Source organism: Carassius gibelio, chromosome B21 (assembly GCF_023724105.1).
Source record: "Carassius gibelio isolate Cgi1373 ecotype wild population from Czech Republic chromosome B21, carGib1.2-hapl.c, whole genome shotgun sequence".
In the NCBI taxonomy this organism is placed as follows: Eukaryota; Metazoa; Chordata; class Actinopteri; order Cypriniformes; family Cyprinidae; genus Carassius; species Carassius gibelio.
In genome coordinates, this window is record NC_068416.1 from 20,164,012 (window position 1) to 20,236,100 (window position 72,089).

At 36.4% G+C, this 72,089-nt stretch overlaps 2 protein-coding genes, 1 non-coding gene and 1 pseudogene across 6 annotated transcripts; 3 read left to right on the top strand and 1 right to left on the bottom strand.

The window, feature by feature from the left end:
* Positions 1–20,839: 20,839 nt before the first annotated feature.
* LOC127986517 (lysosomal membrane ascorbate-dependent ferrireductase CYB561A3) lies at positions 20,840–23,766 on the top strand. Its single transcript, XM_052588796.1, has 6 exons — positions 20,840–20,998; positions 21,188–21,365; positions 21,984–22,186; positions 22,339–22,493; positions 22,656–22,821; positions 23,582–23,766. The coding sequence occupies exons 1-6, from the start codon at positions 20,963–20,965 to the stop codon at positions 23,603–23,605; spliced, it is 762 nt and encodes a 253-aa protein (XP_052444756.1). The 5' UTR covers positions 20,840–20,962; the 3' UTR covers positions 23,606–23,766.
* A 145-nt stretch (positions 23,767–23,911) lies between these two features.
* On the bottom strand, positions 23,912–23,983 carry trnaa-ugc (transfer RNA alanine (anticodon UGC)). The gene has a single exon. It is a non-coding gene; the product is annotated as a tRNA-Ala (tRNA).
* A 252-nt stretch (positions 23,984–24,235) lies between these two features.
* Positions 24,236–28,367, top strand: LOC127985605 (uncharacterized; annotated as a pseudogene).
* A 1,073-nt stretch (positions 28,368–29,440) lies between these two features.
* On the top strand, positions 29,441–34,673 carry mzt2b (mitotic spindle organizing protein 2B). 4 transcript variants are annotated; one of them, XM_052588822.1, is made up of 5 exons: positions 29,441–29,556; positions 29,920–30,120; positions 32,107–32,258; positions 32,433–32,567; positions 33,926–34,673. In XM_052588822.1, exons 2-5 carry the CDS (start codon positions 29,936–29,938, stop codon positions 34,075–34,077), a joined length of 624 nt encoding a protein of 207 aa, XP_052444782.1. In that variant the 5' UTR covers positions 29,441–29,556; positions 29,920–29,935; the 3' UTR covers positions 34,078–34,673. The 4 variants fall into 4 exon arrangements, with proteins under 4 accessions (XP_052444782.1, XP_052444784.1, XP_052444781.1 ...); XM_052588821.1 differs by lacking the exon at positions 29,441–29,556 and adding an exon at positions 29,689–29,847; XM_052588824.1 differs by lacking the exon at positions 32,433–32,567 and having other exon boundaries at positions 29,499–29,556.
* The last annotated feature ends 37,416 nt before the right edge of the window (positions 34,674–72,089 follow it).

The window sequence follows — 72,089 nt, forward strand, 5'->3', positions numbered from 1 at the left end:
GTAACTCAATTTCTGTTGTACATTCAGTTTCAAGGGTTTCTGTTGTCATTAATGTCTCTTCTCTGTTCATTGTGAAATCTTCTGAATATTTTGTCAAAGTGGTTGCTATAACTGGTTCAGTTGTACTTTTTGTTAGATGTTCTAAAAGTAAACCATTATTTTCTGACTGTCTTTCTTCATGTGTGGTAGCTGTCGTCATAACAGGTGTTTTATCTTCTGGTGTTTGTAACTTGATTTCTGTTGTACATTCAGTTTCAAGAGGCTCTGTTGTCAATAATATCTCTTCTCTGGTTGAAATAAAATCATCTGCATATTTTATGGACGTAGTTGGTGTCACTGGTTCAGTTGTAGCTTTTGACTCAATATTTTCTGAAATGAAATCAGGTTCTGACTGTCTTTCTTCATGTGTGGTATCTGTTCTCTCCACAGGTGTTTTATCTTCTGGTGTTTGCAATTCAATTTCTGTTGTACATTCAGTTTCAAGAGCCTCTGTTGTCAGTGATGTCTCTTGTCTGGTTGAAATGAAATCTGCATATTTTATAGAAGTGCTTGGTCCAAGTGGTTCTTTTGTTCCTTTGGATTCATTATTTTCTGAAGTGAAATCAACAGGTTCTGACTGTCTTTCTTCGTGTGTGGTTGTTGTTGTCATCACAGGTGTTTTATCTTCTGGTGTTTGTAACTCGATTTCTGTTGTACATTCAGTTTCAAGGGTTTCTGTTGTCAGCGATGTCTCTTGTCTGGTTGAAATTAAATCTTCTATATATTTTTTTGAAGTGGTTGATATCACTGGTTCAGTTGTTCCTTTTGACTCAATATTTTCTTCATGTGTGGTTTTTGTTGTCATCACAGGTGTTTTATCTTCTGGTGTTTGTAACTCGATTTCTGTTGTACATTCAGTTTCAAGGGTTTCTGTTGTCATTAATGCCTCTTCTCTGTTCATTGTGAAATCTTCTGAATATTGTGTCAAAGTGGTTGCTATAACTGGTTCAGTTGTACTTTTTGTTAGATGTTGTAAAAGTAAACCATTATATTCTGACTGTCTTTCTTCATGTGTGGTTGCTGTTGTCATCACATGTGTTTTATCTTCTGTTGTTTGTAACTTGATTTCTGTTGTACATTCAGTTTCAAGGGTTTCTGTTGTCATTAATGTCTCTTGTCTGGTTGAAATTAAATCTTCTGCATATTTTATTGAAGTGGTTGCTGTAAGTGGTTCAGTTGTACCTTTTGACTCAATATTTTCTGAAATTAAATCAACAGGTTCTGACTGTCTTTCTTCATGTGTGGTTGTTGTTGTCATCACAGGTGTTTTATCTTCTGTTGTTTGTAACTTGATTTCTGTTGTACATTCAGTTTCAAGAGGCTCTGTTGTCAATAATGTCTCTTCTCTGGTTGAAATAAAATCTTCTGCATATTTTATTGAAGTGGTTGGTGTCACTGGTTCAGTTGTTCCTTTTGACTCAATATTTTCTTCATGTGTGGTTTTTGTTGTCATCACAGGTGTTTTATCTTCTAGTGTTTGTAACTCAATTTCTGTTGTACATTCAGTTTCAAGGGTTTCTGTTGTCATTAATGCCTCTTCTCTGTTCATTGTGAAATCTTCTGAATATTTTGTCAAAGTGGTTGCTATAATTGGTTCAGTTGTACTTTTTGTTAGATGTTCTAAAAGTAAACCATTATTTTCTGACTGTCTTTCTTCATGTGTGGTAGCTGTCGTCATAACAGGTGTTTTATCTTCTGGTGTTTGTAACTTGATTTCTGTTGTACATTCAGTTTCAAGAGGCTCTGTTGTCAACAATATCTCTTCTCTGGTTGAAATAAAATCATCTGCATATTTTATGGACGTGGTTGGTGTGACTGGTTCAGTTGTAGCTTTTGACTCAATATTTTCTGAAATGAAATCAGGTTCTGACTGCCTTTCTTCATGTGTGGTATCTGTTCTCTCCACAGGTGTTTTATCTTCTGGTGTTTGCAATTCAATTTCTGTTGTACATTCAGTTTCAAGAGCCTCTGTTGTCAGTGATGTCTCTTGTCTGGTTGAAATGAAATCTGCATATTTTATAGAAGTGCTTGGTCCAAGTGGTTCTTTTGTTCCTTTGGATTCATTATTTTCTGAAATTAAATCAACAGGTTCTGACTGTCTTTCTTCGTGTGTGGTTGTTGTTGTCATCACAGGTGTTTTATCTTCTGGTGTTTGAAACTCGATTTCTGTTGTACATTCAGTTTCAAGGGTTTCTGTTGTCAGCGATGTCCCTTGTCTGGTTGAAATTAAATCTTCTGCATATTTTATAGAAGTGCCTGGTCCAAGTGGTTCTTGTGTTCCTTTGGATTCATTATTTTCTGAAATGAAATCAACAGGTTCTGACTGTCTTTCTTCATGTGTGGTTGTTGTTGTTGTCATCACAGGTGTTTTATCGTCTGGTGTTTGTAACTCGATTTCTGTTGTACATTCAGTTTCAAGGGTTTCTGTTGTCATTAATGTCTCTTCTCTGTTCATTGTGAAATCTTCTGAATATTGTGTCAAAGTGGTTGCTATAACTGGTTCAGTTGTACTTTTTGTTAGATGTTGTAAAAGTAAACCATTATATTCTGACTGTCTTTCTTCATGTGTGGTAGCTGTCGTCATCAAATGTGTTTTATCTTTTGGTGTTTGTAACTTGATTTCTGTTGTACATTCAGTTTCAAGAGGCTCTGTTGTCAATAATATCTCTTCTCTGGTTGAAATAAAATCTTCTGCATATTTTATGGACATGGTTGGTGTCACTGGTTCAGTTGTAGCTTTTGACTCAATATTTTCTGAAATGAAATCAGGTTCTGACTGTCTTTCTTCATGTGTGGTATCCGTTCTCTCCACAGGTGTTTTATCTTCTGGTGTTTGCAACTCGATTTCTGTTGTACATTCAGTTTCAAGGGTTTCTGTTGTCATTAATGTCTCTTGTCTGGTTGAAATTAAATCTTCTGCATATTTTATTGAAGTGGTTGCTGTAAGTGGTTCAGTTGTACCTTTTGACTCAATATTTTCTGAAATGAAATCAACAGGTTCTGACTGTCTTTCTTCGTGTGTGGTTGTTGTTGTCATCACAGGTGTTTTATCTTCTGGTGTTTGTAACTTGATTTCTGTTGTACATTCAGTTTCAAGGGTTTCTGTTGTCAGTGATGTCTCTTGTCTGGTTGAAATTAAATCTTCTGCATATTTTACAGAAGTGCTTGGTCCAAGTGGTTCTTTTGTTCCTTTGGATTCATTATTTTCTGAAATGAAATCAACAGGTTCTGACTGTCTTTCTTCATGTGTGGTTGTTGTTGTCATCACTGGTGTTTTATCTTCTGGTGTTTGTAACTTGATTTCTGTTGTACATTCAGTTTCAAGGGTTTCTGTTGTCATTAATGTCTCTTGTCTGGTTGAAATTAAGTCATCTGCATATTTTATTGAAGTGGTTGCTGTAAGTGGTTCAGTTGTACCTTTTGACTCAATATTTTCTGAAATTATATCAGGTTCTGACTGTCTTTCTTCATGTGTGGTTGTTGTTGTCATCACAGGTGTTTTATCTTCTAGTGTTTGTAACTCAATTTCTGTTGTACATTCAGTTTCAAGGGTTTCTGTTGTCATTAATGTCTCTTCTCTGTTCATTGTGAAATCTTCTGAATATTTTGTCAAAGTGGTTGCTATAACTGGTTCAGTTGTACTTTTTGTTAGATGTTCTAAAAGTAAACCATTATTTTCTGACTGTCTTTCTTCATGTGTGGTTGTTTTTGTTGTCATCAAATGTGTTTTATCTTCTGGTGTTTGTAACTTGATTTCTGTTGTACATTTAGTTTCAAGGGTTTCTGTTGTCATTAATGTCTCTTGTCTGGTTGAAATTAAATCTTCTGCATATTTTACAGAAGTGGTTGCTGTAAGTGGTTTAGTTGTATCTTTTGACTCAATATTTTCTGAAATGAAATCAGGTTCTGACTGTCTTTCTTCATGTGTGGTTGTTGTCGTCATCACATGTGTTTTATCTTCTGGTGTTTGTAACTTGATTTCTGTTGTACATTCAGTTTCAAGGGTTTCTGTTGTCAGTGATGTCGCTTGTCTGGTTGAAATTAAATCTTCTGCATATTTTACAGAAGTGCTTGGTCCAAGTGGTTCTTTTGTTCCTTTGGATTCATTATTTTCTGAAATTAAATCAACAGGTTCTGACTGTCTTTCTTCATGTGTGGTTGTTGTTGTCATCACTGGTGTTTTATCTTCTGGTGTTTGTAACTCGATTTCTGTTGTACATTCAGTTTCAAGGGTTTCTGTTGTCATTAATGTCTCTTCTCTGTTCATTGTGAAATCTTCTGAATATTTTGTCAAAGTGGTTGCTATAACTGGTTCAGTTGTACTTTTTGTTAGATGTTCTAAAAGTAAACCATTATATTCTGACTGTCTTTCTTCATGTGTGGTAGCTGTCGTCATGAAATATGTTTTATCTTCTGGTGTTTGTAACTTGATATCTGTTGTACATTCAGTTTCAAGGGTTTCTGTTGTCAGTGATGTCTCTTGTCTGGTTGAAATGAAATCTGCATATTTTACAGAAGTGCTTGGTCCAAGTGGTTCTTTTGTTCCTTTGGATTCATTATTTTCTGAAATTAAATCAACAGGTTCTGACTGTCTTTCTTCGTGTGTGGTTGTTGTTGTCATCACTGGTGTTTTATCTTCTGGTGTTTGTAACTCGATTTCTGTTGTACATTCAGTTTCAATGGTTTCTGTTGTCATAAATGTCTCTTGTCTGGTTGAAATTAAATCTTCTGCATATTTTTTTGAAGTGGTTGCTGTAAGTGGTTTAGTTGTACCTTTTGACTCAATATTTTCTGAAATGAAATCAGGTTCTGACTGTCTTTCTTCGTGTGTGGTTGTTGTTGTCGTCATCACAGGTGTTTTATCTTCTGGTGTTTGTAACTTGATTTCTGTTGTACATTCAGTTTCTAGGGTTTCTGTTGTCAGTGATGTCTCTTGTCTGGTTGAAATTAAATCTTCTGCATATTTTACAGAAGTGCTTGGTCCAAGTGGTTCTTTTGTTCCTTTGGATTCATTATTTTCTGAAGTGAAATCAACAGGTTCTGACTGTCTTTCTTCGTGTGTGGTTGTTGTTGTCATCACAGGTGTTTTATCGTCTGGTGTTTGTAACTTGATTTCTGTTGTACATTCAGTTTCAATGGTTTCTGTTGTCATAAATGTCTCTTGTCTGGTTGAAATTAAATCTTCTGCATATTTTATTGAAGTGGTTGGTGTCACTGGTTCAGTTGTTCCTTTTGACTCAATATTTTCTTCGTGTGTGGTTGTTGTTGTCATCACAGGTGTTTTATCTTCTAGTGTTTGTAACTCAATTTCTGTTGTACATTCAGTTTCAAGGGTTTCTGTTGTCATTAATGTCTCTTGTCTGGTTGAAATTAAATCTTCTGCATATTTTATTGAAGTGGTTGCTGTAAGTGGTTTAGTTGTACCTTTTGACTCAATATTTTCTGAAATGAAATCAGGTTCTGACTGTCTTTCTTCGTGTGTGGTTGTTGTTGTCGTCATCACATGTGTTTTATCTTCTGGTGTTTGTAACTTGATTTCTGTTGTCCATGATGTCTCTTGCCTGGTTGAAATGAAATCGTCTGCATATTTTACAGAAGTGTTTGGTCCAAGTGGTTCTTTTGTTCCTTTGGATTCATTATTTTCTGAAATTAAATCAACAGGTTCTGACTGTCTTTCTTCGTGTGTGGTTGTTGTTGTCATCACAGGTGTTTTATCTTCTGGTGTTTGAAACTCGATTTCTGTTGTACATTCAGTTTCAAGGGTTTCTGTTGTCAGCGATGTCCCTTGTCTGGTTGAAATTAAATCTTCTGCATATTTTATAGAAGTGCCTGGTCCAAGTGGTTCTTGTGTTCCTTTGGATTCATTATTTTCTGAAATGAAATCAACAGGTTCTGACTGTCTTTCTTCATGTGTGGTTGTTGTTGTTGTCATCACAGGTGTTTTATCGTCTGGTGTTTGTAACTCGATTTCTGTTGTACATTCAGTTTCAAGGGTTTCTGTTGTCATTAATGTCTCTTCTCTGTTCATTGTGAAATCTTCTGAATATTGTGTCAAAGTGGTTGCTATAACTGGTTCAGTTGTACTTTTTGTTAGATGTTGTAAAAGTAAACCATTATATTCTGACTGTCTTTCTTCATGTGTGGTAGCTGTCGTCATCAAATGTGTTTTATCTTTTGGTGTTTGTAACTTGATTTCTGTTGTACATTCAGTTTCAAGAGGCTCTGTTGTCAATAATATCTCTTCTCTGGTTGAAATAAAATCTTCTGCATATTTTATGGACATGGTTGGTGTCACTGGTTCAGTTGTAGCTTTTGACTCAATATTTTCTGAAATGAAATCAGGTTCTGACTGTCTTTCTTCATGTGTGGTATCCGTTCTCTCCACAGGTGTTTTATCTTCTGGTGTTTGCAACTCGATTTCTGTTGTACATTCAGTTTCAAGGGTTTCTGTTGTCATTAATGTCTCTTGTCTGGTTGAAATTAAATCTTCTGCATATTTTATTGAAGTGGTTGCTGTAAGTGGTTCAGTTGTACCTTTTGACTCAATATTTTCTGAAATGAAATCAACAGGTTCTGACTGTCTTTCTTCGTGTGTGGTTGTTGTTGTCATCACAGGTGTTTTATCTTCTGGTGTTTGTAACTTGATTTCTGTTGTACATTCAGTTTCAAGGGTTTCTGTTGTCAGTGATGTCTCTTGTCTGGTTGAAATTAAATCTTCTGCATATTTTACAGAAGTGCTTGGTCCAAGTGGTTCTTTTGTTCCTTTGGATTCATTATTTTCTGAAATGAAATCAACAGGTTCTGACTGTCTTTCTTCATGTGTGGTTGTTGTTGTCATCACTGGTGTTTTATCTTCTGGTGTTTGTAACTTGATTTCTGTTGTACATTCAGTTTCAAGGGTTTCTGTTGTCATTAATGTCTCTTGTCTGGTTGAAATTAAGTCATCTGCATATTTTATTGAAGTGGTTGCTGTAAGTGGTTCAGTTGTACCTTTTGACTCAATATTTTCTGAAATTATATCAGGTTCTGACTGTCTTTCTTCATGTGTGGTTGTTGTTGTCATCACAGGTGTTTTATCTTCTAGTGTTTGTAACTCAATTTCTGTTGTACATTCAGTTTCAAGGGTTTCTGTTGTCATTAATGTCTCTTCTCTGTTCATTGTGAAATCTTCTGAATATTTTGTCAAAGTGGTTGCTATAACTGGTTCAGTTGTACTTTTTGTTAGATGTTCTAAAAGTAAACCATTATTTTCTGACTGTCTTTCTTCATGTGTGGTTGTTTTTGTTGTCATCAAATGTGTTTTATCTTCTGGTGTTTGTAACTTGATTTCTGTTGTACATTTAGTTTCAAGGGTTTCTGTTGTCATTAATGTCTCTTGTCTGGTTGAAATTAAATCTTCTGCATATTTTACAGAAGTGGTTGCTGTAAGTGGTTTAGTTGTATCTTTTGACTCAATATTTTCTGAAATGAAATCAGGTTCTGACTGTCTTTCTTCATGTGTGGTTGTTGTCGTCATCACATGTGTTTTATCTTCTGGTGTTTGTAACTTGATTTCTGTTGTACATTCAGTTTCAAGGGTTTCTGTTGTCAGTGATGTCGCTTGTCTGGTTGAAATTAAATCTTCTGCATATTTTACAGAAGTGCTTGGTCCAAGTGGTTCTTTTGTTCCTTTGGATTCATTATTTTCTGAAATTAAATCAACAGGTTCTGACTGTCTTTCTTCATGTGTGGTTGTTGTTGTCATCACTGGTGTTTTATCTTCTGGTGTTTGTAACTCGATTTCTGTTGTACATTCAGTTTCAAGGGTTTCTGTTGTCATTAATGTCTCTTCTCTGTTCATTGTGAAATCTTCTGAATATTTTGTCAAAGTGGTTGCTATAACTGGTTCAGTTGTACTTTTTGTTAGATGTTCTAAAAGTAAACCATTATATTCTGACTGTCTTTCTTCATGTGTGGTAGCTGTCGTCATGAAATATGTTTTATCTTCTGGTGTTTGTAACTTGATATCTGTTGTACATTCAGTTTCAAGGGTTTCTGTTGTCAGTGATGTCTCTTGTCTGGTTGAAATGAAATCTGCATATTTTACAGAAGTGCTTGGTCCAAGTGGTTCTTTTGTTCCTTTGGATTCATTATTTTCTGAAATTAAATCAACAGGTTCTGACTGTCTTTCTTCGTGTGTGGTTGTTGTTGTCATCACTGGTGTTTTATCTTCTGGTGTTTGTAACTCGATTTCTGTTGTACATTCAGTTTCAATGGTTTCTGTTGTCATAAATGTCTCTTGTCTGGTTGAAATTAAATCTTCTGCATATTTTTTTGAAGTGGTTGCTGTAAGTGGTTTAGTTGTACCTTTTGACTCAATATTTTCTGAAATGAAATCAGGTTCTGACTGTCTTTCTTCGTGTGTGGTTGTTGTTGTCGTCATCACAGGTGTTTTATCTTCTGGTGTTTGTAACTTGATTTCTGTTGTACATTCAGTTTCTAGGGTTTCTGTTGTCAGTGATGTCTCTTGTCTGGTTGAAATTAAATCTTCTGCATATTTTACAGAAGTGCTTGGTCCAAGTGGTTCTTTTGTTCCTTTGGATTCATTATTTTCTGAAGTGAAATCAACAGGTTCTGACTGTCTTTCTTCGTGTGTGGTTGTTGTTGTCATCACAGGTGTTTTATCGTCTGGTGTTTGTAACTTGATTTCTGTTGTACATTCAGTTTCAATGGTTTCTGTTGTCATAAATGTCTCTTGTCTGGTTGAAATTAAATCTTCTGCATATTTTATTGAAGTGGTTGGTGTCACTGGTTCAGTTGTTCCTTTTGACTCAATATTTTCTTCGTGTGTGGTTGTTGTTGTCATCACAGGTGTTTTATCTTCTAGTGTTTGTAACTCAATTTCTGTTGTACATTCAGTTTCAAGGGTTTCTGTTGTCATTAATGTCTCTTGTCTGGTTGAAATTAAATCTTCTGCATATTTTATTGAAGTGGTTGCTGTAAGTGGTTTAGTTGTACCTTTTGACTCAATATTTTCTGAAATGAAATCAGGTTCTGACTGTCTTTCTTCGTGTGTGGTTGTTGTTGTCGTCATCACATGTGTTTTATCTTCTGGTGTTTGTAACTTGATTTCTGTTGTCCATGATGTCTCTTGCCTGGTTGAAATGAAATCGTCTGCATATTTTACAGAAGTGTTTGGTCCAAGTGGTTCTTTTGTTCCTTTGGATTCATTATTTTCTGAAATTAAATCAACAGGTTCTGACTGTCTTTCTTCATGTGTGGTTGTTGTTGTCATCACTGGTGTTTTATCTTCTGGTGTTTGTAACTCGATTTCTGTTGTACATTCAGTTTCAAGGGTTTCTGTTGTCATTAATGTCTCTTCTCTGTTCATTGTGAAATCTTCTGAATATTTTGTCAAAGTGGTTGCTATAACTGGTTCAGTTGTACTTTTTGTTAGATGTTCTAAAAGTAAACCATTATATTCTGACTGTCTTTCTTTGTGTGTGGTAGCTGTCGTCATAACAGGTGTTTTATCTTCTGGTGTTTGTAACTTTATTTCTGTTGTACATTCAGTTTCAAGGGTTTCTGTTGTCATAAATGTCTCTTGTCTGGTTGAAATTAAATCTTCTGCATATTTTATTGAAGTGGTTGGTGTCACTGGTTCAGTTGTTCCTTTTGACTCAATATTTTCTTCATTTGTGGTTTTTGTTGTCATCACAGGTGTTTTATCTTCTAGTGTTTGTAACTTGATTTCTGTTGTACATTCAGTTTCAAGAGCTTCTGTTGTCAGTGATGTCTCTTGTCTGGTTGAAATGAAATCTTCTGCATATTTTACAGAAGTGGTTGCTGTAAGTGGTTCAGTTGTACCTTCTGGCTCAGTGTTTTCTGAAATGAAATCAACAGGTTCTGACTGTCTTTCTTCGTGTGTGGTAGCTGTTGTCATCACAGGTGTTTTATCTTCTGGTGTTTGTAACTTGATTTCTGTTGTACATTCAGTTTCAAGGGTTTCTGTTGTCAGTGATGTCTCTTGTCTGGTTGAAATGAAATCTTCTGCATATTTTACAGAAGTGCTTGGTCCAAGTGGTTCTTTTGTTCCTTTGGATTCATTATTTTCTGAAATTAAATCAACAGGTTCTGACTGTCTTTCTTCGTGTGTGGTTGTTGTTGTCATCACTGGTGTTTTATCTTCTGGTGTTTGTAACTCGATTTCTGTTGTACATTCAGTTTCAAGGGTTTCTGTTGTCATTAATGTCTCTTGTCTGGTTGAAATTAAATCTTCTGCATATTTTTTTGAAGTGGTTGCTGTAAGTGGTTTAGTTGTACCTTTTGACTCAATATTTTCTGAAATGAAATCAGGTTCTGACTGTCTTTCTTCGTGTGTGGTTGTTGTTGTCGTCATCACAGGTGTTTTATCTTCTGGTGTTTGTAACTTGATTTCTGTTGTACATTCAGTTTCTAGGGTTTCTGTTGTCAGTGATGTCTCTTGTCTGGTTGAAATTAAATCTTCTGCATATTTTACAGAAGTGCTTGGTCCAAGTGGTTCTTTTGTTCCTTTGGATTCATTATTTTCTGAAGTGAAATCAACAGGTTCTGACTGTCTTTCTTCGTGTGTGGTTGTTGTTGTCATCACAGGTGTTTTATCGTCTGGTGTTTGTAACTTGATTTCTGTTGTACATTCAGTTTCAATGGTTTCTGTTGTCATAAATGTCTCTTGTCTGGTTGAAATTAAATCTTCTGCATATTTTATTGAAGTGGTTGGTGTCACTGGTTCAGTTGTTCCTTTTGACTCAATATTTTCTTCGTGTGTGGTTGTTGTTGTCATCACAGGTGTTTTATCTTCTAGTGTTTGTAACTCAATTTCTGTTGTACATTCAGTTTCAAGGGTTTCTGTTGTCATTAATGTCTCTTGTCTGGTTGAAATTAAATCTTCTGCATATTTTATTGAAGTGGTTGCTGTAAGTGGTTTAGTTGTACCTTTTGACTCAATATTTTCTGAAATGAAATCAGGTTCTGACTGTCTTTCTTCGTGTGTGGTTGTTGTTGTCGTCATCACATGTGTTTTATCTTCTGGTGTTTGTAACTTGATTTCTGTTGTCCATGATGTCTCTTGCCTGGTTGAAATGAAATCGTCTGCATATTTTACAGAAGTGTTTGGTCCAAGTGGTTCTTTTGTTCCTTTGGATTCATTATTTTCTGAAATTAAATCAACAGGTTCTGACTGTCTTTCTTCATGTGTGGTTGTTGTTGTCATCACTGGTGTTTTATCTTCTGGTGTTTGTAACTCGATTTCTGTTGTACATTCAGTTTCAAGGGTTTCTGTTGTCATTAATGTCTCTTCTCTGTTCATTGTGAAATCTTCTGAATATTTTGTCAAAGTGGTTGCTATAACTGGTTCAGTTGTACTTTTTGTTAGATGTTCTAAAAGTAAACCATTATATTCTGACTGTCTTTCTTTGTGTGTGGTAGCTGTCGTCATAACAGGTGTTTTATCTTCTGGTGTTTGTAACTTTATTTCTGTTGTACATTCAGTTTCAAGGGTTTCTGTTGTCATAAATGTCTCTTGTCTGGTTGAAATTAAATCTTCTGCATATTTTATTGAAGTGGTTGGTGTCACTGGTTCAGTTGTTCCTTTTGACTCAATATTTTCTTCATTTGTGGTTTTTGTTGTCATCACAGGTGTTTTATCTTCTAGTGTTTGTAACTTGATTTCTGTTGTACATTCAGTTTCAAGAGCTTCTGTTGTCAGTGATGTCTCTTGTCTGGTTGAAATGAAATCTTCTGCATATTTTACAGAAGTGGTTGCTGTAAGTGGTTCAGTTGTACCTTCTGGCTCAGTGTTTTCTGAAATGAAATCAACAGGTTCTGACTGTCTTTCTTCGTGTGTGGTAGCTGTTGTCATCACAGGTGTTTTATCTTCTGGTGTTTGTAACTTGATTTCTGTTGTACATTCAGTTTCAAGGGTTTCTGTTGTCAGTGATGTCTCTTGTCTGGTTGAAATGAAATCTTCTGCATATTTTACAGAAGTGCTTGGTCCAAGTGGTTCTTTTGTTCCTTTGGATTCATTATTTTCTGAAATGAAATCAACAGGTTCTGACTGTCTTTCTTCATGTGTGGTTTTTGTTGTCATCACAGGTGTTTTATCTTCTGGTGTTTGTAACTTGATTTCTGTTGTACATTCAGTTTCAATGGTTTCTGTTGTCATTAATGTCTCTTGTCTGGTTGAAATTAAATCTTCTGCATATTTTATTGAAGTGGTTGGTGTCACTGGTTCAGTTGTTCCTTTTGACTCAATATTTTCTTCATGTTTGGTTGTTGTTGTCATCACAGGTGTTTTATCTTCTGGTGTTTGTAACTTGATTTCTGTTGTACATTCAGTTTCAATGGTTTCTGTTGTCATAAATGTCTCTTGTCTGGTTGAAATTAAATCTTCTGCATATTTTATTGAAGTGGTTGATGTCACAGGTTCAGTTGTACCTTTTGACTCAATATTTTCTGAAATTAAATCTACAGGTTCTGACTGTCTTTCTTCGTGTGTGGTATCCGTTCTCTCCACAGATGTTTTATCTTCTGGTGTTTGTAACTTGATTTCTGTTGTACATTCAGTTTCAAGAGGCTCTGTTGTCATTAATGTCTCTTTTCTGGTTGAAATTAAATCTTCTGCATATTTTATTGAAGTGGTTGCTGTAAGTGGTTCAGTTGTACCTTCTGACTCAATGTTTTCTGAAATGAAATCAGCAGGTTCTGACTGTCTTTCTTCGTGTGTGGTAGCTGTTGTCATAACAGATGTTTTATCTTCTAGTGTTTGTAACTCAATTTCTGTCGTACATTCAGTTTCAAGAGCCTCTGTTGTAATCAATGTCTCTTGTCTGGTCACTGTAAAATCTTCTGCAGATTTTGTGGATGTGGTTGTTGTCAATTTTGTTTTAATATTGTTTAAAATGAAATCAGCAGGTTCTGACTTTCTTTTTTCAGTTGTCGTAGATGCTCTCTCCCGTGATGTTCTTTTTTCTACAGTTGATAAGTTGATTTCTGTACATTCTGTTTCAGGAAGATCAGTTGTCATTCTTCTGTCTTGTTCAGTGTCCAGTAAATCTGCATGTTTTTTTAATGTGTTTGGTGTCATTGGTTCATTTGTTCCTCCTGTTTCAAGATGTTGTGTATTTAAATCAACAGGCTCTGACTGACTTTCTTTGTATGTTGTATCCGTTCTCTCCACTGGTTTTTTATCTTTAAGTTTTTCTAACTCAATTTCTGTTGTCATTCCAGTCTCTCTTTCTGTAAGCATGGCAGTATGTTCATTGCCTTTGGATGTGGATAGTGTCACTGGTTTATTTGTTCGGGATTCTTTTGTCATTAAAATGTCAGTTTTGTTTGTAAGCAAGATCAACTTCTCCATTGCTGTCCAGTCTTCTCTTTGCACAGAGTATTCTTTGTCATCCTGTTTTACAACAGATACACTGTTTTGTTTTTCCATTATTGATTTTGCAATTGTTAATCTAATTCCACTGGAGCTTGTCTGGTGTCTTTGACTAAATATTGTGGTTTCTTGAACTGCTCCCACTGTTGGCCTGATTTCTTTGCCCCCTGAAGATATTTTCTTCTCACTTCCTTCATTTTCTGCTGATGGTCTCTCCAGTTCTGTTGTACAGTCTGTTTCAGTCGGCACTGTTGTTATTCCCATCTGTTGTTTTGTAAGTGTGATAGTATTAGCATATTTTCTGGAGGTGGCCAGATTTTCTAATTCACTTGAATCCTTTTCAACATATTCTGTACTCAACAGAATATCTTCAGTGCTTTCTGTCTCGAAGCTCTCTGATATACTTGATTCTTTTATTGTATCTTCTGAATTATGCGGTTTAAAAACCGTTCGACTGAATGACATGATTGAAGTCCTCTTGTCATCACCTTTCGATTCGTCGTCTGTTAAGACAGTCGTTGGCCTTGGTTTCCACATGCTTCTTCTTTGCCTAAACATTTTCAGTGGAACTTGGTTTCTGTGTTTTGAGGCGTTTGTTTGTATCTTATCTGTCGATAATGTCTCAGTCTCTGCTGTAATTATGCTGTCCTTTGATTTCATTTGGAAAAGTCCCATTCCTAATAACATCAGTATTTTTTCCATGTGGACGACAGCATCATTACTAGAATTGGATGCAAATTTCATAGCACTTTCCGCTAACTCATTTATTTCAATTTCGACTCCTTGGTGTGGTTGTGAATATCTTGTAGCCTGGTATATGGGACAGATGGTTGAACCCTTTTGATTAAAAAATATTCTCAACCGTGTGGCAGATGGGAAGGTAGTCCTTAGCATCTTAGCTAGATCTGACACCTGTTTGCATAAACCTCTTTCAGGGGCGCCTTCAAAAACGCTCCCTGGAAATCCTTCTGCGGTTTGACCAGAATGATGGTCAGTGGTGCAGAAAGAAGATTTTTCTTTTGGTTGCTTGTCCAGTCTTGTGACCGTTTTTCTTTTAACATGGAATACACCAATTATAAGACATGTTTTTGAAGTGATGCCTTGTTTAGATGAATGCATCTTCCCTCTTTGCAAGCTCCTAATAAGCTGTCAAGAAAATACAGTGAGAGTCTGGGTCTTTTTTCTCAATGGTAGAAGTGCAGCACTGAATAAAACTTACGTAAACACAAAACAAGTGCTAATTGCAATCACTTGTTAATAGATGTTGTGTAATTACTGGCATTTTACTGTTACCAAAATTGAGAATATTTAATCTTCTCATTGCACAAAATAAATATTAAACTAAATTGTTATTTTAAATCTTGTAAACCATCATAGCTTACCTTCGGTGGTAAAACTGCAGTCTGTATTTTCTCTTTATGATGTCCTCTGTAAACCCAATTGCACGGCATATGTTTGATCCGGTGCACTTCTGCGATGTAGACACACTTTACTATAAAGCATCTGCACATGTAGCCATGTTTTCTAAGAACAGACTGAAGGAAAGCCCAGTCCTGGCACAGTATTTCTTGACATGGAGAAGTATCTGGAGTCCTAAATGTTTTCTGCAGTTGCAAATGCATAGGAACTACAGTAAGGAGAGACAAAGACAACCACCATAACCTCATCACGCCATAGGCTCCAGCAACATTTCGTTTGCTGCTTCAGGACATTAGACAGGAAGGTTACACCGTGTCCTTATCTTTGTTTTATCTGAGTCTGGGTTTTACTATGTACATATGATAAGACACAAGGTGTTCACTGCACTGCAACTTGTGGCTGTAATGTTACACATATCAACACACCCATCAGAATTACAGTTCCAGCTTATTTTCATGTGGGAATTTATTGTAGGTCATGCAAACTAAGCATAGAACTAGAATTCAGTGAGACACACACCCATAATTAATTCCAATGAACTAAAAGGCGCATCATTTTCAATGTAACTGCTGTGACTCATGATTGCATGAGGTTTGCATGGGGTTGGCCAAAAACACTTTAGAAAGAATTCCGACATCTTGCTTCACCGTCAGCCATTTCCACTTACATTTCTCCTGATTGTTTTGGACAAGAGCTCCTTAAAAACTAAGCCCCTTCACATTTATGTGGTGATACGTGATCCAGTGAATGTAGCCTGTGTTGTGCCAGTTTCTCTTTTCATGAATGTATTTCACAATGAGATGAAACACACCACTTAAAATATATGTTGTTGATGGGGAGGGTCTTATGGTCACTTGAGGAGGGAGTGAATGCGACTTTCCTCTGAAAATATCCTAAACAACCTGTCAGGAACAAAAAGAACAATGGCACAAAAAAAAAGTGTGAATTAAAAAAATTCTTGAGTGTGTTAATTGTGAAATTAATAATTAATTCATTATGAAATATTCAGTAAATAAGGATATCAAAGGTTTCTTTTTGATCACTTGATCTTGCTTTGAATTTTACTTTACATATGCAAATTGGATTTCTTTATGTTAACGTCAAGCCTTAATCTGTCAAATGACAGATAATTTAATAGTTTATAGAGAACCATGTTACGAAAAAAAAGAAAAAAAAACGATATGCTTAAAAGTATCGGTTACCCAAATCTCACTCATGTGAAACACAAATGGAGTTGTAAAGTCATTAAGGTGAATAATTTATTTAAATTGTATGTTCACAGATATTCATAACTCCAGATAGGTGTAGTCAGAAAAGACGTTATGCTATTTCTTATTATTCAAGAGACATTATCAAAGGTTGAAATGAAAGATCTTACCTATGGGGATATATACCAAGTTGTGATATTCTTCAAGAGATCATGTTCTGACAAATCAGAGACTTCAGTATTTGCCCCAAAAAACTGGCACATGTTTTAAAGTTGGAAAAATAGCAATGGAAATACATTTTTCTCTTCATTACATCTACAGAAGGAGTCCACAGAAGCTTTTCTAAGAAGCAGTCGAAGATGGGTCCATCCCTTGAAAAAGTGTCCTTCACAATTTTTCCACTTTTCATTGCGGTGATCCGGTTGAAATATCCCACCCCACACATACAAGCACATTGAGGCAAAGCTGAGATGCCACTGTAGCTTCATCGTGGCTCTTGCTCAGTGTGGAAGCTGTTGAGCTCATGCGACAAGCTTTTATCTTTGTTTGATTTCTTCATGCACACATGACTCACTGAGTTCTGCCATAGGAAGCTAGTCATCTTATAAACTCATTAATGACCAAAGCTTAACAATTCGAAGTGGTTTTTTTGTTGTTGTTTGTTTTAGTAAAGAAAAGAAAAAAGAGTTGTCTGAAAGTGTCTACAATGGCCATGTGAGCATCAGAACTTGACAATGGAGCAATGGAAGAAGGTGGCTTGATCCAGTGAATCATATTTCCTTTTAGATCAGGTTGATGGCCAGGTGCATGTGTGGTGTTTTGGGAAGAGATGGTAGCAGGATACACTATGGGTAAAAGGCAGGCCATTAGAGGCAGTATTATGTTCTGGGTAATGCTCTGCTGGGAAACATTGGGTCCATTACAAAAAGTTCAGGGTCTTGCCTTGGCCTCCAAAATCCATAGAATGCTACTTGCAGGACTTAAAGTATCTGCTGCAGTTGAACTTAGAAATTAAAATTCACTTGATTTATGGACATAGAAAGGGTCATTGTGCTATAAAAACATTATGTATTTTTATAATTCAAAACTGTCGCATTAATTAATTCACATTTATTTCGACATAGAAAAAGGTCATTGTGCTATAAAACATTAATTAGTTTTATAATTCAAAACTTTCGCATTAGTCTAAAAAACAGTTTCTATTGAAGCCAGTCTGGGGTACTGTATGTGCCACTTTATGACATAGTAGTGTGGTTAAACACTGCCTCCGTAGAAGAAGATCAACACTTGTCACTTTATCACTGTCACCTGCCTCTATATCACTGCAAATTTAACTTGTGCGCAAAAATGAAATACCACATAAAACATTTGCACATAGTCCCATGGTGCAAAGTTAGATTAATTTTTGATGCGTGGAGGAATTTATTAGGTCCTTAGATAGGTCCTTCAAAGTATCTTGGAGAGGTGAGGTGAGGTGTCGCAACATCTTGCTACTGGGATGCCTCAGGGCTCAGTCCTTGGACCACTTCTCTTCTCTGTCTACATGGCATCATTAGGTTCTGTCATTCAGAAACATGGCTTTTCATACCACTGCTATGGTTATGACACTAATCTCTACCTCTCATTTCATCCTGATGATCCGACGGTAGCTTCTTGCATCTCAGCTTGTCTAACAGACATGTCTTTCTGAACTCAACCTTGCCAAGACAGAACTGCTTGTGTTTCCAGCAAATTCATCACAATTTCACCATCCAGTTAGGCACATCATCCATAACTCCTTCAAAAACAGCCAGAAACCTTGGAGTTATGATTGAAACCTTTACAATTAATCCAGCAGGATTAATTGTTAATGAGCTAAAAAGAAGGCATGTCACACTGTATGGATTGATGTTTGCCTACAAAACCACCACTGGCTCTGAACCACTTTACCTAAATTCTTTACTTCAGACTTATGTCCCCTCTAGAAGATTGCAAGTGAATGTCGCTTTACCATGTCATCCCAAAGAAGCACAAAATCACTTTTACGTGAAGTCCTTAGCCATCTTCAAGTAACAACTAAAAACACATCTCTTCCATCTTTATTTGACCCTCTAACTCTAGCACTCTCTATTCTAATTATATTCTAAAAAAAAAAACACTTGTACCTTTTAGACTTGCACTCTATTAATTTGTTGCTTGTTTTCTTTAAAACACACACACACACACAATGTTTTTGTATAATTATATTTGCTTTGTATTATATAAGCAAAAAAGACTAATTATTTTTCTATTCTATCTGTTTTCTTTTTATTTATTATATTATTTAAAAAAAAACTTGTTATGTGTACTGTGTTAAGCTAATTGAGACTTGTAATAACACTTGTATATCATTGCTCTTTTGTTGATTTTGATTGCTTCCATTGTCTTCATTTGTAAGTCGCTTTGGATAAAAGCCTCTGCTAAACGACTAAATATAAATGTAATGTAAAGAATGAACTGTAGGTCACTAAGGATAAAGGTAAAAAAAGTCCTGTGATGCACTTATAGTGGGAGCCTAGAGTCTATAGCGGCACTGTTATATCTTTATTCGTTAAAAAATAAAAGGTCCTTCCAAGAATGTGACAGTATAAAGTGTGCATTGACATTTGCATTTGATTATGAATGAGTGTGGACGTTTGGCATTCAAAGTCTTCCAGGGCTCTGACGCACTTGATATCTGACCCAAAACCAGCAGAGAAAGCGCACCTGAAACTCTGCACCCGTGGAGGTAGGAATTATGTTATTCTGCTAGATTTGGCACACACATGAGGGGTATTGACAACAGCACAAAAGATAGAACACTCTTTCATTTTTAGAGGTACCCTTTGCTTTGCAATCAAAGTTAAATATCACTTATAAGAAGATCAGAGAGGAAGGTAGGTAGTGTGAGGACAATGACAAAGAGAAACTAATGGAAATAATCAAAGCATGCACTTGGGTTATAGCCAGGAGGATGACAAAGAATGGAAGCCAATCTATCTCACAGATGGAGGTCAGACCTTCATCAGCAGTGGTCACAGATGGGGTCCATCCTATGACATACTTGTTTTCGCTCCTTACAGTGATAGTTGCGTAATATGAAGTCCAAAGCCACTGCTGAGTCAGCACTGGTTTTAAGGTCTTATATAATGGCTATTATATCATGTTTTTAGAACTTAAAAAAATATAGAGCTATTGTTCTATATCTGTTGTTTTTTATGATTTTTTGGGCCTTTACAACTTCAAGGTTTTAAACAATTTCTCATGATAAAATGCTTTATCAGGTTGACATTCAAAGTTGTCTCAACAGACTTTTCTATTTAAAAATTCAAGTATTTTTTTTATTTCAATTAATTTTGCTCTGCATCCTTGCCTTTAAGTTTAAATTGCAATCCTGCATACCACCTCAGTTCAAAACTAGGAATTAAACTGAAATTTAAAAGACATTCTCAGTTCAGTTCCAAAACACTTGGTACTTACGCTGTAAAACTGATGCTGTTATAGTTGATGTTTGCATTACATATTTTGTATTCTACTATCATTAGGAAGAATGGGCAATGAAAATGCTAAAACAAGTGTAATAAACAGGAGCAGCAGGAATGTACGAGCATTTATAAGCCAAGAGATGCTGGACGTTGAAGCCTTCATTACAAAATACAATGGCCAAAGTGTTATGGACACCCTGCTGCCACATTCTGCATTAAAGAAGTTCTACTTTCGACCTGACGTCCCAAGCTACCGTATTCTAATTTCTGAAACTGGTGAGCTTCCTTGGGAAAAGAACCAGTATATTTCACTGTTCATTGAAGATGAGGATGACAAGGAAATCTGTATTAAGCACGTCTGTCTCTGCAAGCCTTTACCTTATGTAGCTTCTATTTTTATATATGATATATGATGAATTAGACACGCTGTTGGTTTACCTTAGCAGTTGCTTTTCAGAAAGAGTCAATAAATATAGCTGAACAATGCAGATCTTTGTTCATCTTGTGTTTTTAAAAGCAGCAAGAACATTATATGACCATGAAAATTCACCGCATGACTTCTGGCAGACTAACAATTGCTCTAATTCAAAAAGTGAGAAAATGCCACACTATCATTCCCTCATGTGGGTTGATTTCATGCAAATGTAAGTAAGTGACTTGCAGATTAAGGCCACCCACTACTTTTACAGACACTGTAGTTTTATTATGATTTATAAATTACAGTCATCTCCATTTTACATTATTGGATAATGCCAGCCATTTAGTTCATGTGTGGAGAAACATGCCATTTAGACAAAGTTTGAGTAGTAAGATAGTCAACTCTTACTGGCATTTTAAAAGACGTATCATGTTGTATTTGCATTTGATCTGCTCTCACGACAGCTTATGGGAAAGATCATCAAGCGTAGCATCATAAAAATGCTGAAGACATGCTTCGTCACAGAGTGACACTAACGCCTTTGTGGTGCTCCATCTGTATGACACAGCAAAAAAGACAAATGTGCAATGCGTTCTGTGTTTAGGGCTTCAGTATAGTATTTGCTGTTTATTATTTTTAGTGGTTTAGTACCTAAACCAATGGCTTAAAGAACAGCATGGTGATTTATTTGGCACTCAAATCAGATATTATAATATATTAAGTTTTGAAAAATGTAAGTTCACCTTTGTAAACATCTAAATCATTGTGGGTACAAGATAGCCTTTGTTATAAGCCAGAAATAAGATTAGCCTGTACAAAAAATTATTAATATCACTATTCCTTGAGACACCATTATAGTTATGTAGACACTTAAGACGGGCACATCAAAACATCTTTTAATTTCAAGGAGAATGAGTTAATAGCATGACCATGACTTGCATGACATCTCTCAAAATCTGGGGCTGGACGCATAAAAGAAAGACACAGAGAGAAATGGGAGATGTGCACATTGGATGTCTTGAACATAAAAAGAAAGGTAGGAATTTTGTAATTAAAGCTTTTATAAACTTTCTGTCATTGCACAGCTTTATTAGACATCACTGGCATTGGCGTCTAAAGAATTGAAAGCTATATTGAAGATGTAAACCTTATATGTAAAGACCTATTTAAATATTAAAGATATGTTTTGCTCTGAAATATATTAATCCGGTCATCTCTGTTTTAGATGAGTTTCCCCGTGTCCATATATGTGCTGAGTGTGTGGCTGGGGTTTTTGTGTGTGATGTTCGTGTGTCTGTGGAGTGGGACCTGGAGAGGAGGATTTGCCTGGGATGGATCTTTCCTGCAGTTTAACTGGCACCCGGTCCTCATGGTGACGAGTCTCGTGGTGCTGTATGGAAATGGTGAGAGGAAACGCTTCTCTTTCTGTCTTGCATGTATAAACACCTCTCCCTCTTGTTTTTAACTGGCATACTTCTTCTCTTTTCTTCTCATTTTTACGGTCTTGCTCCATCACAAATAGTCCTATAAGAAACAATCACAAATTATTTCTGTTTAATATCACATATGTTTTTCCAAGACGGCCCTGAGACTACATTTATTTACTGTACATAACGTCCCAAAGTGTGACATTCTTTCTTTTGTTTAACCTAATGTGATTTAATGTATTTGAAATGAATGTATCTGATCAAAATACACTAATTTCAGATGTACTGTCAAATATGTTATATTATATTATATTATATTATATTATATTATATTATATTATATTATATTATGTATCTTTTTGATGAATGGAAAGATTAAAATAACATTATTTGAAATAGAATTTTATTCTTGGAATAAATAGATACATTTTTAATAAACGTCCCTGACCTTAAATTTCCTTTACTTCAAAAGAAAAACAGGAATTCCAGACATATTATTCTGATACGTGGTACAGTTCGTGTTTATGCCATGTCCAAAAACACTTTGTTTGATCTGTTTGTCCTGCTCTCTCTGTGTCTGTTTCTCTCTCTCAGCCATAGTCCTGTACCGTGTTCCTCTCACCTGGAGCAGGTGGTGGTGTAAGCGGGCCCATGCAGGGCTGTTATTTGTGGCCATGGTGCTGTCTGTGCTAGGAGTGTGTGCTGCCTTTGATTTTCACACTGCCAACAACATCCCTCATCTGTATTCATTACACAGCTGGACTGGGATCTCCACAGTGGCCCTATTCACTTTGCAGGTACACTATACATGGTCAAGCCTGACTGAAATGTCACAGTATTTTCAATGCTTCATGCTTAGTAAAGCTCCATGAGTATGTTCTACTCCATCAAATTTTAAAGAAGTGATGCTTGACATGGTCTCCTGTGCCTTTGTCCTCTGATTGAATAGTGGTTTGTGGGTCTTTGTGCTTTCTTGTTGCCCTGGACCCCTTTGGCTTTTAGAGCCCATCTGAAACCTCTTCACATCTGGATGGGCATTGCTATCTTCATCCTGAGTCTCATCACCAGCCTGTCTGGGATCAATGAGAAACTACTGCTGACACTGTGAGTGACAATAACAAGCATGTAGCTGCAAAAAATGACTGTGATTTATCTTATTCAGATACATAATAATGTTTTCTCTTTGAATTACCTGAGTAGGCTGCTCTTATTATGGGGGATCCATCCTCTAATAATTTGTGTTTCCAACCAATTGTGTCTCAGCAGAAATGGGAGAAATGGAAGCAATACCAAACCATATACGACACTGCCTGCTGAGGCTCTGTTTGCAAACTCATTTGGCATTGCAGTTGTTATTTTTGGATTGTTAGTGCTGAAGCTTCTGTTCGGTCAGAAATGGAAGAATCCAGAGTCTGAGAATGAAACTGACAGAGTAAGTATATGATGACATCCACTTTAAGATGCCTAAAATGAATTCTAAGTATAAACACTGATTAAAAGTTTTTGTTTTGTTTTACGTAATACTTTTATATAGCAAGTATGTATTAAATTGATCAAAATTGACAGTAAAAACATGTATAATTTAAATATATAATGCAGATTCCAGAAGATTTCTATATATAGATATAAATATATCAAAATTGACAGTAAAAACATGTATAATTTAAATATATAATGCAGATTCCAGAAGATTCACATATATATATATATATATATATATATATATATATATATATATATATATATATATATATATATATATACTGTGTGTGTGTGTGTGTGTGTGTGTCTGTGTGTGTGTAAGGATTAATAAAATATCTAAGATTAAAAGGAAATCAGAACCATATCAGCATATTGGAATAATTTCTGAAGGATCATGTGAAGGATCACTTTAGCTTTGCAATCACAGGAATAAAGGTCATTGTAAAATATATTACAATGGAAACAATTATTTCAAATTGTAACACTATTTTACAATAATGTTGTTTTGATGTATTTTTAATCAAATAAATGTAGCCTTTGTGTGCATAATAATATAGTTTTTAAAAACATTAACATGCTAGTGTATAATTGTTGTTTACGTTTTTACTTTACATTTTGCAAAAATTTGCTTTTATAACATTAAAGAAGAAAATTAGGTGCTGAATAGAGAGGCAATGGCTGAATTTGTTTTATTTGTATGTGATTTGTAGCCATTGCTGACAGATGCCAGATGAAGAATGGAGTAAACAAGAAGAAACATGTTGTGTATATCACAATTATACAAATCACTTTTTGACTCTGTGACAGCTGGTTTTATGCTTGCTTCATTTACACATCCAAAACAAATCGAGTGGCCAGTTGATTGACATGCCATATAACCTTATTAATGTGAGAGACGGACCTCTTGTGGTTATTAAGAAAATTGCAAGAAAAAAAATTAATAAATTGATCTTACATTAAGTAATGCCTTCGAATTCCATTTTTTGGTGTATTTATCTGTTTTAGATTTTATATTGTTATGGTGTTGAATAGAAGAAAAGTGGAGATGCCGGGGATTGAACCCGGGGCCTCATACATGCAAAGCATGCGCTCTACCACTGAGCTACATCCCCTTGTACGCACAGTGTCTTTAGATGTCTATGAGAGTTGTGTAGAATCACATTCTTAAGGTACATTTAAAAATATATTATTATTACTTCAGCCAAACAATTTTTTTATAGCAGTTTTTTTAGTAGCACTATTGCTAATTTACAATAAAAAAAAAAACGTATCTTAACCATAAGGGTGCTTTAAAGATTTAATAGTGGATAGTCAATATATATATCGCCATCGTTGTGGTGGCACCGACATCCCCTATTCATCGCTTACGGCGTTGATTGGTTTAAAATTCCAACAAAACTAATGGAGACCAATTAAATTAATTTAGGTTGAACTCTAAGGCAGCTCTTCTTTGCATTTATTGGTGACTAGAAACTCGCAGGTGAATGTGTGTACACACAGATGACGAACCACACACAAGCGCTCTGCCAAACGCCCAATATCTCCAAACGAGAGCGGACAGCGGAATTTAAATCGGATTTCTATATCATATCAACGTGAAATACCGTGAGTTGTGTGTTAGCTTGCTAAAAGTTGTTAGCTTGATTAAGTGTGCAAATGTAATGTAATTCAGTACAGTAGTCAAGATTTACATAATCAACGTAATATTATTAAACTTATTTTATAACGACCCATTCCGTGCTAGTTGCAGGCTATGTGAAATACATGTAAAAACAATTGTTAGCTTTGCTTTAGGCCCATTTAAGCAAATGTAATTAATCTTCAACGTGTAACTTACATGAATAATTTTGCAAACGAGAACTTGAGATAATAATCATGGTAAACATTTCTCATCATGTTAAACGTAACACCATGGGCTAAGTTTCATTGCATGGTTTGGCAATGCTTATGTTTACCTCTGACCACTAGGGGCTTTTAAAAATTGCAGAAACGTATCCTAAAACAAATGTAAACTTGTAAAGCATCTGCAATTCAAATTATAATGTGTAAAAAAAATATTTTTCATGTTTATTCGAACTAAATAAACTACATAATCAGATATTTTTTAAAGTTTGTGTTTGAAATAGAGGGGATAAAACATGTTGGTAACATCTCTTGCTGCCTTTCTCGTTCGATTTGTTCTGATCTTTTCACACTCGACATCAGACCGAAATGCTTTCTAGGATATAAAATAGAGGAGTTCAGACATTACCAGAATGTTTCTGGGTAACATTAAAGTCATAGCTTTTCTAATAAGGGAAGTAACAGATTTTGATAACCTTTAATACTGCCTAGTCAGACTGGGTGACCCTGATGTGTATATACAGCTGTTAACATCAGCCCAAAATGCAACTGGAAAAGAAATTAGGGGGTGTTAGAAATCAGCAGAGTGAATCTGGGCAACGGGTTTTGGTAATGTGTAACCCTGCATTGTCAAATTTAGTGACCCTGCTGTATACCTGCATCTGTTTACATCCGAGCAAATGTCCTTCTAGGATTTAAAATAGAGGGGGTTAGATATCACCTGAGTGAATTTGTGTAACATATTTCAGTGAACTTTAATATTGCATGCCTTGTTAGATTTGGTGACCCTGCTGTATATCTGCAGCAGAAAGGTAAAAAGCAGTAACTCTTAGGACACTTGTCTGAAAGGATTATTTAAGTAATTGAATCTGTTTTACATCACCACTCGCTCAATCTGTTTTTCTGCGGCCTCAACAGATTGACTCTGACAGTAATGTGCAAAAGCGCCAGATGTGCTCTCACAAGAAAATTTAATAAACAGCAACCTCTAGTCACAGTTTTGTCCCAGGTAAAAAAAATTGTCTTTATGAATTCAGAAACACAAAAATTATTTATGGATTTCAAGTCAGCACCAGTCCTAAACAGCTGTTAACAAGAAGTAATACACATTGAAATAGGGCCACTTTTTCATTGTCTCATTCATTAGCTGTCTGCGTTTATTTTGCTAGCCCCATTCCTTGGTTCATGTCAGAGGAACAGAACGCACATACACACCTGTGCTGTGTCAGGATGAGAAGTGTTTAGGGCAGGAAAAAGGAGTGCACATGTACTGCCCGCTCTGTTCTGTGGCTGAGGCTTACCAAGAGCCCATCATCCTGCTCATCAAACATGTGGACAAAGGCATTCACTTTGCAGGTGAGGTTCAATGAGACTATAGAATCACATGTGATTCATGTCCTTTGGAGACATTTGGTCAATCTCATTTTTTATGGACAGGCTTGAAGGTGCTGTGTTGCTGCATCCACTGTGAGATTGTGGGCACCATTGAAGGAGAAAAACGGTTTAAAAGTGCACACTGGCACTGTTACCGCTGTAGAAATGGTTTCAACAGGAGGGACGGGGCCATCAAACACTATAAAACACACTTCCGAAATCCCCACACCACATTCTAGATCCAAGTCACACAGGTAAAGGTGGATAACCCTGGGTTAAATCTGTTTTTCACTTTGGATATGTCATTTTTTGATCATGTTTGCCCGTGTGCTGTTCTAGAATCTGAACTGCCGACAGTATTATGGTGAGAGCTCAGAGGCTTATGTTAAAGCCTATGAAGGGCTGGCGGTTAGTCTTGGACCAGGTGGAGATGGCACTAGCTTTGGATCCATCTTAACTCACCCCATCCTGACACTGAAACTCTATTTACTGTGGAGCCAAAGGTAGACAAAGTCACAATGCTTTCTTTTGGGCATGACCTGTTTTGGTGTTTGCCTTGAAGTATTTTGTTGTTGACCTCACCTTTCCGTGTTTGATGGAAGATGGTGAGAGAAATGGAATCCCATTGGGAGCTGAGTTAGAGGTGGGGTCTTCCCAGAATTCACCTGACGGGACTCAGACTCTTGTTCTTATGGACCCTGATGGACAGGGAAACAGTGTGATCTATGACACAGCTACAGGTATCCTCACTGAACAGGTAAACATTATTAACATGAAGCATTGAACATATCACTTTTTCAGGTCAAATGAAACCTCAAAATTACAAACAATTTAGAAGGTGCGACTTCTTATTATATTCTTATAAACTTTTACACGCAGTGCTGCTTATCAATGTCAGTTCCAATTCAGTGGACCAATTAGAAGACCCCGGAGGCGGGGCAAGCTTTTATTTACAGTAGCAGGTTGGCATGGCAACTTCTTTATTTGATGGCAACATTGCTGATTCGGCACTGCGCTTTATTTTGTAAAAGCACTTCTGAGCGCTGTGTTCCACGATTTTAGATGCAAAGAGATGTGAATAATTGACTCTTGTCTGTTGAATTATTAGAAAAAAAATGCACACCCAAAGTGTAACAGCCACCTCGGGCGTACAATACTTTATAATATTTCAACAGTCCATCGTCATTTATTCCTTACTTATTTCTAAATTAAGTAATTTTTACTTTTATTGATGTAAAATTCTATATTTTCCTTCTTTTTTTATCTAGCACATTTGCAGTATGTTTTCCTTTACCACAAAATAATTTTAAATTGCCCTGTTGTATAAACACATGGGACACACTTTGACAGTAAATACACTTATTTGGTTTGCCAAGCAAGCAAAACAACAAATAAATATTTAAACTAGCATTCTGGAATGACAGTTCAAAAATAAATGTTGTCTGTTTATCAAAAAAAGTTGTATTTTGGTTTCCTCTAAAATATTACCTGTTTTGAACATTGATAATAATAAGACAATGTTTCTTAAGCAGCTAATGAGCATAATATAATGATTTTGAAGGATCATGTGACACTATAGCCTTTTTAATGTCTTGATGAGATACTTCCTTCAAAATCTTACAACTTTTTAAAGGAAGTTTATGTTCATCTATCTAGAAAGTAGTTTCACCTCCAAATGACAATGTGGACAACTTTAATATATAAGTATATGTATATGTATATGGATTAGTGCTGTCAAATGATTAATTGTGATATTGTTTACATAATATAATTATATTGTGTTTATTTATTGTGTATATATAAATAAAAACAAAACATGTTTATGTATTAAATAAATTTGATGTATATGAATATGATAATATAAATGTATATACATGTAAATATTTTCAAATATATTTATATTTTCAACACAATACACACTCATATATAAACAAAAACTTTTATTTTGGATGTGTGTGTGTGTGTGTGTGAAGTGTTCTGAATGTACAGGCTTTGGTTAATTAAGATGTATCATTCCAGGGTGAAACTGTCTTATTTTCTTTGTTTTTGTATTCTTAGTTGGAAAACCTTCCTTAGTTGGAAGCTCAGCAAAAAGAGTTCCTGCAGGCCCAGCTGTCCTCACTCAGGAGGGAGAGACGGTCAGGGGCAGATAACATCACTATCAATGGCCACAAGGGGGCTCTGGAGCTCAATGTAGATTCAGAGGAGTCACAAACTGAAGCCATCAGTGGCACTTTAACAGTACTGGAGGATATGGATGTGCAACTACAAACTGAGTAACATAAATCCACAGAGCTTGAGTTAGTAGCAGCCGAGGCAATTCCCTGTTTGGAGAGCCCCGGCTTGGACTTAGATTTGCCAGATACTGGCTTGACTTCATCTAAGGTTTTAGAGGATAAACGGGAAGTGTCATTGTCCCTTGTGTCATCTAAGAAGCTCAGCTCAGCGGAAGACTCAGAAGAGATGACTGAAAGCAAAGTACAGAGATTTAGCTGAAAATGACTTGACATTAAAAACACACTGGTCTCCATTCTTCATTCTTAACAAATTGCTGTTACAATTCCCAAACATAATACATAAATCTGTAATTTGGCAAAATATACATTAAAAAATTCCATGTTCAAATATTTGTAACCTTTTCCATTCTTATTTATGTTTAATTTCTGATTTTGTCAATGCTTTCTGATGTACTTGTATGCTCTTTTCACTCAAAGAATATAAGGGATAATGTACATCCAGCCCATTGTTATCTCAGATTAAAGCATATGATTTATTCCTGATGTTCTCTGAGCATAAACAGAACCATGTAACTGATCATAAATTCATAAATAAAGAAAAAAATGGTGATGAACGTTTTGAAGGTTTATGGGCATAATAATTCTACTGTTTGGGCTTTTTTGTGTAATATCTGTTCTATCTGTTTATTTTACAAATTAATCAAATGAAATAAACATAATAGTTTCTGGGATTAGAATGTGATTTATAAGGTATTCAGTTTACTGAATTTTTACATTTTTTTTTATTCAGCGCGTTTTCTGACCACTGGGTAACAAATGAAGGGTATTTTCAGTTAGATAGCTTTAAAACATTCTCCGTTTCAGTATTTGTTCAGTTGTCAACTGTTTCTCAGACCACTGCTGAAGCACCACAAACACAGCAGCTGGTCGGTTTTTCTCGCTGTTTACTTGTTTTTTGTTTTGTTTTTTTTTGTTTTTTTATAAATCACAGCTTTTATATTATGGTCATGGTCAATTTGTTAATCGTTGAGCATACTAGACGTTGCAAGTACTTAATTATGCACAGGTTGGTTTTGAATGTGCAAAGAGAGTCTGTTTTCTAGCGCCCTCTAGGGGAAGTGACCCGCCGATGCCTTCTCCAGACCGGATGGGGGCAGTAAGTAACGCTACTTTTGTGTTTATTAAGCTGTGGAGGAAGCACGCGGACGCGGGCAATTCACTAGTGTGCTTTTGTGAGTATTATGTTAAACTTTAACCGTTTTATTTAAAGCTTAAACAGCATGTCTGTGTAAAACATAAACAGGGACGGAACAGGAAATTCAGTGATTTATGTGGTAGCTATGAGCTTATAGATGCACACTCAATTGTATGCGTCAAGCTTGGTTGTTTCTGTGCAACATTTATAATAATATATTACCATAAAATAGGCCATTCACCAGCGTAGGACACCCCACCACGTATCACTTGACTTGAAATATATTTAATGAGAGGACACTAGTGTTTCCGTGGACTGTACAGGATCTGTAAACTCTGACAGAAGTGCACCGTTGTTTGTTTTGTGATTGCTGTCTGTTTGATTTTATATATTTTTATAGTGTTTAGGTGACGCATATGTCACAGTCAGCGCAGCCCGGCGCGATGCCCTCGGCCCCGGATTCCCCGTCTCTGAGCGTCACCGTGAGCGGGAATGTGCAGAAATACAACATCAAGAAGAAAAAGGTCCTAAACGCGGAGGAGACTGAGCTGTTCGAGCTCACTCAGGCTGCTGGGGTAGTCATTGATCAAGAGGTTTTCAAGTGAGTCCCACAAAATCTAATTGAAAACGTATAATGTCAGTATACGGACACCATAGGTGAATAGGGTAAAGAAATTAACTAAATCTAATTATTCTTTCATTTCACTGTACATTATTTTGTATTAAACGTTTTCTGTTGGTGAAATATGCAATTAAGTCATTATATGATTAAATATCCAAAGACTTTCAAACCTTTTAGATATTGTTAGGAATTAAACTGAAAGGGTTGATGTATGCAAGTTCTGCTGTAGTGGAGATTTCTGGCACATGCATGAGAAAAAACTTCTTGTGAGAAAACATCTTGTAGCCTAACTGAAATCTAAAAATGCTAATTGATAAAGTGTAAAAAGATTACCACCTAGATAACTATTTTGGATTTTCCAAATAGTTTTTGGAATAGTTTTGGTTTTCTTTCTAGCCTGAAAGAAGTACCTAAAATAAAAAAATAAAAAATGTATAATTATTTGTCTTGAAGGAAACCTTGAGTCAGAGTCAGGGATAGTTAATCCAAAATTAAAAATTCTATCATTAATTCCTCACCTTCTAGTTGTTCCAAACTCAAAATAGCTTTGTTTATCTTTGGAAAAAAAATTAAGATTTTTCTTGATGAAATTCGAGACCCTGCATAGATGGCAAATTGGAAATTGTTAAAATAGTCCATGTGACACCAGTGAAGCCACAAGAATATTTTTTGTGCTTAAAGAAAACAAATACAACTTTATTCAACAGTTTCTTCTTTTCCATGTCAGTCTCCACTGTGTGTTCAGAACAGTACCACAATGCATGTGTGTGCATTCCTCTGCTTGCATCTAGGTTTTAAGTTAGATCGCCGTCTCCTGTGTCAGCATCATCACACCGATCGCATCTGTCATGATACTCTCATGAATGCGCTAAAGAGAAGAAATTATTGAATAAAGTCATTATTTTAGTTTTCTTCATGCAGGAAAACTATTCTCATAGCTTCATTAAATTACAGTTGAAAAACTGATGTCAAATGGACTATTTTAATGATTTCCTTAATACCTTTCTGGGATTTGAACTTGGTAGTTGTTGTGTTGCTGTCTGTGCAGGGTCAGAAAGCTCTCGAATTTCATCAAAAATATCGTAATTTGTGTTCCGAAGATGAATGAAGGTATTACATGTTTACAACATAAGTGTGACTAATAAATGACATAATTTTCATTTTTGGGTGAAGTTTCCCTTTAAATGCATCAACTCAACTATCAATTTGATCAAATCAGTCATAGCTATTTTCCAGTCACCAACTTGCTGAACTGAGAACATTTGTATTTTAAATCATGTCTGGCCAAAGTCCCTTTCAAGGAAAGTTTGTTCATTTGGTGGCCACATTTGCAACGCCTCCAGGCAGCTATTTTGGTCACCCAAGACCAAGTCCTATCTAAATGAATGGGGTAATCCTGAACTCTTAAAATTAAATTACATATTTCAAATAAGCAACAAAATCAGAAATGAAATGCCCCGTGAATGTTGTTCCTTATGCTCAAATAGCGTTAAAAGCATATTTTTCAGGGTAGACCAGCCAATGCGCATGTGCAGTCAATATCTACGGGAACTAGAGCTTCCAACGGCAGCTGCAGTGACTTTACCAATCTGCCATATTGCGCATTGCAGTTTTTCTAATTCATAAGTAAAGAGTGAACCATCTTTGTATATGATTTGTCTTTGGTCTGGCTCATTATAAGCCAGGTTAACCGGTTTCTGACTTATTAGGTTAATGAACCATATGACTTTGTATGCTTTGTTTTATTAATATATATATATATATATATATATATATATATATTTTTTTTTTTTTTTTTTTTTTTTTTACTGAACACTGCTGACTTCAATCCTATTACTGTTGCCACTATCATAAAAGCAATAAGAACACAGTAAAATCACTGTAGCACAACCTCACTTACTGAGTTAGCAGTTTTTATTTGGTACTGTTGCATGATTCTACATGGTCCATCTCACTCTGCCCTAGGATCATAGTGGACCTGTTAAAGATGAACGTTGCACCTCTGGCAGTCTTTCAGACCCTAAAGACCATGTGTGCGGGACAGAAGGTCTCTGAAACATCCACCAGTGACACATCCACAGCATCCCACACTGCCACTGCACCTTCTGAGTCTAGAGGTGAGTACTGCACATGTAAAAGTCATGGAGACCAAAGCATAATATGCCACAGAATTGCATGATTTGAGTTGGAAAATGGGTGATGTCAGAAAACAAAGCAACATTCATGCTGTACTGATGGTACTTTTGAACTCCGACTGTCATTTTTGGTAATCTGTGTGTGACTTCCTATAGAAGAGGAGGGTGTGGTCTCAGGAAAGAGTGCTAAAACTGCAGCCCCTCCCTCTGCATCTGTGCCCCGCCCACCTAGGGGAGGGGCTAAGATAGTGGTCTACAGTGCGGGTGACACGAGTGCTCCCGTCTCTCAAGGTTTTTCTTCTCTCTCTCTCTTCTAGCTTGGTTTTCTCATCCTTTTCTTAATCCTGATGCTTGCGAGTTCAAGGTCTTCTCTTCACTCCCATGAACTATTGCAGCACATTTCTCATGCTGACATAACTAATTCAGCTTCATACTGCCGAATATCTGTTCTCATTCTCATGCCTCACTGATTGTGCCTGAGATTTGTGGGCTCGATGCTCCGAATATGGGGGTGAAATGCCCCAGATCTGCATCCTTCATGTGTCTCATGGACTCTGTGACTATCATCCAGCTGTAGAGTCCTCTGCTTCTCATGGTAAATGACTGTCTGTTAATGGCTTGTGTCGAATGTGACACTGTAATGCACTAGTAAACCACTATCCTGCCACCAACATTGAAAAGCATGCATGCGACTGTCAACTTCATTTAAACGAATGGTGTTTGCCACTTCATCACTGAATACAACTGACTTGTTATAAATCATCTTGGTGTCACCCCTTATGAACAAAATTTCCCTCATGTGACCTTCTCCATCATTTTGAGTTGTTTTGACCGTGGATTTGATTAAACCTTTATGAAACTGTTGTGAATCCTTGAACATATACTCTGATGTTTACTTATTTTTTTCATGCTATAGAGCGCAACAGTCAGAATTTTATTCATCTTCGTAGGGGAATAGATTTTTATTGATAACTAACAAACTACGTTACCCATGATTCCCATGATCAGAGCCAAAGTTCTTTAGTTAGTTCTTTCATGAATCACTGTGAATGACCGAATAGAATAAGTCTTATATGTATGTATGCATATTTTAATAAATCTATGCATACTTTAATAAAATCAATAGTGTTATATTTATCTATCCTTTTTTTTCAGTTATGTCATATTGCTTGATGGGATTGTAGTTCTTTCCCTCATTAAAGCTTTATAGGTGCACAGTCTTGTCTTTTTGTCTCATTTTCAACTAAATTTTTGCTTCAAATCAAGTTTTAAATGATTCACCTCATAGCGGGTTGGTTTGGTTCATGGCTCTCAACTCTTTAATGAAGACTTATTAAAATTCCTGTGTGAAAAACAAATACTTTGGGAACCAAGGCTGCAGAAGAAGTTGTCTTGCACTTATTAACTAGTAGTTAAAGCAAAATACACGATCAGTTCATGAGTGTTTGCTGCTGTTTGAACTGAAGCATCATCATGATTTGACCCCACATTAAAACACATCAGACAGACATTTTTGAATTTCAAAAAATAAAAAAAATTAATCACAATTTGTTGCAACTTTTAACTCAAAATGATAGAGCCCGTCACATATGTATGGGTTATATGTGTTATGTTGATGTGCTTTTTTTCTGTGTGTATTTGTGATTTAGTACGCAGTAAAACAAGTTCAGGTCAAGGGGAGAAATCTGCAAGAGATGGTTCTAGCCAGCGCGTGCCACGGCAGGTCAGCGCCACCAGGGGGCAGAAGAGCGCCAAGAGCTCAGGCAGCAGCAGCTCGTCTTCTCAGCTCACTTCCAACTGAAGTTCTACACCAATTAAACAACACATACCAAACTTGCTCGAACTAAACTCTTGTAGAATCGGAAGAAACTCTTTCACTGTTAACAAAACTAGTTTAGGGATCTCCCTAGATATCGTCAGTGTTTCACTTGAAGACCTCTTTGCATCAAGTTTGCATCTTGCCCAGAGAGACTATAGCTGAAGTATGCCATATTTACCACGGGTTTAGTTTACACATTCACACCCAAACCATTTGAGAAAAACACAGATAATCTTTTGCTTTCTTTAAACCATCCGCTTTTACAATTCGACAACTTCAGGCTGCTGTGAACCACATCTGTTTTAAACTGTTTATGTGTAAGACATTCAAAATAGTCTTGATAAACGTTGACGTCTAGATGGATATCATTGTCTATTATAATTTGTGAAATGTTCTTTTATATATATCTATGTATGTATGTATGTATGTATTTCTTTTTGTTTCCTTTTGTCCTTTTTTCAAGTGTATCTCCAATTTTAAGTAAAATGTAATGAAAATTCTCAGTTAATGTTACTGGTTTGATTTCTAGATTAGAGCTAAAATATAAGCATTAAATTATGCGGTTACTTTGACTATGATTGTGAATGCTCTTTTCATTCATTTTGACCAGAATGAACTCTTGATCAGCATACTTCATATTTAATGTTGAATAAGATGGATTTTGCTGCATTGCCTTCCTCTATAGAAGCTGTACAGTGTAAGACATGGTCAGGGTCAATGGAAACACTTGTTTGTACACTGCACTTTACTGTATTCTCACACTTGGTGACAGTGTAGGCCAAGGTAAAACCTCTTGCTGTTGAGATGTGCTCAGTGGTTAAAGATTTCTCTTCAGTAATGAGCTGCAGCTAAATGAAAACCTTGTTTCAGGAAAAAATAACGAAGTGAACAACTAGAGAATGTGTTTTAAAGAACTGTAAACACCCAAGAGTTCAAATCATGGCAGTCCTAATTAAGCCTCTAAGATCAAATGTTTTTTAATAAAATGTGAAAGCAGTCATAAAGGATCATATACAGAAAAACTAATTGAAGAAAGAAAATGGGAAGTCTTTCATGTTTTCTTGTAGGCGTTTAGATGGTATTTGTTTGTTTAGGGTTTACAGGTAAACAGGTTCAGACTTATCTTAAACCATATACGCCTCATTATAATGTGTTCTCTTTTTTTTAAAGAAATTAAACTTATTCAGCAAGGACTGTTAAAATAATCAAAAGTGACCACGTTGCAAAAAAAAATGCTTTTCATTTGAAATTCTATTAAATAATTTAGGGGTAAAAATGTCTTGAGTTTTCAGCACAGATATTAATAAGAAAATTCTTAAAGCATATTAAACAGATTTTTTTCTTTCTTTCTTTTTCGTGTGAAAGATTGGAGTGCATTTTACAAGAAAATACTGCTCAGTCTTGACAGTTCACAATTTCATGTTTAATTCAGTATGTTGGGTGCCACTGCTAAATTAAAAAAAAAATTACAAAGGAAATTCCACACCAATTATGTTTTTTTTTTTTATTATTCTTCCCCTCAGTGTAGGATGATTTTTGAAGGATTGTATGATACTGTAGACTGGAGTAATGGCTGCCGAAAATGTAGCTTTACCATCTCAGATACATATTACATTTCAAAATGTATTAAAATAGAAACATTATTATTATTATTATTACATTGTCATATTTCACAGTATTGCTGTTTTACTTTATTTTTATAAAATGAGTTCAAAACACATTTCTTCAAACATATCTGACAAAATATTACTTACCCCAAACTTCTGAATATATTATATTATAAAATAAAGGTAGAATAAGCTGAAATACTTGGGGTAAAATGCGTAATGTAGAAATGTATGTCTATCCATTTTTTTTTTTTTTTTTTTTTTTTGCAACAATGTTTAGTCACTTTTGATTATTTTAACACTCCTTGCTGAATAAGTGACAGAATTCCAATTTTCTGTGAAAATTTCAAACCCTTCAAATCTCAACACAAAGCAGTGTACTATTTAATAAAAGTTTCAATCGGTGAAACAAACTGCCATGTGCATACAGTATATGGCCCAAATTCACTTGCATGAACAAAAGTGGCTTATGCTCTACTTTTCATAGCTAGATAACAGATGGGCAGTCTTTTCTCTTTCAAGCTCAGTGGATTAAAGATATTTCCTTAAGATAATTCCTTCAGATTCCTACACAAATGTGGCCATAAAAACACATCTAACTGCACATGTAAGTCAACAGTTTTTTATTTTATTTTTTTTAGTACTTTTCTTTGCCATTTTAATGAAAGACAGTTGGGTTTGTTGACTAAGCCTAGGTTACCATCATTTTTGAGCAAAGTGTGTGTGTTTTTTTTATGTGTATATTTGTAAGGCTTCTCAAACAAACAGCAGCCTGCCGCTGGTCGATCAGATCTTGTTGTGTATTGATCTCTCTCTGTATATGTATGCAGCAAGCAGACCATGACAGGATGTTTGGAAAGGTTGCGAGAGGTTTTATGGTATACCAATCCAATGATGATGGTATATTGCTGGATTTTTGAAGAGTAGGCTATGGACCATGAGTAAAGAGCAGAGCAGTGCTCATGAGGGGAATAGAAAAGAAAAGCTTTTGTCTGCCAGACTGAGAGGGATGAGGACAAAGACATACACTTGTGGAGAAAACGAGAAAGAAAAAGAGCTTGAGGGGCTTGAGCTTAAGAAAATAGGTGTGTGTGCGCGGGAGGAAGGAAGCGAGAGAGGTTCGAACTTCGAGAGAGAGTGAAAGAGGTGAGCTGGAGGTTTTAATGTGGCCGTTTGTCGTGTTTATGTGGTTGTGGCGCCGCTCTCTCCTGCTCTCTGTATTGATGGCAGTGCAGCCAGGCTGTAATTGATGGCGGCATATTGCTGTACTCCGGCAAGTGTAATGGGCCGAGACACAGAAGCAGAGAGCACAGCAGGAACCCTCTTTAACCCTTTACGTTCTCACACACTCAAACCCTGAAATATATGTGTATGTTTGTGTCTCTGTAGGGAAGACGACGGGTGCCACATTTCTACTACAGGTAGCCTAACTCATCTCCCTATTTTTGCTTTAAAGCATTAATTATCAATTCAAAACACCTTGTGCATTGTGCAAGTTTTGAAGTTGTATACAAAAGACACAGTTATTTTCCTCCGTAGAGCTCTGTTGCTGCCATAAACCAAAATGCTTATATTGTTACATTGTTTAGTTTGTTTGTCTGCGTTCTTCATATGTAGCCTACGTTTTTTTAAGTGATCCGACACTTGAAAGCTATGGAAATCAAACCTATCTTGGCGTAACTGGTGACAACAGGCAGTCATGTGATCTCTATGAAGGGACAACATTTTATTAGGCTGCTGAATCTGATCAATGAATCGTTTGAAATGTGTTCATATTTTGTCAAGTTCTTGAGAGGGGTATAACTTTTGGGAAGAAAATTACCGAGTGCGTCTCTAAAGAAATATTTTGGGTTAAATATGAATGAACTGACCTCTGTATTTGCTTAAATTAAATGTAGCCTATTAAAAGTAAAAAAATAAATAAAATAAAAATACCTCAGTTTTTATAAAATATTTTGTTTGCTTACGCAATTTGTCTCGGTGAATCTAGCTGTGCTCCAAAAAAAGATATAAATAATAAATTAATATTTTGGGTACTGCATGTTTTCTTCTTTTTTGATTGCACAGGGAAGGCATTTTAACTGTTCACGAGTTAGTCAGTTTGTATTTTTCTTGTGGCCTTTTTTTTTTATCTCTCTAACCTGGGATATTTGGGTGGTTACCTGCCTTACTTAAGTCAGCAATAGGGGGCAGTGTGTCTCTACTGGCACTTCAGCGCTTGGATGCTGAGATTGTTGGTACCTCATCTCCCCCTCCACATATGCCCTGCCTGTGGCATCATGCTTCTATGTGTGAACATCTTTGGCAGCATGGAGAGGGAAGGGCCCGTCAGCCAGCACGCTCCCACTGCTGTGAACATATTTGTTTGCTTGACTGTTTGTTTCTATTTCTGAGAGTTTGACTTAACCTTAGTCATTAGCGGGGCAGATTTATGGCAATTTTCATTGTTTATTCTCATGTTTATTCATGGGCCTGTATGCTTCCATAGTGGTGATAGTGATAATTTATTCAGAGATGAGATCTCTTAAAATTTATCATCTCATAAGAAGTCTTATAAGTTAACATTAATAATACTAACGCCATTGAAAATTTTTTTTAAACTTCTGTTCAAAACATATATTTATACATACATCAACATATAGATACTCACATCTGTCGATATCCAAGTGTGATTAAGCAGCAAAGAACCATAGGCCTGTATGTCTGTAGACTCACACAGTAAATGAAAAACTAGCCGTCCTTTTCAATATCCAGCTGACATCCTCATCAAACAAATGTATTTACTGTACAAGACTCCATTCTCTCAGTCTGAAAACTATGAAACAATATTGTGCTCGCTGTTTCCCAGAGCACACAAACTAATCAAAAGTACTCCATGTGTTCGCCAGATAATGACTAGTGAATAGATCTCCTCATGTTATTTACACAGTACATGAAAACATGCTTTTCCCAACTCTATTTGCTGCAGATCATAGTTGTGTTTGATAATGATTCGAGAGTCAGTGTGTGCAAAAAAATGATAGATTGAGCCCATCATTGCATTTGTTGACGAAATCACATAACTCACGAACAATGCATAAAATGATATATGATATCCCTACCAAACATCACGACTGTGTTCAAGAATTTAATAGAAGCTAACTAAGTAACTTACATTTTAGACACAATATTGCCAATTACATGTCATATTTTTTTTTTTTTTTTTGCCACGTCGACACATTTTTTTTTCCAAACAAAGCCTAAGTAGAACTATTGCATCAGCAGTTTTTATCAAAATGATTTGGTCGAGTGAATGATTTAATAATTCACAGTTATTAAGCTGTATCCAGATATCCCTACTTCACTGTACAGTAATATAACTTTTTTTAATGGTAAAGAAGTAATTACTTCTAAAAAGGTACCTACTCATACAGTATGCAATTTTCGGATTGGAAATTGTGTCTAAATTTGGAATTGCTTACTATACTTACTATTTCCGCATTTAAAGATATTGTAGAAATAGTACAAGTTTTATGCCAGTATTCTATATATTGATTTGATTAAGTGAATAATTCAATGATCTACTGATAAGTGTAATTCCTAAATAAATCAGTGTATTTGAACAAATCAGCTCAGAGAATGATTCAGAAAAGCTCACTAAAAAACCCCTAAACACAGAACAAAACATCGAGAGCAAACGGTTAGAAGCCAGCCTCCGATTTGCAATCTTAATGCAGATCTGTTTTGCCTCTCGATGTGTTTTCCCTCTCAGTCCGTCTCACCCTCATCCACCTTCTAGCATTTCCCCAGGTGTTGGGGCCGAGAGAGGAAGTGCTATTTTTACTAGTCTGATCTCACACCTCTCTCTCTTGCTCCCATGCCTCCCCCTCTCCCTCGGTGTGAGGAACATGAGGCACGGATGGATCTGATGAGAGAGGACTGAATTTTGCACGCGCACACACATATGCTTTCAGCCCTCTCTCATCTTTTGATTCAAAACCTATGAAGGTATTCAGGTGTCTCATGAATCCTGTGAGAAAAGTCTGTTATCAACTGTTCACTTTTTCATTCTTTTCACTTTCCTTTTGTTTAATCCTCATTTTCTCCCTGTTTTCTTTTTGTTGTGCTAGCCTGCATGGTGTAGACTTCAGCATACTAGTATTTGCTTTCTCTCTCTCTTTCTTTCCTGTTGTATGTGCCCTTCCACTCCCCCTCTCCATTACTGTGCGTCTGTAGATGCAGTTTCTGCACACGCTCTCTGACGTGCTTATCGGAATGTGAGTGCTGATTGTTGGCCTGTCTCTCAGTTTGACTGACAGCTCCGGCTTTGCAGCGGAACGCCTGATTTTGTCAATGTTTGTCTGTGAGGCCTTATCTCCAGAACCTTATATTAACTGCCTCGACAGTTAGTGTAGCCAGTCTGCCTCCATCTCGCTTTCCCTCCTCTTATTTCATCCTCCTTTCTCCATCAACGTCTTCCCTTCTTCTATTTTTCGGGATTGACACTGCATCAACAGTTGTTTATTTAATAGACTACAGAAATGTCTCATTGTGCTGTTTAACATCATGGGTGTCATGGTATTGGTTTGATCCAGTCTCATTTTTAAGAGGTGGTGATGGCTGAATAGTGGAATATGGAGGTGATGAGAAGTGGGCAAATCAGTGTTTCCATCGTCTGCCAGTTGAGGAGATCCGGAGGTTAGCAGATCACTTCACACTTAGTGAAATCCAATATGCTTTCAGTTCTAGACCTCTGAGTCAATGCATAGGCAGATACGATCTTACAGTCGTCGAGATTAAACAATTGCATTCAATTAACACAACTCTTACACACATATGTGGGTGGTTGGTGATCTATTTTTTAATTAACCATAGACTTTAGGTTTAAATGTATATAAATGTATTCCATTTTAAGTCCATTCTTAGTTGTGAGGTCAATTTATTTACAAAGATTCAGGGTATTATTATTCTATGGTTTTGAGAGAAGTCTTTTACCAAATATGTATTTTATTTGATCAAAAATACAGTAAAACAGTAATATTATGAAATATGATGACAGTTTACTGTTTTCTATTTTAATACATCATAAAATGACATTTATTCTGGTTTTGGCAAAGCTGGATTTTTTAGCCGATCTTCAGCATCACATGGTCATGTGACCAAGTAGCTATATTTATAGACTGTACATATTTCTATTCAAAGATAACAAAATATGTGTTAAAAAAAAATCCAGACTAAGTGTGCCCTGTCCAAACTTTTATGTCAGCGTAGTAAAGAAACTGTGCCTCTTAAGCCTCTTCTTGTTTGTTTTTTCCCCCCAGGTTTTTAACCATCTTTACTATAGTTTAAATAGTCCTGTTGTGAGTGACAAATGGATTTAAAAAGTGAATATGTAGTCTTTCAATTCATAGAATCTCATAAGCTGCTTGCATAAAAGTTATAAAATAATGATTAAAATACTGTTTCAAATAGTTTAAGATGTTGTATTCAAGTAATTCATGTAAACAACCCACATATACAGAGTCAGAATGACAGTCAACAGTAATTAAAAGGACACATTGATGTCTAGGCACTTTGGAGAAACATCCTTTAGAGAAGTGTCACAAAACAGCAGTTTCATTAAGACCGCAAAACTGTGAGTGAGTGAAGTGCTTTTAAACAGATTTCAGTTCTATTTCCATACTCATATGCTCTTGTTTTTAAAAAGACTCTGTTGACAAATATCTAATATATGTACTTATGTTTGCTCCATTAATGCTTTTGCTTTAAGAGTATTACTTGAAAAATGTATTTATTGTTATGTTGGTCTGTCTGGAATACATGATACTGATTTATCAATAGCAGTATTTTCTGATTATATATAAACTGTATAACTGACCGCTAGCACAGGTGACTGATTTTGATATATAGTTGCGCTATAGTTTGCGGTCTCTTTTATCTTAATGATAAAATGATTGAAATTAAATTGCTATTTCATGTCCATTTATTTCTTTAGCCAAGTAATAGCCAGGATAATGAGCAGTCAGCTGGTCATTATTGCTAAATACCCCTTCAGGGTGATACAAGACCCCTCTATTTTGCAAGTTCTGCAAGTGGACGGCAATAATACAACTCCTCTGACATTGTATTTGTCCTCAGCAGCCCTTAATGTTCATCAAGGCTTCTTCTGTTAAGCTATTTTGTCTTAGTTTAACGACTGTCTAAAGGAAGAGGGGGTTTGATTTGACCTGTGTTTCTCCGAATAAAGAGAACTAACAGTCTGTATTCAAGTCCAGTTCGTTGCATTCAAATCCTTTCAAAGCCATCCGTCAAGGACATGAAAGACTAGGCAACTTTGTGCTATGTTTCTCAGCGATTATCTTTGCTGAAAAGATTTTCTTTTTAAATAAATGCGTGCATTCTGCTTGATGTGGTGACTGATGTAGCAAAGATGGCATTGTCTTAATTCAATTTCACACGTGTTCCCATTTCATATATTTTATAAAGAATGTGGGTAAAAGAGGATTTCCTAGGATTCAAACCCATGACCTTGGCATTTCCAGACCTTTCTGTGTGCCTGTACTCTGTGTTTTATTTTTGAAAATGAACATGTTCTGTTACTCTGTATTCAATATACAATTAAAATAACAGAATGGAATAAATAAATAGTGCCGTGTGAGGGTTCACGAGCTGTTAATTATAGGTAACTTATAAACAAGGTGGAAAAGTGGGAATTTAATCACTCTGTAATTAAAAAAAAAATTAAAAGGTGTTTGGAGACTCTGCGTTAAAATACTTTCATTCATTAACCAGGTGAGAGTGCAAGTCTATCTTTGTCCTGATTATATTTTTATATTTTTAGGCCATGTTTCTGATTTGAAATCTGTATGTGCTTTAATTTACCCAATTAAGCTTGACTTCTCATTAAGTCTGAGCTTACTGAATGCTGATTATGCGTGTAGTGCAGTCTATGCAAACCGAGGTGCAAGTCTAATGCATTTTATGGGATAAATTAAAAGAGAAGTACACGGTTTTGAAAATATATTTTACCGTGTGTCTGTTTCAGATAATTTACAGAATTCAGGACTTGCTATAACATTATTTCAAAAGGTACTGTTAAACAAGAAGTCATATTTGCTACGTCAATCCAGGGATGCACGCCAATATTCAGATTGGTGGTCAACATATATCCATTTCTTAAAATACTAGCATCCACAATCTCAAATATGTGTCTGCAGCTTTATATAGGACTAGAAGTTTATTGCTATTAAACCTAAAGTGCTGCATTATTTCAAACCTATCTGCATATATAATCAAATATAATTTGAACAGAAACCAGAGTAAATTTCTGGTTGTGTTGGTTTTGGTGTTCCTTAAAACAATTGGCAAATGGAATTTTGCTTTCAAAATTTGTGGCAATCCTCTCAAAATGTTTTTGGGGTTGAATAAATAGAGGTCAAATGTCTAAAATTGGCTAAATACTAGAAAATGTTTGTTCTTTGTTACAAGATGATATTTTCCACATTACAAATTTGAAATCTAGAGCTCAGTGAGGTTGTTACATGTAAGTGTGAATGTAATTCTAATAAGCACTGTTTGATCCATGTGGTGTTTTGATTACGTTTATTATATCACTCCATCAAAAACTATGTCAGGAAAAATGTATTACATAATTTTAAAAAAGGGAATGTCACAACATAATGCTAAACAGAAAGTTCAGGACAAAAAAGTATCTTCTCAGGGGAAAAAAAACTGCTTAGTGAAAACATGCTTGTATATTAAATAGTTTACATATATTCTGTAGGTTACAACCCATTAAATGCCATGGAAATGAATTGGTGCATGCAACAAACATAAAATAAAATGAATCACTGTTGAAATCCACTAATTTATCAAATCAAATATGAGAAGTTTCTGTCAGTTATAATTATGGAAACACTAACGACACAGAATAACACATATCATATCACAATCCTCATTGTTTTCCCCATGCTGTTCTGTAGTGTATGCATGTGTCTGTGTAATCAGTCAATCCCTGTGGATGTACAAAGAAATAAAGAACCTTACAGTGTGTGTGATGTCGAGAGGCACTGTGTCAGTAGAGATATGCTAACATGCCTTCTTCATTGTGCTGGTGTTGCTGTTCTTTGAGTCTGAATGAATAGAGCTTGTGTCTTTGCAGCGAGAACCATGCCAGTCAGCCTTGTCTCCCTGACCTCTACCGTCCCTCACGAAACCTCTCACACTTCTCCGCTTTCTCGCACACAAAACCAGCCAATAACAAGGAAGCACTGATCCTGTGACCTCTCCTTCTTACCAGTCACTACATTTTCTCAAATCTTTCTTCCAAACTGAATATGCAGTGGAGTCAGACTATATCATATGATGCGATTAAAATCTTTTCCAACAATTCCAGCAAGGACAATCTGGCGTTTTGACTCACAGCCTGTAAGTACGTTTTCATATGAAAAGGATTTACCACTGATGATTCAAATGTGAGTTTTAAACAGTGTAGAGTAGAGCTTGTTGTTGGTCGTTTCTCTGATCACAAATGCAGACATTTTATTTTTATGCAGCGCGAAAGGCAAAGCAACGTGTAAAAAGACAGTATACGTCATTATAATCAGTAATTATGTCCCCACTGGATTCAGCATATGCCTTGTTTGTAATGGATTTTATTGGTTTCGTCACATCGCAGTGGGACACACAGCATCACGGTAATTTAAGGAACTTAACATCTTGAGATATTCAGCCAATCACAGTGCACTGGATAGCTGGCCAATCAGCGTATACCTCACTTTTCAGAAAGGCGGGGCAAAGAGGAGAAACAATAATTTACAGCATGTGGAAAATAATGTGTTTTTTAACCTTACACCACATAAACACATTGCATTACACCAAATACACAAAATAATGTTCTTTTCAGCAATGTCGTATGACCCCTTTAACCACCTCAGCAAAGCTCAGGCGCTACCAAAGTTAGAAGTGTTGGTTTACCAAGCAATGTTTTGCTTGAGGTGCTTCCATCCATGACCCCCATACTGACCTGAAATCAACACATAAACTAAATTCTGAAGGCCACTCCTGAATCACAGCATGCACTTGCTGTGGCCTTGAGACTCCTGTAGATCACAGGGTGATGGCCTCCTCTTGGCAGTTAGTGAATGCATTTCTAAAGGCTGCCCTCATTACTGTCACCCCAAGTTTATTGTATCGGTGACCCATTGTTTCTTTTTGTGGATCATAGAAGATGACATGTTGTCTAATTTGCTTATAGTTTACAGAAGGCTCTATGAACAAAAATTCTACCATTTTTTAGCACGTTATTTCCCATGCTCTTGCATCTGTTTGCTTTCTTTTCAGTGCAACTAATTTGTAATGTTTATATATTTTATACAAATAATAGAATTTTAAATTTCTTTCTTTCAAATAGTTTACTATGCTTACATAAAAATCATCAGTCATTTGTCATCATGTAATCTTCTTAATTAATAAGATGATTCTATTAAAGCCCATTTCCAGCATGGGAAACAAAAATACTAATAATTGTGACTTTTTATCTCACAATTTAGATTTTTCTCAGAATTGCCAGAAAATATAATCTAAAGGTTTTTGATAATTGTGACTTTTTTTGTACTATCTTAACTTTTCTTCTCAGAATTTTGATATGTCCTAATTCAGCCTTTTTATTTAACATCTCACAGTTTACATCTTGCAATTCTAAGAAGTTACAGTTACCTTTATTTACTGCTGTGGTGGAAACAAGCTTCCACACTCACCTGGCAAAACTGATTCGAATGGTTTGTTCATGAATCAAACTGATCCGCTTCCTGTTTTTTCTCCTCAGCTCTGTATTCCCCTCTCCTCTCCTTTCACCCGTATCCCTCTGCTGCATCTTTTTCCCTCACTTGTCTTCCCTCCCTCTTTTTCGCTCATGGCTTGGTAGTGATTGACACTTACAAATTACCCCGCGGTTGAGGCATTGTGTGTGACCCTTCTCTCTCTCATCTCCAGCGAGCCTGCCGTTTTGTCATCTAATTACTGTGAATCCCCGGCCTGTTCCCTGCTGCTGAATTTTTAATGAGCCTGCCTGCCTGCCTGCCTGCCCACTCCCCAAACTCCAACACCCCTAACCCCCTCCTCTCCTCTCCTCTCCTCTCCTCTCCTCTCCTCTCCTCTCCTCTCCTCTCCTCTCCTCTCCTCTCCTCTCCTCTCCTCTCCTCTCCTCTCCTCTCCTTTCTCTTCATCCTTCTCTCTCTCCACCTGACAGCCTGCTGCTCTCTCTCTCTCTCTCTCTCTCTCTCTCTTAAGTGTCCTCATTCAGTCTCCTCTATCAGTCTTTCTCCATGTTATCAAGATGTGTCCTCTCAGCCCTGGTCATCCTCTCAGCACTGACTGAGCTGCCCACCTGACAAATCTGCCAACTTCCAGTTTCCTCTCTCTTTTTACCTGAGCTTACTTGTTCTGTCCATCCATACATCTGGAAATCTAACTCCATCATTCTGTCTTTCTAGCATTCAGTCTATCCATCCATCCATCCGGCCAGCCATCTGTACTTCAATCTGTCATCTATTTATCCATCCATCCATCTATACATCTCTCAGTCTATATATCTATTGTTCTATCTATCCATCATCAATCTATTGTTCCATATGTCTATTGTTCTATCTTCCATCTTTCTATCTATCTATCCATCTATTGTTTCATTTATCATTCTTTCTATTGATCTGCCTATCCATTTATCAATCTATAATTACATCATTCTCTGTTTATTGTTCTATTCTTAGCATTCTAATGTCTATTGTTCAGTCATTTTTCATTATCCGTCCATCTACCAATAAATCATATATTTTTCTATCTATCCGTCCCTCCATTGTTGTTATTCTGTTATTCTGTTATTCTGTCATTCTATCTATCTATCTATCTATCTATCTATCTATCTATCTATCTATCTATCTATCTATCTATCTATCTATCTATCTATCTATCTATCTATCTATCTATCTATCTATCTATCTATCTATCTGTCTGTCTGTCTGTCTGTCTGTCTATCTACCTGTCTATCTATCTGTCTGTCTGTATGTCTATATAACCATCTACCATATATTGTTCTTTCTATCTTACGGTTTGTCCTCTCACAAAAAGCACAAGATTGCATCAGATCAGAGAGTCTACAGCATCAGACAGGCCTAATAAATTCAAAACAGTAAGCTGTATCTTACTGGAGCAGCAGGCAGCTCGTCTGTGATCTACAGCCCCAGAGTGGCTGTGGTTCTGCAGCAGAGATGTGAAGAAGATAAAGTATGGTGCTCTGATTCGGCCCAGGACTTCCCAAGATCCCTTTTTTTTTCACTCTAGAGACACACATGCTCAGCATACAGCACAGAAACCATGACCCTGTATGAGAAGCCAGCAGGAAGGAAAAAAACAAGAAAAAAATCAGAGCTCCCACAATCCCCGGCAGTGTGTCTCTGGGTGCCTGGGCTGTAGTCGGCAGGAAGTCCCCAGTCGCTGGCACTAGAGTAGCTAGAAATCATCAGACCTTATCAGCCTGATGTTAGAGAGAGAGAAGGCGAGAGAGAGAAAGAGACAGAGGAGGAGGGAAAAGGATGGGAGAGGAAAAGTGATCAAGAGACTGAACATAAAGAAAGATTAATGTGAGGAGGTTGGAAGGTAGTAAAGGGGAAGGGTTAGCAAAAAGCAAAGAAAAAACAGGAAGAAAACAAAATTGTGACTCATATTAATGGTCCCATGGTACAGTAGTTAAGTTGAATATTAGCGATACTTTGTCTAGAATTTACTGGAAAAAATGCATTGAGGAAACTGTTTTCAAATCTGGAAACACTAATAACTGAGGTTAATTTTTGCAAAGTTGCAAAAGTACACCAAATGAATACTATCTCTGTTTCTGGAATCAAACACTTCCTATAGTATAGTAACTATAGTAAGTAGCCTATATGAAAACAGTCACATTCAGTGACCATGAGGCTACTGGAGAGGATTTGATAGCAGTAAAGCAACACGTGACAGTAACAACATGGAGGATTTAGTATGTCCAAATTTCATTCATATACCGTATTCATATGTGACCCTGGACCACAAAAAGTTGCTGAGGTATATTTGTAGCAATAGCCAAAAATGTATTAGGATATTATGTTAAGACCATGTTCCTTTGTAAATATCCTACTGTAAATATATTAAAACTTAATTTTGGATTAATAATATGCATTGCTTGAAAACTTAATTTGGACAACTTTAAAGACGATTTTCTCAATATATTGTCTTTTTTTTTTTTTACACCCTCAGATTCCAGATTTTCAAATAGTTGTATTTCAAATAGCCTATCTATTCTAGCTATAGCCATGAATATAACCTGTAGCAACACACATAAACATGTCAAACCTTAACTAACAGACAGCGGCATTTGCATTGCTTTTTTGATGTGCAGTATTTAGGACCAGCTTCAGGGAAGACACCATTGGATCTAACCTTGAGATGACACGCAGCATATATTTAAACAACACATAAAAGCCTGCAACAGACAACTAGTTAAACTACCTAGTTCTGTGCGATTCCATTCACAAAGCACAGGTTTACTGAAAAACTGGTGTGAGCCTTGAAGATTTAAGGGTGTCAGTTATTAGGAAATTCTTTCAAATTCGGTTGTCATTATAGTTACTAAACCCGTGTGTGAATGGTAACGGTTTTTAACAAGTGACAACATGGCCTATATATTCTCCTTAATCCCTAAATTTGAGCAACAGGAGAACGACAAAGGAAAAGGGAGGAGAAATAAACAAACAAATAGAGTAAAGAAAGAGAAGAATAAAGTATAGCAGTGGTCTGGGTCACCAGTTATGATGTCCAATATTTCTGATTAAATTGTTATATATAGAGCCCTTCCTACATAATGTTCAGTGGGTATTTGAGAGATAGGCGAGAGAATGTGCCAGTGGCTTGGAGTCTGTTTACCCCGTTTATCAGGTCTGTGGTGGGCAATAACATCATAATGCTTCGTTTGACCGTTCTATGGCCTCCTGAAAAATAAATAACTCGGCACCGTCAGGGGTGTTAGATTGAGTTCATGTTTAACGGGGCACCCTGCCCCACGGCCCTCTGGGAAAAGGGATGGGGCGTGGCCACCGGGCACAGAAGGAGCTCATTACTGTGTCATGGGTGAGGAGAAATATTGGCCTCGTAAATGACTGAATGAGAGGGAGAGAGTAGGATGGAGAGGTATCGGACATGGAGCGATAGAGAGAGAAAAGGAAAAGAGGGAGGAGGGAAGGAGAGGGGAAACAAATGACTTAGCCTGGAGAGATAGCAGTCAATCAATCATCTTTAAACAAAAGCAGTGCTGCCCCAGAGAGCATTTAAGAAGTGCTTATTTAATTAAAAGTCCTTCTCTCCATATTTATGGCCATCCACCTTCAAATATTAACCTTTCGGGCCGGGACAGACCCTGATGAGTGAAAGGGGGGTTGCAGAGGGGTCCTTTAACTGCCTATTCACAATAGACATGGATGTTTTGTCAGCTCTGTTATAGAGTAGAGTGTAAATGGTTGTTGAGATGGCTGTCCAGGGACTGTTGGGACTCGATCATATGTCGCTTTGGTTTGTTTTTAGTTTATGTGTTTATGAATTCTCTTTAGCGGTTTAAAATAGTTATATTTTGACAGGGCATGCTCCCAACAAATTAGAAAATGAAAAAGGAAAACTAAATTATTGACACCTTTTTGGAAAATAAATGTTAGTCTGCACACAAATGTATAAATGTATGTCTTCACATAGCCTTGGCAATAGCAGGTTTATACAGTAACTAAAGCTAATGCTAAAACCACTAAAAGCATTTTTAATTACTTTAAATATTAACTGAAGTACAATGAAATATCAACAACAATAATAATAATAATGTATAGGCCTAAAAAAACACTCAAAAAATTACTAAAACTTTAGCTAAAATTAAACAGAAATTATTAAAAATATATATAATTCTAAATAGTATCAAACATATAGTCAATGATACTAAAATAACACTGATCACTAATAGACAATGCACATGTTTTCTCTTCAGATAATTTTCTATGAATTCTGAGTGAATTTTTTTTTATATTTTGCTATCATTCTCATTTAAAATTAAATTTGATTATATCACATGTACTATATAGTGGCACAATAGTAGCAGGGATTCAGTTATTGTACAGTTTAGCAATGTTTATAGCTGTTATGTGGCTTTTTGGAATAGTTAACACTGGTCAATTGACAACACACATTTTTGTTTTCAGATTTTTTGTGTGAACTGGGAAACTCATGTAAATTCACGAGATAAAAAGAGTTAAAGGGAACACCCCCCTCGGACTGCGATTTTCTTTGACTGGGTAGGGGGGCACTGTAAGACACTGTAATATGTTTTATATTGGATGTTCAATTTTCAAATGAAAATAGCAGCATTTTATGAAGTATGCGTTCATACGTGTTAAGTGCTAACATTACATTTTTTCTCTGGAGGCGAAAACTTTACAGTAGATGGGAAACTAATTGCTCCCCCATGACATTTTATAAACTGTAGCTATTTATGACAAAGAACTGCAATTTATGACAAAGAATATTATAGCAATCTATCGATAAACAAACACCTTTTCCTCTGTTTCTTGCTCTGCGGACTGAAGAATGCACTAAAAGACGGAGAGGAGCAAGGGGACTAGGACGATCACGTATTTGTGTACATTTTATGAAGCTAATCGCAATTTTTTTTAGGGGGGCTGGGTAGAAATTTTGCCCATCTAAAAATGGCCTAGCGACTCCGATGGAAATAAGAATGTTGAGTCTTTGAATATTGTTGTGGACAATGGAGGTCGAAGACCTTTGAGTGAAATAGGAAGAGAACCAAAATACGAAGAAAACCCCCTTCAGGGTAAAAAAATAAAATAAAAATTGCCTCTGTTTAAAGCTGAGGTTCATTTTGCAATAAAAACTGCCTGAATATACATAAACCCAAACACAAATGACCACAGAATGCCATGACTAACCAATTATTAAGTATTTAATAGAATTGTATCGTAAGATGGGGTATTGCATTTTCAGCCTGGAATCAGTAAACTACTCTAGTTGGTTGCAGAGCGGACGCTAAACCAATCTTCGATTCCCAATAATCCCAGGACAAGCCAAACTGCGCTCTACAGTCATTACCAGCGAATCAGCCAAAGTGAACTTGGCCCAATAAAAAAAGAACAGCTTCACCTGGCATCAAAGTGCAGCGCCGGGCATCAAACCTATTTTAAAACTGGAGGTTTCAGTGACTTTGCTCTGTCACACACCATATGTTTGCACCTTCTGTACCCTCTCAATACACCCTGCGTACCATCTGCACATGTCCCCCTTGTGTCAGCCTACGTGTGTATGTGTGTGCGTCTGCTTGCAACTTAATAAATATTAGCGCAACTCTATACAAACTGTTTTCATATACATGTACACAGGTGTGTAGACAGCTAGACTAATAGGTGGTATTTAATGATGAGCATCCTCATGGTAATGCAAATAACTAATGAAAACACATACTGGTCGTTAACAAATTAGCTATTCAATCTGTCACATTTTGCCTTGAACTATTAACCCCATAAAATTACTTTGAAACAGTGGTTCCTATAAAGGATATTCACATTGAAGTGTATGAATTTATTTCCATTAGATGTCAAATATAAAAGTAAGTGTCATCCGATGCTAGACCTTTCCTCAGAACTTTTATTTGGCATTTTTTTAATTACATCTAAGTAACTGGTGTCAAGGTGATTTTTAATGGATGTATAAAGTCAGTTCCCCCTAAACATTACACACGTGTCAAAGCAGAGTTTCTGTTGTTATATATTTTAATATTTATTTATTTATTCCTAAACTGAACTTTCGGCAACCATTACTCCAGTCTTCAGAGTCACATTATCCTTCAGAAACCTTTTACTTTATAAAAAATCTATGAAAATACAGCCCAATGTACCGGTAATATGACGGAATTTCCATATTGTGTTTTTTTTTTTTTTTTTTTTTTTTTTTTTTTTTTTTTACCTGCGTTTTACCTGTATTTTGAATTATGTATTGAATTTATAGTTTTAAGGTTTGAGGGTTATATCCATAAATTTTGAAGAAAATACTGGTAATTTCCTGCCAGAACATTATAGAATTATTATTATTATTATTATTATTATTATTATTATTATTATTTATTTATTTATTTTTCATCTTCTTTTGTTCTAAAATTTTCATTTGGTGCTTAAGAAACATTTATTTTTATTATCATTGTTGAAAATAATAAAAGTTTAAAAGAAAAACAGTTATTTGAAATAAGATCAATGTATTTGATCATTTTAATGCATTATTTCTTTAAAACATGATCATTTTAATGCATCATTTCTTTAAAACTATCTATCTATCTCTCTCTCTCTCTCTCTCTCTCTCTCTCTCTATATATATATATATATATATATATATATATATATATTTACTGTAAATGCAATATACATGGTAGTCTATTTTGATTTATATCTGAGTTATGCCCAAGCATTATTACAAGCTAAAAATAAGGAAAATGTAAATGTAAATTTTGTTTATTTCTTTTTGATAAAATGGCCTTACCATACCTTAAACCTGGAGAAGTTACAGTTTCAATTTTTGTTTCAACTAAAAAACAGCCTTTTGTGTTAGAGAATATATTATTTTATTGACTAACGAATCACACGTTACCTTTCAGCCCTTTTTTTGTTCCTTTTCCCTTTTAACAGAATAGCTCCTTTGCACTGACAGGTCTTTAAATGATTTCTACATCCCAAACAGGGTCATTTTAGGTTGTGCGCATCTGATTATTTGACTTGCCACAAGAAAAGAAAATTATGCAACATACAAGGGAAAAAAGGAACATGTTATCCCAGGGTTTGAATTCGACAGCCAGGAAATTAAGTGGTACATCTAACACATTTCCAGAGTCCTAAAAAATGAACAGCTGCCTCACTCTAAGAGTACGGTAATTGGGTGAGCCTCTTTGACGTGTTCCCACCTAGCGCCGGGCTGTTAAGCCACCACATTCTTTATGAATCATATTTACTATGACAATATTCACAGCCTTGCTCGCTCGGTGTTAATGCATTCAGCTCACTCCTCTCCTAACTGGCACCGGATTCACACACACAAAAAACACTGACACGCACACACAAGCAGAAACCACAAAAAATACACTTACGTGAATAGAAAAGTATACACAAAGTATATCGAGCAACATACACAGAATAAACAGATTGTATAATCTGTCAACACTTTAGAGGTGTTTGGAGGCCACGTGTTACAAAGTGGGAATGTTCTCCCGAAACCTAGTGAACGATTCACAGCAAATTTTGTCACCCTTACAGATGTAAGTCTCCTCACATTGTGGTACTGAGACGGCTGCTCTGTAAACTGTTAAAGCTTGCAGAGACAACGTACCATTATAGATTTATCTTATTTGTCAGTATCCGTCTCATATATAAAGATGGGTGTTGTTTTTTGCATTATTATCTTTTTTTTTTCTGCAATTCAGGTTTGTTCATTCTGTAATGCTAGTAGGCGTTACAAGGACGAGCTCTCATCACTCTGGTATTAGTTAACGTGCTGCTAGAGAATGAGTCAAGGGAGTAGGTGGAGAGTAAATGAGAAAGAGTGACAGTTAAAGGAAGCTTCGAATCCAGGCAGAAATTACATACACTTCTGAAATACACTTTTTGCAAAAGACGGGCCAATATTTCATGGGTGGAGGCACTCAAAGACAGCAAGAGAGAGATGATGGGAAATGTTGCTGTGAATGCATATGCTAAAAATTAGATTTTTCTCCCATATTATACACATATACTTACTTCTGCTTCATCCACAAGCAATGCATTTCTACAGCATGCAGTATCCAAATTCAAAATTATTTACAAAATGTGAAGATTTTGACTGGGTTTGGTGATGGAAAATGTGCAACAGCGCTATTGGTTTTGGGTGGTTGCCAAGTAATGGTAAAAATTTTGCTTGGTTGGTTGGTAAGTTATTTTACTGGTTAAAACAATTTGTTATGCAATTCTGTTTTGTGATGATGCAATATTATGTTAACTAAATGATAACACTTTAGTACTGGGACCAATTCTCACAGCTAGTTGCTTATATTAGCATGCCTTTATTGGCGTATTACTTATAAAGCATATATTCTGCATTACCATATTCCACATCCCAAATCCTAACCAATACATAAACTTAACAACTACCTTACTAACGATTAATAGTTAGTAACACTGCATTTCATTGCCTTGTACCTTACATGTGCAATGACAATAAAGTTGAATCTAATCTAATCTAATCTAATAAAAAGCAAATTAGTAGTTTACTGAGGCAAAAGTCGTAGTGATTTGTTAATGGTGAGAATAGAACCTTAGAATAAAGTGTGACTTAAAACTAGCAAAATAATTTTCAGTAATTTAAGCTGAAATCAAATATAAATATTAAATAAAAAGCTTCAAATTAAAAAAATAACAATAATAATAATTAAAAATGTTGCCTTGGTGACTAAAGTAAATATGTTTTAATACTAAAGCTACTAAAACTTAATCTGAAAGAAAAATAAATTAAACCTAGATAGAAATATTTAAAAAATATTATTTGTATTATTATTAAACAAAACTTAAACTAAAATTAGCACAACAACTGAAAAAAGATAGCAAAATGTATCATTAAAAATATTGATAAATAGTACAATAGCACATGAAACTGAAGAAAATTATATTTTTACATTTAAATTACATTTTAAACAACTTTTCACTAAATGTTTATACACTTCAAATATATACTTTGTCCGTTTCTTTTTTCTTTTTTTTCAGATTGGTGACCATTAGAGACTATTAGAGATTTCTTTAAAAATAAATAAATAAACTGAATTAAAATATTAAGTATAATAGCAAATAAACAAAACTAAATTACTCTGCAGGGGTGGAAATTAAACTCCTCAACTTTAGGTGTTTCACAAATTTGTCTTTCTGCCTCTCTCTCTCTCTCTCTCTCTCTCTCTCTTTCTATATGTATATGAGTGATGTTGCCTTCAGTGAGATGACTATCTTCATCTGTCATTTTACACTTTTAAGATCTACAGATACAGTTTATGTCTATTGTGTCGAGTAGCATGAGATTATTTCAAATATACATACTCAGCATATTTGTATGTGTTTGTGTTTCATATACATTATTCTCTGTGTTTGTGTATTCTCCTCTCTCTGTTTGGTCTTCACGCTGTACAATCTATAGCAGATCAGTGCCAAATATTTACTGTGGCAGGTGAACACAAATGGTTTTCCAGGGTCTGTTTGTGCCACACATTTTAACACACTTTCTGACAGCAGTACAGTGAATGCTTATGGATGCATATGAAAAACGCATGATATAAATAAGTGAGCTATATGAATTTTGACAACAAAATGAATCAAAACTCTTGCAGATTCTTTTTCGAAACTGTTAAGAAGCACATTTGAGTACGTGACTGTAGGTGCATGTGTGTGTCCATGTCGAAGTGTGTGCGAGTATGCAAGACTCTGGGTATCACTAGAGAGCGTGAAGACAATAATGCAAACTGACACTTCAGAAATGAGAGGGTGGTTGCCTGGCGACCGTCACTGGGGTGGTTGTTCCCGCGGGAATAGGGTGAGATGGAGTCTAAATGATGTTTGATTAGAACTTAGATCAGTTAGGCGGGCACAGACATGTCTGACGACAGGAAGAGGGGGGTGTGCTATCCCAGAGGTCTGTGTGAATGTGGAAAACACACTGTGAGAGAGAGAACATGCAAATGCACATTTTCAAGGTTCACTTCTTGTATATATTATAGTACATTGATACATTAGAATGAAAGATGATCATCTGTGAGATTCAAGGTTTCAGAGAGATCCTGGTTTTACCTGATTGTCAGTTTGTTTATTGCCTTTCTCTTCCTGTAGATGAAGCTGCAGTGGAATAAACGTAGCAGTAAAGATCTGACCTTTGAACTCTCCAGTGGACCATAAACTCTTCATAAGCAAGCTTGGGCATAATTCAGGTCATTTTGAGCTATGTATATGGGCCAATTTTTCATTTGTATAGCTGATTATAAAGTGTGTGAGATCAAAAGTCAGAGACGATCAGTTAATCTTTTTAAATTAAGTAAGCATTTTTTTTTTTATTTAGTGAACTTTTTTCTTTACAAATCACTACACTTTTTGGTAAGTTGAATGTTTTTGAAAGAGACTCTTAAGCTCACTAAGGCTGCATGAAGGGCTGCATATGAAAACAGTTGTACTGCTTGATATGTTTTTATCGAAACCTTGACAAAAAAAAGACTGACTAAACATTTGAACTGAAGTGTTATTAGCGCAACAATCTGAGTGAAAAAATTAAGTTGAAAAATAAATGTACGTGAATTTTCTACATCTGAATATTTGGTTTGCCCTCCTTTATTTTTAATGGCAGCAAAATTCAAGCTGCATGAGCTCCACAAATTTGTATGAACCCTGGTGATTATGTTCTCCAGCATCTCCAGTTTTTCTGAATCTTGGCCTTCAACGGAAGCAAGAATATCTGAACAAAGGTTTACCTGGTCAGTGTCACAAATTTTCTTATTTGGTTTGTGATTTCTAGTGATCGCCACCAGATCCAGTCTGTATCCAGATCAGAGGGTCACTGCAGTCACTCAGATCCAGTATGTATCCAGACCAGATGGTGGATCAGGACCTCTACTGTCCTGAAAGACAGCGGAGACCAGGACAACTAGATGAGCCCCAGATACAGATCCCCTGTAAAGACCTTGTCTCAGATGACCACCAGGACAAGACCACAGGAAACAGATGATTCTTCTGCACAATCTGACTTTGCAGCAGCCTGAGATTTAACTACTGGTTTCGTCTGGTCAGAGGAGAACTGGCCCCTCAACTGAGCCTGGTTTCTCCCAAGGTTTTTTTCTCCATTCTGTCACCGATGGAGTTTCGGTTCCTTGCCGCTGTCGCCTCTGGCTTGCTTAGTTGGGGACACTTCATCTACAGCGATATTGTTGACTTGATTGCAAATGAATGCACACACACTATTTAAACTGAACAGAGATGATATCACTGAATTCAGTGATGAACTGCCTTTAACTGTCATTTTGCATTATTGACACACTGTTTTCCTAATATATTTTATCACATATTTTTTATATTTTTGTAGATTTGTGTGTTTTATTCACGAGTGCCAACAGTAAATGTCTGAATAGGATATATAAATATATGAAGTTAAGGAATAACGCAAGGTTGAGCTCCTTTAGAAGTTGCAGAAAAAATATTTGTGGCATATATATTTTTTAATTGTAGCGGAATAACAGCATGAGAACAGAAAAGGGATAAAATGTGAAAAATGCTTGCAAATGCTTAAAAGAAATGGTGAGAACGTAAAGGGCTATAAACCAGAATCGAAAAAAGAAGGCTGAAGATGTACTTAAGACCAGAAGCTTTGCATTTTTAAGTTTGTGCTTTGTGGAGAATACAGAAAACGAAGAGAGAAAGAGAGGTGAGAACTACAGGTCATGAGGTGATTGTTTTAGTAAGTAAATATGTGTGCGGAAGAATATTTTCTCCCACTAAAATTCCTTATTTACTGTTTAAGATTCATCTGTGATAAGATAAATGAAAGACTTTATCTTCATTGATCTGTTCAAAAAACATGGACATGACTTTCCTCCCTCTGTATTAATAATACTCACACAAACACACGCAGAGATGCACTCACTCACTTAGTCCCACACCTAGACACACGCGTACGCCCGAACACACGCGCACACACGTACACTGGCAGCAGCAGAATTGAATGCGATAGGGAAGTGAAAAATGATTAACCCGGGGTCAGCTCTCAGCCTCAATCTCACCAGCGCTCAAAGAGCAGCGCAGACTGATTTAAACTCGTCATGTTCCGCCGCACACATTTGCATATATTTATTAAATTCAGCTTGCACCCAGGAATAAAATAAAGCAGACCAGAGAGAGAAGGGGGAGTGGGGGACAGGCAGAAGGGAGAATATTTAAACGAGCAGTGTTACAGATAGATCTGCCTTTTCATTCATTGTGGAGCTCATCTGAAGGTAGTAGAAAAGGGGAAGGCGTGATTTTGGACTTCTGCAAGTGTTCTTATAGAGAGGGGTGGCTCAGTGCTGGCCAAATCTTATCCCGAGTGAACAAGGGCCGAAGTGGATTTTCAGGCCTTTGGCTTTTGACAAATGATTTGTTATCAGTCTGAAATATTATCACGTATATATGCTTTATAGATTCTAAATGAATAATAAGATTGTACACGTATGTATAAATACGCAAATAATTCTACGCAAAGATTGCATATATGCAAAAAAATACACATACAATACTGTTGCACGCAAATGTAGCTTGTACAGTCAGTGACATTTAAATATAATGTAAAAATGTATGCAAAATTGCACACTCAGTTATAGATTTTTTGTACACTTATATGCAAAAATGTACTAACATTTGTTTACATGATTTGTTTGTATATGCAAAAAAAGTACATACACTTGTATGCAAATATTGCATGTACACTTACGTGTAAAAAAATAGCATCTACAACTGTATGTAAAGGTGTACATAAAATGACTTAATACAATTTTGTATACAATTAAAACATTTGCCAAGCATTGTACAAAGACTGTAAAAAAAATATGTACAGTTGTATTCAAAATTATACATATACAATATACATACATATACAAATAATGCACAAAAATTTTACAAACAATTATGTGCAAAAGCTGTACATACATATAGTGGTGCAGTGGTGTGAAAAAGTTATTGCCCCCTTCCTTTTTAATTTTTATTATTATTATTTATTTTTTGCATATTTGTCACACTTGAATGATTCAGATCATCAAACAAATTTTAATTTTACACAATGATAACCCAAATAAATACAAAATGCAGTTTTGGAATAATGGTTTCATTCATTAAGGAAAAAAAGTTGCCCAAACCTACCTGGCACTATGAGACAAAGTAATTGCCCCCAAAATCTAATAACTGGTTGTGCCACCCTATAGTATTAACAAGTGCAATTAAACGCTTGCGATAACTGGCAATGAGTCTTTCACATTGCTGTGAAGGAATTTTGGCCCACTCTTCTTTGCAGAATTGTTTTAATTCAGGCACACTGGAGTGTTTTGGGCATGAAAGGACTGTTTAAGATCATGCCACAGCATCTCTATCAGATTTTAGTGACTTGGCCTCTTCAAAAAAATTATGTTTTTCTTGATCCATTCAGAAGTGGATTTGTTGTTGTGTTTGGGATCATTGTCCTGCTGCATAACCCAAGTGCGCTTGAGCTTGAGGTCACAAAATAACGGCCGGACATTCTTCTTCAGGATTTTCTGATAGAGTGCAGAATTCATGGTTCCATCAATTATGGAAAGTCATCCAGATCCTGAAGCGGCAAAGCAGCCCCAGACCATCAACACCACCATGTTTGACTGTAAGTATGATGTTCTTTTTATGAAATGCTGTGTTGATTTTACTCTAGATGTAAAGGGACACACACATTCCAAGAAGTTCAACTTTTGTCTCATCAGTCCACAGAATATTTGCCCAAAAGTCTTGGGGACAATCAAATATTTTTTGGCCAATATGAGACGAGCCTTTGTGTTCTTTTTGGTCAGCAAAGGCTTTTTCCTTGGAACTCTCCCATGAATGTCGTTTTTCCCAGTCTCTTTCTTATTGTTGGATCATGAAAACTGACTTTAATTGAGCCAAGTGAGGCCTGCAGTTCTTTATATGTTGTTCTGGGTTTTTTATGACCTCCTGGATGAGTCGTCATTCTTGTATTTCTTTAGATGGCGGCCTGATATGTTGCTCTTTAAGCATGCTTCACTTTGTCAGACAGGTTCTATTGTTCTAAGTGATTTCTTGATTCAGCAGGTCTGGCAGTAATCAGTCCTGGGTGTGGCTAGTGGAATTTAACTCAGCTTTTTAAAAATAATGTGGTTAATCACAGTTCTTTTATGATTTAACATGAGGGGGTAATTCTTTTTTCACGTATGGCCAGGTAGGTTTAAACTTTGTTTTTTTCTTCAAGGTTACGTTTTTCGTGTTTTTATTCCTGTGTTTTCCTGTGGGATCCTGTGTTGTGATTCGACACCAACTTAGCGCACACTGCCCTCCTGGAAATGCGATTGGGCTAGTCTTGGAGTAGTTTGAACGCACGTGCTGGAGATGTACTTCTAATCACAGAACCCCTTTATTTACGAGATGCGCATGAAAATCGCATTCGATTTTTTGCACATCCCTACCATCAAGTTAACAAAGCTAAACAGCGTTGCCCTTTGTGTAATAAGTTACAGAAACTGTTAAACACACCAACTTAAATACTAAAATATACTTCCCTTTGTGGTCCATAAACAACGCTTTCTCCAGACAAAGAGGGAACTGCTCCATCTTTCAAGAATAATCTTTTTGCGAATCCGGCATTAAACTGATTGAGATTGAGGAAGCTATATATATTCATTCACAGTTAGTGTAGTAAATAGTAATATATATAGTACAAACAAAAAAAAATCATAGAGTTACATGCTAAAGTTGTACAAGCCAAATTGAATGTACAATTGCCAATAGTATGCAAAAATCTTTCAGCGGTAATTGTGGACGATCTGATTTTACTTGGCATGGGTGTTTAGTATTAACTTCCTTTTGTGGGCTGTCAGAAATACTGCAGTCAAGTTGAACAAAATTGCCATCTGCACTTTATGTAGGTTTTGTTTTTTAAGAGTGAATAAGCTGGAATTATGGCCAGCTTTACACAGTAATGTTTCACTTTGAGATCCATATAAGTCTGTCGTATAGGGCTTCCTGGCAGCGTTGGTCGACAGAATGTTTACACTGTTTTCATTTTCATTTTAAAGAGGGATTTTATATGGCATCTGTCCACTGGGATTAAGATGAGGGCTTTAGGTGAACATATTCAGTTCAAACAATTACAGCTGTCGAGTTGGCATTTACCCCTTTAGCTCCAAATGTTGAGAGCAGTAGTTGCTTGTGGTGGTGCGAAATGCCTCGGAGACTCTCTATACCAAGACTGTGCTTAGTGTATATGATATAAACACATACATAAGTTCATATGTTGTCACATATTGTCGCTAGAGCTGATAGGGTGTAAATTTCATCGTGATGGTGTTTACAAGTGTGTATGATTGTGGGTGTGAGAGCATTACGGCGTTCTCTCAAGGTGGTCGCTGTACCCCAGAGGTGGGAGCCCCTGTGTGCCTCCGAAATAATCCTTTTCTCCACCTCCACATCCACAGCCTTAAATATACAAGCGCCAGGAGACAGAGGACAAACAAAAACAACAAACAAACAGCAAATCAGAGGGAGAGAGAGTGAGAATGAGACAAGGAGACCGAGACGGGAGAGAGAGAGAGAGAGAGAGAGAGAGAGAGAGAGACAAGCCTAAGCTTATACAAACGCTGCCAATGCCATACTCCAGTGCTCTCCTGGGCGTTGTGCCAAACTCCAGTCTCTGTGGAAACTGTCCCCGTCAGCGATAGGTGGCAGGATGGATGCCAGCATGGCAGAGACGGTGTTAGGGCTGTTGGCAGCTACCAGACTGGGTGGATTGTACATGTGTGTGTGTGTTTTAGTTAGGCTCTAAGACCCGCTATGTCTGCCAGGGCATGTGGATGGTGCCAGGGCTGGCTGTGGTGCAGCTGTGCCCAGTGTAGGCTTACCAGACCTGGGCATCCCCACTCAGCCTTCCCCTGCTGCTCCACTCACAAGTACTCCAGCCATACTCAGCTACAGTGCCCCCTGTGGCCATCCCCACATCTAACAACTCTGTCTTTCCACGTCAGCTGTAGAGAGCCATTCCAGTTTGGGTTTCTTTCTGTCTTTAGGTCACTGCCCTTTCTGTAACGCTTTCCAATTTTTGAACTATAAGCATCAGCATTTAGCTCAAAGTTCAGTTCATTTGAACTTTAACCCTATTTGCTGCTGACATTTCGAAACACAGCTAAAGATTGTGATTTTCACACTTGATTTTGCCTAATTTTTAGATCAGTGGTTCTCAGCTAGTTTTAATTAAATACATGAATTGTTTTAAACATTGATAATAATAAGAAAGGAGCCCCCAGTGAGTATATTGTAATGATTTTTGAATGATTATGTGACACTAAAGACTAGAGTAATGTCTGCTGAAAAGTCAGCTTTGCATTACAGGAATAAATTACTTTTTAAAAAATATATTCAAATAGAAAACACGTTTAAAATGGAAATAATATTTCACAATAGTACAGTTTTATTGTATTTTGATCAAATGAATGGAGCCTCAATGAACAGGAGAGACTTCATTCGGAGACATTCAAAAATCTAACTGACTCCCAACTTAGTGTGTCAATGTTACAACTTCAAATCTGGCAAGTTATTTAATATAGTCTAAGTCATATTTTTACCAGTTGTGTAGCTTTGCTCATGCTTATATATCTGCCCAACTTAAATTGAAGTGACAGAAAAAGATGTACTAATTTATTTTTATCTTTTTTCCCTCTATACTAACTGTATATGTTTATATGATTGGAAGCAATATTTTATTTACATTAAGTGATGTTTTACATCTAGTGTCTGTGAACCTATCAACCCGCACAATTAACCAACTTACCAGATGAAACCACTAAACAAATAAAAAATATTTTAAACCGCCCTTATTTTAAATTCTTCAAGAAAGTAAAAGTTGTTTTTGATTTCTGCAGTGTATCAAAGCCATTGCATGGACTTTCTTTTGCTGTAATCTCAAATGCATGTTTTCCCTATTTACTATGCACCTAGTCTGCTTTCTTGCTATCTAGCGAACTCGTAAAATCACCTTGCTGTGACACTATCTGCACAGCTTTCCATGTGGAGGTCATAGTGGAGCATGGCGTTTGCTTTAAGAGGTGCACTGAAGCCCTGACATGAGTCATGCGTAAGTGTTCCTATGGCTCTGTGCCTTTCCTCTTCTCCATTTGCACCTTCTCTCTGTATCATGTGCTTGTACAAGAATGGCTCACTCCTTTACCCCACATCATCCTCTCATTTCATCCCCTCCTCTTTCCCCGCACCACCCTTTTCACACAGTCTCTGGTACCCAGCCATACGTGTCAGCTGTGCCAGCACCCCTCCCCTCCCTTTTATCCTCCTCCTCTCAGCCCCCAGGCCTCGGACCCCCCACGTGCGCCACCCCCTCCTCTGCTCCCCCTGCGAGGCGCCGGCTTTGTAGGCTAATTAGCAGTGAAATTGGTGAATTGCAGGCTCGGGCACACATGCACAGACACTTCAGCTGCAGCAAGCGCCACTTTAGGCACTGAAAGGACCCTGGAATACAGAACACAGAGAGAGAGAGAGAGGGAGAGAGAGAGAGAGAGGGGTGAAAGAGGGGTGAGGAGAAAGAGAGAGAAAGAAAAGAGAGATGTGAGAAGAGCAAGAGAGTTTCTCCATATGACTGGACTGGTTTGGACTCATTCTCTCTTTCATACTATCTCAAGCTTCTTTAAGTTTTATCTCTCACGCCACATTTGTTTCACAGTTCATTTGTCATATCCTGTCTGTCAACCTGTTGTTTTTCATTTTTAGGTCTTTGTGATGGTTTGTCATCATACACAATCTGCTGGTTCAGTATATAATGTAGCTTTGGGAAAGATGGTGTGTATACCATGCCACAGTAGAAATGGCAGAGCTTTTGCTATAAATAATACAATCCAAATTCCAAATTAAAGGAGAAAATTAAAATAATACAATGTTTCATTATTAACATAGAAAATAATTAAGTTTGATAAACCAAACAAAGGGGAATTAATTTGAATGGTTATTAATATTTTAAATAAAATCTTTTTGATCTTAAGCATCATTATGAAAGATTTTGGTCGTACCATTGACAGCAAACGTTATGTTAAAAATCTGCATTATTCTGCATACATGATGCTTATCCTCTCCTTAATCCTTAATCCTCTCTTTCTCTCTCTCTCTCTCTCTACACACACACACACACACACACACACACACACACACACACACACACACACACACACACACACACACGCACACACACACACACACACACACACACATATATATATATATATATATATATATCAGTAAGTATACCAGTAATCCAACCACTGGGTCAAAGCAACCCAATCGCTGATTTTGTCCATATTTAACCCAGCATTGTTTAGTGTGTATATATTTACAATGCATTCAGAAAGTATTCAGAACCCCTTCACCTTTTTCAGTTTTGTTATATTGTAGCCCTACAAATGTTTACACTACATAACTCATATTGACAAAGAAAAAAAAAAGAAAGAAAAAAGAAAAAACTGAAAAATGCTGTGCAGTTGTTTTTCAGTGGCAGGGACTGGGAGACTGGTCAAAGTTGAGGGGAACGTATTGGAGCAAAGGACAGAGATATCCTTAATGAAAACCTCAGCACTTCAGACTGGGCCGAAGATTCACCTTACCACCTGACAATGAACCTGAGCACACAGCCAAGGCAACACAGGAGTGGCTTAGGGACAACTCTGTGTATGTCCTAGAGTGGCCCAGCCAGAGCCTTTACTTGAACCCAATCAAACATCTCTGGAGAGACCTGAAAATTGCTGTCCACCATTGGTCCCCATCCAACCTGACCAAGCTTGAGAGGATTTGCAAAGAAGAATGGCAGAAAATCCCCCAATCCAGGTGTAAAAAGTTCGTTGCGTCGTACCCAAAATGACTCAAGGCTGTAATTGCTGCCAAAGATGCTTCAACTAGGTACTGAGTAAAAGGTCTGAATACTTATGTACATGTGATATTTCAGTTTTTTTTCTTTTTAATAAATTTACAGACATTACTAAAATTCTGTTATCCCTTGTTATGAGGTACAGAGTGTACAAACCTGATTTCAAGAAAGTTGGGACACTACAAATTGTGAGTTAAAAAGGAATGGAATAATTTACAAATCTCATAAACTTATATTTTATTCACAATAAAATATAGATTTTTTATAAATGTCATGCCAAATATCGGCTCATTTTGGATTTCAAGAGAGCTACACATTCCAAAAAAGTTGGGACAGGTAGCAATAAGAGGCCAGAAACTTTAAAAGTACATATAAGGAACAGCTGGAGGACCAATTTGCAACTTATTAGGTCAGTTGTCAACATGATTGGGTATTAAAAGTGCCTCTCAGAGTGGCAGTGTCTCTCAGAAGTCAAGATGGGCAGAGGATCACCAATTCCCCCAATGCTAGGGTGAAAAATATTGGAGCAAAATCAGAAATGAGTTTCAAAGAGACAAATTGCAAAGAGTTTGAAGTTATCATGATATAATCCAAAGATTCAGAGAATTTGGAACAATCTCTGTGCGTAAGGGACAAGGCCGGAAAACCATACTGGATCCCGTGATCTTCGGGCCCTTAGACGGCACTGCATCACACTCTGATGGTATGGGGCTGCATGAGTGCGTGTGGCATGGGCAGCTTACACATCTGGAAAGGCACCATCAATGCTGAAAGGTATATCCAATATGGTGCCTGGGAGTGGATGTGGTCGGTTCACTTAGTTTTGTCGTGGCCACAAGATATTAATTCATGGGAACGTCATATTAACTCGTGGGAATGTGTCGTGGCCATGAGATCATTTTGTTGAGGTAATGACATCCTTATGTCATGGCCTTGAGATGTTATGTTGAGGGAACAGCATGTTTTTTCTCGTGGCCATGAGTTTAAACCATAGCAATCCGGGATTATCAGAGATGTATTCATTAATATTTTATTTTGAATTACGAAATTATTATATTATTAATTATAGAACATATTTCATTGGTAAATTATTATATTAACCATATGCCTTGGCTACTGGACTTTTTATGTGTGATAAAGTCAGCATTCGAATGAAGTTTATCATGAATAAATAATAAAACTGAATGAATAATTGTTATAATAATGAATGAATAAATAGATTCGTTTTTAAATGAAAACACAACATGCTCATTTATCATCACATCACATCAAAAGTTTATTGGCAGAGTTTTCAGATAAATGATAAATGAGCCTGTTGTGTTTTCAGTTACAAAAAGTTTCTGATGGGGCTGTAGCCCCGTCAAGCACCGCCCTAGAGCCGCCACTGGCACGTAATAAAGTCTGTTAGTCAAGGCATATGGTTAATATAATAATATAATAAATAAATATTTTCTATAATAAATAATATAATATTTTTTAATTAAAAATAAAATATTAATGAACACATCTCTGATAAACCCGGGTTATTATGGTCACGCAGGTTTGTTTACACAATAAACTTGTGGCCACGAGAAAAACATGCCGTTCCCTCAACATAACAGACCTTGCATTTTCCAACATGACAATGCCAGACCATATACTGCATCAAATACAACATCATGGCTGCGTAGAAGAAGGATCTGGGTACTGAAATGGCCAGCCTGTAGTCCAGATCTTTCACCCATAGAAAACATTTGGTGCATCATAAAGAGGAAGATGTGACAAAGAAGACCTAAGACAGTTGAGCAACTAGAAGCCTGCAAGAATGGGAAAAAATTCCTATTCCTATAACCTGTCTCCTCAGTCCCCAGATGTTTGCAGACTGTTATAAAAAGAAGAAGGGATGCCACACAGTGGTAAACATGACCTTGTCCCAACTTTTTTGAGACGTGTTGATGCCATGAAATTTAATATCAACTTATTTTCCCCTTGATACATTTTCTCAGTTTAAACATTAGATATGTCATCTATGTTGTATTCTGAATAAAATATTGAAATTTGAAACTTCCACGTGATTGCATTATGTTTTTATTCACAGTATGTACAGTGTCTTTTTTGGAATCTGGTTTCTTGTAGATTAATGAGGAAAAATGAATTAAAACAATGGTAGTATGAGGCTGCAACATAACAAAATAGAAAAAAGTACAGTAAAAAGTATATATATAGTTTTGTATCATGGTGCTCAAACTTGAAATTTTCAGTTATTTCAATTATCTTTTGAAACACAAGCAGTGATTAGCGGGCTTATTTTAGTCACCAGCCATTTTATTTTATTTTATAATAAATTTTAGATAAATATATACATTTTTATCTTAATTATTAGGACATTTGCACAGGAAGTCTCAAGGAATACCCAAATGTCAGCCTTGTGGGCAGTGTGCTGACATATATCGCTGTTGCACTGCAGCCATCCCGAGTCTGAATCCCGGATCGAGGACCTTTTCTGATCCCACCCCCCTCTCTCTCCCAACTCGTTTCCTCTCAACTCTAAACTATCCTGTAACAATTAAAGGCAACAATGCCAAAAGTAAAATCTTAAAAATAAAAAATTGAACCTAAGTCATATTTATAATGCCGCGTTATACCATGTGCAGTACCTGCCAGGTCACATCTTTAACTCTCCTGACCATTACCATACCTATGCTTTTCTCAATAAAAGTGACAAAAGGCCAAACATTAAATTTAGAAAGAGAGAGAAATGTTTAATTCTGAAAAAAAAAATGCTCTAGATGACCCCCCCCCCCCCCACTCCCCATCTACAGCAAGTGTGTGAGTGACTGGAGTAATGGGTGACTGATGGATGGACGTCATCCCTCTCTAATGATGGCTGAGAGAAGACACCCATTCCATCATCCCCCTCTCATCTCCTCTTCCCCCAATCTCATCTGATCTGATATTAACAGGCATTATTAAAATCATGCAACGCCTTAACAGACTCATTTAAAATTAATAACTGGTAATTATAGAAGAAGCTGGTTCACAGTAGCATGGGAGGGGGAAGGGACTAAAATATGGAGACAAGGAATGGGGGACAGTGAATCTGGTCATATCCCAGTGTCAATACTGAAAATGTTAATCACTTCTAAAATCAGACTGACTAACATCCCTCCTACATTACTGATTTATTTGTTTTGAAGATTTTTGGGTCTTGTATTTTAAGAAGTCTCCAAGAGAATTCTGGTAACCAAACAGTTGACGGTAGCCATTTGACTTCCATAGTATGCTTTTCCCCCATGCTGTGGAAGTCAATGGCTACTGTCAACTGCTTGGTTAACAGATATTCTTCAAAATATCTTCTTTTGTGCTCAGCAGAAGAAAGAAACTCATACAGGTTCGGAACAACATGAGGTTGGGTAAACGATTTTTGTAAAAGTCTTTGTTTGTTTTTTTAAGTCTTTGTTTCATATTCTCAATGTGTTTGTAAATGTAATATACCATATGCTATAGTATGCTTTCTGACTGTGTAGGGCAACTGATTTTCCAATGTTGAGATAGTGTCAGATGAGATTGTCCAGGGGCTTGTACAATATCATACAAGTGTTAAATTGAATTACTGAATTATTAAGACTTTGATGTGCGACTGTATTTAGGGATCATTTTAAAGACTTTTCCCGTTTCCAGATACCCACACTTGAGGTCTTAGTCACTTGAGACATGTGTACGTGACTATGAGACTGTCCCCGGTCTTAATAATGCCAAAGCGCAGTGTCCTTAACTCACACTAAACCTCTCCAATACTGCTCCAGAGCGCTATACAACGCTTAGTGTATCCCATCATGCATCATGTTTTGGAATTAATCGTGAGACTTTTTGCACAGATCTCACAGGAGGTCACGCAAACCTTTCCAATGTTTGTGAAATATTAATAATAATAATTAGAATTGAGAATAATTTAGTAGTAAAACAAAGTGTTGCACATTTTCTTGGTGCACAGAAAAGTATATTTAGTTAGATAAACTAGAGGGTTCAAAGTTTATATGACGCCATAGACGGGCGAAAAAACAGAAATAAAGAAACGTGCCGTCTTCTAATTAAACTATAATTTTTTTCCGGATTTGAAAGTTCGTGGAAACTGTCGGGATGATGTAAGTACACAACTAAAAATATATATATAACATAGATATAGTGATTTCTGCTGTTTTTAAAGCAGAAAAATTACATATTGCACCTTTAATTTCAAGATTATCATTTCTGGTTATTTGTTCACACTTGAAATGGAAGGTCAGGTCGAGCACATTGCATTATGGGATATTCCTGTATCAAATGTTATAGGTCATCCATGCATAAAGAAAATTTGCTTAATGTGCACAGAACACATTTTCAAGAATAAATAGTACCACTTGGCATCACTTTTTGATGCTCAAGGTACACCTTTAGCAACATTTTTGACTTGCAGGTCCTCATTCTTTTTTTTTTCTTCTTCTTTTTTTTGCCTTAATTTAAGATTTCATTTAAGTTTGCATGCATTTGTACAAAATAGAAATAATTCTATATAAATGTATACTTTTCACTTAATGGAATGTATACTTATAAATGTATACTTATACTACCCACTTCTAAACAAGTATTGACCGCAAGGGTTTCTTAAGCAACTGAGGACCCTGCACATTGAAAAATGGGGTACCCTGTGCATCAAAAAGTGATGCCAAGGGGTCCTGACCAAGCGTCAATATGTAATGAGTTGGGAGTGAGAATGTGTTGTTGTTCTGAACATACCCTAAGGGTCTCAGTCTTCTGCAATCCCACATTTCCTCTGGGACTCTGTGTACATAAATGCTCTGTCATTATCACAGAGGTTAATAAACCCTGGCTGGAGAATAACCCTCTGTGATCAATACTCACACACTCACACTTTGTTATGGCAGTGGCTACATTGGCTACCGCTTTCTATAATGGAAAATATTCCATTCCACTCAGTGCCATTAGCCAGACATTATCATGAAAGAGGGAGAAAAGAGGTGTTGTTGTATCTAGTAAACAGATCAGATGACTTATGTGAGGTGACAACATATGTACATTTTTATGGTTAGATACAACATTTACCTCAGATATCACATTGTTTTCCACTGCTCCAGAAATTCATCTGTCTCTTTTTTGTGGTTTATTCAGCATTTGCAAAAACAGAGTTTTCTCCCCTCTCTCTCCTTTTCTCCTCATTACAGAAGAGAGGTGCTGAGGGAGAAGAAAGAGGGGGATGAGATGACAGGGTGCTGAGGTGTGAGCGTGCTGGTCCCAAACTGTCTGTGCAAGACCTTTGTTGGCAAATTGAGATTTGTAATTGTAATTTTAACCATAATTGCAATTAAACGACCAAAACCTGGCATACACCAAAATGTCAGCCTGTGCACAGGTACAACAATCATAGACTTGAAGAACAAATGAAGATTTAAAGGAAATGGAAACATTTTTGTCAACATGAATAGCTGTTCACAATTTAACTGACATATGATGTGCACTACCATTCAGAGGTTTGGTAATATTTTTAATATTTTTTTATTATATATAAATGTTTTATTCTTGTGAACGCAAAGCTTTACAGCAGCCAGTACTCCAGTCTTCAGTGTCACATGATCCTTCAAAAATCATTCTAATATAAAGAAACATTTCTTATTATTATCAATTCAAAAACAGTATTGCGATTGACCAGTGCAAATATTTGGGAAACTTTTTTTGTTATTTTATTATTATTATTGCAGTTCTGTTCACTTGGATAAATCCAAAGAGGATTTCAAAGAGTTTTAGCTGGGCATCATTGTCTTAATTTTACATGTATTAAAAATTCTTCTCTTTATTAAAGGGTGGGAAAAGACTGAACTTTCCGTGTGTGTGTGTGACTGCACCTTGTTAGCACATCTCTTAGCAGGTGTTTCAGGTCTAGACATTAGAGCAATTTGACCAGGTTTTGAGTAAATGGGTGCAAGAAAACACTGAACCACTGAACGGAAATGACTGCTTAAACTTTTATTAAGATTTCTCCTTCGTTCTCACACACACACACACACACACATATAGACAGGCTCGACTTTTATGAAACCATACCCCCTGACACAAATACCACACTGCACCAAACACATATTACCAAACCGATACACACATTGAATAAAAAATAAAAACAGGTCACAGAACAGATATGTAGCCAGCAAGCAGTCAGTCATTAATGAGCACTAACAAGGCCAAGAGCAGAGCAGCACTCTCTTAAAACAGCCAAACAAACCTCTCGCTCTCTCTCAAACACTTTCTCTCACTCTGTCGTGATTATTTGGTTCTGGTGAGGCCCAGTCTAGCACCTCTGTCTTATCAAAGGCCAGAGAAGGAAGAGAAAGGGAGATGAGGAAAGTGTATGTGTGTGTGTGATGACACCTTCCTCGGCGATCCTCATCTAGCTTTGCCTCTAGGCTTTCTTTAATTAGCTTGGCACTTTTTTCCTCTTTCTCTTCAATCTCCTCCTTTTCCCTCTATCTTTGATTTCCACTTTTTTCCAAAGTATTTATATTATTTGAAAATAATGTATACAGTATTTGAAAATATAGTAAAATAGACTTTTGAATGGTAGTGTATGTTGTAGAACAATATCATTAAACACACACCTAAGTTAACTTATTTTGCTTTATCCTTTAATCTCCTCATGACAAACTTGCCAACCGAACTGGGTTGGTCTAAAAGTTATCATCACGACTGGACAGCTCTAAACAAGGTTGGATATGCTGCTTCATGGTATAGGACACCCAGAAATTAAAATTACTCACTCTCAGTAAAGTTGAATAAAGTCGTTCCAAAGATGAACGAAGGTCTTACAGGTTTGGAGTGAGTAATTAATGACAGAATTTTCATTTTGGGGTGAACTATCCCTTTAACACAAGTATGTTGATTGCTTTTACAGAAGCTTAAATTCATGCATCGCTGCATTCGGACACTTTTCAGAACAAAATTCCCAGCGGAAGTGCACGTTGCATTCTAAGCATTGCCTCAAAGAGTGCTGCAGTGCATATTAAAGTAAACTATCTTCTACAGCTTTTTTTTTATAGGTCTACTAATGTCATGGCCAAATTTGAAGAGAATCTTTCTGGACAAGTTAGTTAAGTGAATGATAATGCATACAGTAATCAAAATCTATCTCTGTAAACCCTGGAGGTTTACTACTGCTACAGTAACATATGAATGAGAGGGTCAGGCATTTCCATTTGCATACTTTTTCCAAAGCATGTTTCTAGTCGTACACAAACAAGATTGAGTGCAAGAATGAATCTTAACAGCGAAAATCACATATTCCTGTGAATGTTTCTAAAACCCGTAACATACATCACAACATTCTGTGATAAATCACTCTCCTGTTATGACTTATTATATGTCAGTGAATATTAGAGACAGAATATTTTGCCCATAAAGGCACAACACAGGAACCGAGGCTGTCAGTCTGCCATGCACAAGTGGCAAGTGTGTACAGTAAATGTGTTAGTAGCACATTTGTGCTTTGTGGTTAACTCATTGTGGGCATTGTGCGAGTGTGTGTGTATGAATAGGTCTGTGGGGAGGCAGACAGATTGAGCATTAGCAGCCATCGCTGTCATCTCAAACAGCTGTCCTCTTCCCATCGAGCTATTCACACAGACA

Coding starts and splice junctions, on each gene's coding strand:
- mzt2b (XM_052588822.1), top strand. CDS start 29,936: ATGTCACAGTCAGCGCAGCCCGGCGCGATGCCCTCGGCCCCGGATTCC. Junction 32,259..32,432: donor TGCACCTTCTGAGTCTAGAG/GTGAGTACTGCA, acceptor GACTTCCTATAG/AAGAGGAGGGTGTGGTCTCA. Junction 32,568..33,925: donor GAGTGCTCCCGTCTCTCAAG/GTTTTTCTTCTC, acceptor TTTGTGATTTAG/TACGCAGTAAAACAAGTTCA.
- LOC127986517 (XM_052588796.1), top strand. CDS start 20,963: ATGTGCACATTGGATGTCTTGAACATAAAAAGAAAG. Junction 21,366..21,983: donor CGTGGTGCTGTATGGAAATG/GTGAGAGGAAAC, acceptor TCTCTCTCTCAG/CCATAGTCCTGTACCGTGTT. Junction 22,822..23,581: donor CTGAGAATGAAACTGACAGA/GTAAGTATATGA, acceptor TGTGATTTGTAG/CCATTGCTGACAGATGCCAG.